General features: G+C 51.1%; 1 protein-coding gene across 1 annotated transcript; it reads left to right on the forward strand.

Moving 5' to 3' along the window:
* Positions 1 to 641: 641 nt before the first annotated feature.
* On the forward strand, positions 642 to 39,324 carry MMD2 (monocyte to macrophage differentiation associated 2). The gene is made up of 7 exons (XM_061208998.1): positions 642 to 663; positions 23,587 to 23,668; positions 25,564 to 25,724; positions 29,790 to 29,864; positions 34,502 to 34,603; positions 35,429 to 35,498; positions 39,121 to 39,324. Exons 2-7 carry the CDS (start codon positions 23,591 to 23,593, stop codon positions 39,322 to 39,324), a joined length of 690 nt encoding a protein of 229 aa, XP_061064981.1. The 5' UTR covers positions 642 to 663; positions 23,587 to 23,590.
* Positions 39,325 to 58,710: the final 19,386 nt, after the last annotated feature.

Raw genomic sequence — 58,710 nt, forward strand, 5'->3', positions numbered from 1 at the left:
TCATTGTAGTACCTTCCTTTTTAAGGCTGAATGATGTTCCGTTGTATGGATTTGCACCCACCTTTTGTTCCAAGGACACAGGACAGGAGATGTGAAGCAGTACTTCCCTGGTCCTGCCCGTGTTATTCACAAAGTGAACGTCCAGGGTGACAGCTCACACTGCCAGCGATGAGTGCTGGATCCCCCGTGACCAAGGTGCTCAAAGTCTCCTTAACAAATTAGTCTGCGTTTGTGAGAGCAGGACCTCTAAACCCTGATCCGCACATACTCCACAGATCCATAGCATTGGCATCAGCTAGCACTTGTTAGAAATGCAGAATCTTGGGCTCCACCCCAGACCTATGGAATCAGAATCTTTATTTTCATAAGATCCTTCAGTGATTCATGTGTGCATGAAAGTTGGAGAAGTAATGGATCTAAAGGGACAGGCTTAGGGACAGAGTCCCTCTTGTTTAAGGGTAGTACTGCCTGAACATTACTCTAATAGGATTATTAGGGTAGGATACATAGCACACCTACTGTCATCCTTCCCTTGTGCCCAGGGCAGACATCACTAATCGATCATGGGATTCAAAATCATTCTTCCCATTGAACAGAGGGAGCCTCTGATGCCTCAACCCGGGACTCCTGGCCAACAGAGAAGCAAATCAAGAACACGGCCAGGTAGGTGCAATAAGAAGTGTGGATCGAGATTTGGGTGGACTAATTCCCAGTGTCCCAGATTGCCTCTCTGCCACTAATCTTTTCTTGTTAATTGCCACCACAATAACGACATCCACCATTTCCTGAGCATTTTGTATGTTCCAGGCTTTGCTCTAGATACCGTGTGCATTGATTCTAATCCATTCTGGACCCTGCCAGATAAGTGTTATTGGCCCCATGTTACAGATGAGGCTGACAGGGAGGCTGGTGTGATGGCAGGTGAGAGGGACAGCCAGCTCTAAACTCAGATCTGTCTGACCTCCAGTCTGAGCTTTTGCCGATTCCTCCCTGCGGGGAACCCAGCCCTCCCTGCAAGGATCCCCATGCTGCCAGAACTCCCAGGCTGAGGTCCAGACCTCTTCAGCCCCCTCCCTGGCATCCCCGGGGATCTGTAGCCAGATGAGTGGAAGAGCCACTGGAGTTGACCACAGAGTGCTGGCTTAGCTCACAGAAAGTGTGAGTGTGGACGGTGCTCACCGTGACTAAGTGAAGTCGTTTCTTAAACAGCAGGGCACCTGAGCTTGTTACAGAGTTTAGTGCGTTTAGGGCTCCAAGGGAGCCGGAGCCGGAGGCCAGGTGCCCCCGTAGATGCCTCAGTGACTCTCTGGGTGTTTACCCCATTCTCCGCGTTCACCATCTCCCTTCCTCACCCTTGTCTCTGTTGGTTTTCTTTGCCTCACAGTTTCTGCTTTCTCATAACTCAGTTCCTTCACCTCTGTTGCTTGCTGTCTCCATCCTGTCCCACATTTGAATTGCTCCCTTGGCTGTCTCCCCACGAACCTGGGGCAGTGGAGAGAGCAGGTATGTCCTCTCCACGTTACCTGGGAGTGGATGGCACATAGTAAATACAGTAAGTCCCCTACAGAAGAATGAGTCCCGTTGCGAGAGTGTGTTTGTAAGTCCAATTTGTTCATAAGTCCAACAAAGTTAGCCTAGGTACCCAACTAACAATCGGCTACATAGTACCGTACTGTAATAGGTTTATAATACTTTTCACACAAATAGTACATAAAAAACAAACACAAAAAATAAAGAAAACTTTTGAAAATATTTATTTATTTGGTTGTGCCGGGCCTTAGTTGCAGCAGGCGGGCTCCTTAGTTGTGGCATGGGGACTCTTAGTTGCGGCATGCATGTGGGATCTAGTTTCCTGAGCAGGGATCGAACCCAGGCCCCCTGCATTGGGAGCACGGAGTCTTATCCACTGCGCCACCAGGAAAGTCCCAAGAGAACATTTTAAATCTTACAGTACAGTACCTTGAAAAGTACGGTAGTACAGCACAACAGCTGGCATACAGGGGCTGGCATCAAGTGAACAGGCAAGAAGAGTTACTGACTGGAGGAGGGAGAGGAGGTGGGAGATGGTAGAGCTGAAGGGTCGTCAGCAATAGGAGACGGAGGGCAAGCTGCAATTTCACTCACGCCTGACGTTGATGGCACAGGTTCTGGTTCTTTGCTGGATTCCATTCTGTCTACCCCCTTGAAAAAACCAGTGATCCAGTGATGTCTGGGTAGTAGCACATTCGCACCTTTGGAAGTTCGCAACTTGAAGGTTCGTATGTAGGGGACTTACTGTACTTGAGAACTGGAAAGTAGAATTTCACCACGGGTGACTTCTGTTGTTGGACCACCTGGGTCTGCCTCAGGGCCCCTCCCCTTAATGGCTGTGTGATCTCGGGCATGTTACATGACCTCTCTGTGCCTTGGCTTCCTCTTCTGAAAGACAGGAAATAATAGTAGTACTAATCTCACAGGGTTGATTGAGTCTCTGAGCTTCCATTTCCTCATCTGTAAAATGGACAAAATAATTGACCCTCGTCAGAGAGTTGTTGGAGAACTAAATGCCGAGCATGGCAAGTGCTTGGCCCAGAGCCCAGCATGGACTGAGTGTTCTGACGGTGTATCGTTCGTCTTGGTCCCATCGCTCACCCACCGGGCACCCTTGGGCTGGTCACTTAGCTTCCCTGGGACTCAGGTCCTCCATCGCTGCAGGAGGGGTGGCCCAGGTGCCTACACGTATCAGGGTGTGGGGTGTGTCCCTCTGGCCGCAGAATGGACAATGAATAACTCTGAATGAAGCAGAGTCATTAGGGTTACACTAAGAGAGTGACTCGTCTTGGGACCAGGTCCCTGCACCTTCAGTCCTGCTTTTCTGGGAAGCAGGAGCTGCAAGATGGTGAAGGTCAGACCTGCGGGGTGTGGTCTGCCCTTGAGCTCCCTTCTTCCACCCGATGATGAAGTTCCCCCTCCTCCCCAAATGTCCAACTGAAGGAGTCACCAAGGGCACAAGGGCATCTGGGCTGGGGTTGTCTGGAAGTCGCCGCGACTCTGCCATGTGGGCGGATCTCACCAACCAGAAGGCGGGAGCATTGGAGGCCAAGAGGGGGCTTGAAGGGATCGGGAGCCCTGGGGGTTGTGTGGCTCTGATTTTAATAATTACCGCTTGGGTGGAAGTCTGGAGTTGGAGGTGGGGCAGGAGAGGGAGGGGAGGGAGGTTGGGTCGGTAGTGTGGTGTTGGGCCACAGTGAGGACAGCCAGGAACACGTTCCCCGCCCTTGCCGTGGACACCTGGCTGCACCACATAGAAATCTGTTTCATTTGTTCGTTGATGAAGCAATAATTGCCGCGTGCTGTGGTGTGCTGGGCGCTGTTCTGGGTGCTGGGGATACAGGGCTGACCCTGTCCTCGTGGAGCTCACATTCTGGTGTGAGAAACAGACAACAGACGGATAACTGTATGATAGAATTTCAGGTGGTGACGTGGCCAGGCGAGGATGTGAGGGGCAGGGTCGGGTGACACGGGGATAATGATGCTTCCCTCATAGGATTGTTTGGAGGAAGTGCATGTAAACTGGCACACGGTGGGTGCCGATTAAATGACAGGTTGGTACGGGGGATTGGGGTGCTAGCAGCTGTGCTGGGCTCCCAGGGGAGCTGTCCTTTCAGCACCCACAGGTCTCAGCTTATTGCCCTCTGCTTGGGCTGCAAACCTAAGCTGACAGATATACAGGGAGACTTAGGAAGTGACAGTTGTCCAGAAACCCCACTCCAGCAGCAGTGCAGACACGCACCTTCAGATTCATCCAGACACAGCCCACCCCTCCAGGTTTGTCCTAAGTCCCCGTCCCAAGCAGGGGAGAGTCTGGCAGGCCCCGTGTCATTGATCGCCCTTCCCCAGCCAGACCGCAAGCTGCTTGGAGCAGGCGTGGGCTGGGGGCTGTTCAGACACCCTGTGTCCCCTGAGGGGCCAGCGTGGTCTGGCATGTCGTGGGCATGCCTGACTTGTCCACTTGTTGGGCACCCACAGTTGGTGATTCATTCAGAAACCTTGTTGAGGGACTTCCCTGGTGGTGCAGTGGTTAAGAATCCACCTGCAAATGCAGGGGAAACGGGTTCGAGCCCTGGTCCTGGAAGATCCCACTTGCTGTGGAGCAACTAAGCCTGTGTGACACAACTACTGAGCCGGCATGCCTAGAGCCCGTGCTTTGCAACAAGAGAAGCCACCGCAATGAGAAGGCTGCACACTGCAACGAAGAGTGGCCCCCACTCACCGCAACTAGAGAAAGCCCGCGTGCAGCAACGAAGACCCAGTGCAGCCAAAAATGAATGAATGAATTAATTAATTAATTAAAAAAACAACCACCTTGTTGCGAGCCAGGGCTGGGGCACCAAAATGAGTCCTATGCAAAGCTTGCCGCCTCCCCTCCAGAAGCTCATAGTTTAGGGGAGGACTCAGTCTGCTAATAATATGTGAACAAGTGCATAATTGAGATATTGATAAATATGCTGGAAATGTAGGTATGGTTTCTGCTTGAGTGCCTGGGTAAGAAAGGGTTTGAGGGTGACTTTGGGACTTTCAGTTATAAGTAACAGAAGCCTCAGTTTGAACTGGCTTAAAGCAAAGAGTGAGAGAAGGAGAAAGAGGAGGAAGGGGCAGTGGGGGAGTGAAAAGAAGGGAAAAAAGGTCAGTACTCAGAAATGAAAAGTATGTGGGTTCAGGTACAGCTGGATCCAGGGTCTCAAAGACGACCAAGCTGTCTCTCTTCATCTCTGGGCTCTGTTTCCTCTGGTGGCTCCATTCTCTGGACTGCCCACAGTGCTTATGAATGGAGAGTTTCCTGCGGAATCCTTCGGGATCACCATAGCCCTGGAGTTGAGTCTTCTTGTCCTGGCTTGGATTTCATGCCCATTCTCGGACCTGTTGCTGAGGTCAAGGGAAAGACTATGCCAGATCTAGGTCACAACCCCTCTTTTGGAGCTTGGAGATGAGGAGTCAGGCATGACTTGGGGTCGAGGTGGGGTGCAGCTGCACCTGAACCTGATGGAGTGAGAGCAGGGAAGGGATGGCCCCAAACGAAAGTGGGGCCATTGACTGCGTGAGGGATAGACGCTAGACAGGCAGAAGCCACCCGTACCCACCAGGAGAGGAGAGGCTGCAGAGAGGTTGGGGCATTTCGGTGGGCCCTTCAGAATGAATAGGAGTTCTCCAGGGAGGCAGAGGAGGTGAGGAAGGGGGAGGCCATTCCTGGAAGAGGGCAGAGCATGGAGGGGGAGGTTCAGGGACACCAGGGAAAAGTTGGTGAGGCTGGCCCTCAGGCCATGTGGTGGGGAGGATGCCAGCTCTGGTCCCCAAGGGCCCTGGGGTGCGCCCAGCAGCTGGCCTTTCTCCAGTGGGCTCCATGGCACCGTTGAGGCTGATTTATGCTGAGAGTGTCATGACTTGGGTTCCAAAAGGGGAAGAACTCAAGGGAGGGAGGCTACTTCAGAGACTGCCGTGGCGATAAAAGTAGGGAGCTTCCTGGGATTCCCAAGGGACTGGGCTGCCGGAGCTCACTGGGGAGGGCTGCTCATCTCATTTCCTGGCTACAGGCGGGTTACTCACCCATATGCCCCTTTACCCCGAAGCCTTGAGTGCGTATTTCCTCAGTCCCAGGGTACTCTCTAATGGAATGAGGTTAAAAAATGAAATCTAACCTGGAAAAGGAAGGGCATTCTTTTTTTTTTTTTCATTTATTTATTTATTCTTTTTTGGCTGCATTTGGTCTCTGTTGCTGCGCATGGGCTTTCTCTAGTGTGGCGAGCGGGGGCTACTCTTCGTTGCGGCGCGCGGGCTTCTCACTGCGGTGGCTTCTCTTGTTGCGGAGCACGGGCTCTAGGCGCGCAGGCTTCAGTAGCTGTGGCGCACGGGCTTAGTTGCTCCGCGGCATGTGGGATCTTCCCGGACCAGGGTTCGAACCCGTGTCCCCTGCATGGGCAGGCGGATTCTTAACCACTGCGCCACCACGGAGGTCCCAGGAAGGGCATTCTGATACAGGCTGTAACATGAATGAACCTTGAGGACATTTTGCTAGTGAGCATAATAAACAAAGTGCTATTACTGCCTTCTGCTAATACGCTAACAAACAAAAGGACACATCTTGTGTGATTCCATTTACATGAGGTCCCTGGAGTCAGTTTCATGGCGACGGAAAGTAGAAGGCTGGGTGTCGGCTGGGGGAGGGGGCTGGGGAGTCAGAGTTTAATGGGGACAGAGCCTCAGTTGGGGAAGAAGGAAAGGTTCTGGAGGTGGAATGTGGTGATGTTTGCACAGCAGTGTGAATGTGATTAATGCCACAGAAAGACACCCTTAAAAATGGTTAAAATGGTAAATTTTATGTTATGAGTATTTTACCACAATTAGAAAATTGGTGAAAAATAAAAGCTAGTTGAAAATGGTGGGCTTGGGACTTCCCTGGTGGCGCAGTGGTTAAGAATCCGCCTGCCAATGCAGGAGACACGGGTTCGAGCCCTGGTCCGGGAAGATCCCACATGCCGCGGAGCAACTAAGCCCGTGCGCCACAACTACTGAGCCCGCGTGCCACAACTACTGAAGCCCGAGCGCCTAGAGCCCGTGCTCCACAACAAGAGAAGCCACCGCAATGAGAAGCCTGTGCACCGCAACAAAGAGTAGCCCCTGCTCTCCGCAACTAGAGAAAGCCCGCGCACAGCAACGAAGACCCAAGCAGCCAGAAATAAATTAATAAATTAATTAATTAAAAAAAAAAGAAAATGGTGACATAAGCAGGTCATTTATTAAGTGTAAGAGGAAACAGAAAAATATAAAGGAACATTAGCATTGATGCAGTCTTATTTAATAAGTGTCCTGCAGACTTTACCAGTTGCTGTATCACTGTTTCAATGGCCGCTTGCCGGCAGCAGGATGACCGTCCTGTCACTGTGGTGTTTGAACCTTGACCCTTGGTTCAGTTGGCATCCACCACGTTGCTCTCTGTAAAGTTAACATTTCTTTGGTGATGAGGAGCATTGCGGGGAGGGGAGTGTTTTGAGATCATGCAAATATTGCGTTCCTCCTGTTATGAAAACTTCCGTTCAAAGAGTAGAGAGACAAGTATAATGTACCCCATAGCCTAACAGTGACTGACAATTTCTAATTAACAGTTACGACCGTTTTGCCACACTTGCTTCATCTCTTTGCTTTTTCTCTGCCGATAGTTGAAGACAAATCCCAGATGATGCGTCAGTCCACGTCTCTAACTGGTGAGGATTAATTCTTCCGTAACCACCAGACCCCATCACGCCTGACGACATGGGCAAAACTTCCTAGTGCTGTCGAGCACTTGATATGTGGCTAGCGTGGCTGAGGAACTGAATTGTACATTTTATTTAGTTTTAGTGAGTTTCCGTCGACTTGGCCACATATGGCCCGTGACTGCCAGAGTACCTTGCACAGCTGCAGAGCCTTATCACACTCAGGATCAACGATCTTGGCAAGAGAGGCGAGAAACTTCGCATTGCATCTCCCCAGGAGGCAGGAGACATCTGACTGTCCCATTTCTGGTGATGCTGCGGTTGATCTTGGGGCCAAGAAAGCGATGCTGGGTTCCCCGGATTTGACCACCCCGTTGCTCAGCAGCCTCTCACCAGCCTTCTCCGCATCCCTTGGTCACCCTTGTCTGAATCAGTGATTTCATTAGTGGTTACAGTTTTGTGATTTTCAGGAGCCGCTCTTAAGGAAAAAGATCCTCACCCCAAGCACGTCTGCACTTGGTGTACCAAAGTGGTGGGATCTTCATTATTATCGAAGACAAAACCAAGGGGTTCATTTCTTACAAAGAAAGGCCTTGGGGGAAGGAATGGATCGGTCCCTGTTCGTAGTGGAGATATTCTTAGGATGTGCGGATGGTATTTCAGGGTTGTGTGCACAATGTATGTGCGTGTGGGTGCGTGTGCGTGCACATGTGTGCATTTTGCTCCAGAAAGGTGTAGGTCTCTGGGGGAATCTGTTTCTCCCTGAAGGCAGCTGCCTTGTTCAGGAGTTGGCCCCTGAATCCTGGTCACGGGAGATGGAGTTGGGCTGGGAACCAGCTTTGGGGGATCCCAGGGCCCTCTGCTTTGGAATTTGGCTCAAACCTGCCCCGTGATGGCACCCTGGATGCTTGGCCATGGGCAGGGCTGGGCTATGCCAGGCTGTGTGTGGCACTCTGTCGGCGGGGATGGGACATTCCCAGGCCTCTTGCACGTTCCACAAGCCCTCGAGCGGCCCCTGCTTTCACGGGGGATAGTACTAGCGTGGAGAAAATGATTTCCTGGGAGAGGATCCGCCATTTCAGTGTGCCCTGCCGTGCCGGCGGGCAGATGGAATGGCTCATCTGTTGGCAGGTGGTCCCCCTCGTCTCTGGAGTTAGAGCTGCTTTGGGCTCCTTACGGTGAGCCAAGGGCTGAAGGTCCCTTGGGAGTGGTGGGGGTGGGTAGGGGGAGGTATTTGCTGAGTTTCCCTCCTGGTGGATTCGGGTTCGGGGTGTGTCTCCTAGAAGGCGTGTTCCGGGCGTGGCCCCTGCAGGATGAGGGAGGTGGTTGTAACCCCATCCTGGCATCGGGGAGGGGAAAGCTGCAGACATGAGATGTGGCAGGGTGGCCACGGCGCCCCTGGTTTAGGGGATCGTGGGTGGACGGGGCAGCGGCCTGTCCCTTTCAGAGGCGGTGGAAGCCAGGGGGTGTGAGTGAGCCTTGCAAACTGTGAAGTGCGGTGCAGATAAGCCTCCTGGGATCAGCAGGGACCTCAGCTGGGACTGGGGTCATTCAGAAGCAATGTTGTTTCTTGCCCAGAGCACTTGTGGCTGGTCTCTTCGGGGTTTTACTCTCAGCTGCCGAGAATCTGCCCTCGTGTGGGTTTCCCCAGGATCAGACCCGGGGACAAGGATGCAAGGACAAGGGGTGTATCTGGGAGCTGAGCCCAAGACACAGCAATAGGAGAGTGCGGGAGTGAGAACAGGGAAGGGCGTGCAGCCGCTAAGGGTTGTAAGAAGCGGGTTGTACTGTAGGCACTCGGAGCTTAATTAATTCTGCTTGGGGGACAGTGGGGGACATGGCTTGGGGTCATCTCCGCTGGGGGCAGAGGAGCGGGGGCATCCGTCAGCACCCCCTGAGTCCCTGGTGGAGGCTGATTTCTCGGAGCACTAGCTCCCAGGCTCCTGCAGCTGCAGCACAAATCCCCCCAGGTCAGAGCTCTCGGGCTTGGGGTCTGCACGCTGGGGAGGGGGATGGGCATTCACAGCATTGAGGCAGTGGGTCGACCACCAGGCTTGCATCAGCCCCTGGTTACAAAGATTGTGGAGATGGAGGCCCACCCCGGGCTTCTGGTTCAGAAGGTCTGGGTTCCCATGGCATCTCCTCATCTTGTTATCTTCTGGGAGCTTCCGGTGAGGCAGGGAGGATGGGGTGGTCCCTGCTTCAGAGGCGTGGACCCTCATTATGCCAGAGGGGAAGAGATTCCCCAGGGAGCCCTGGGGAGGGTGCAGGGCTAGGGGTGTCTGGCCCCAGCTGTGTTGGGTCAGTACCACCAGGCACGCACCTCCAGGGGGCGCCGTTCACGTGGAATGCCGCGTGTTCTCTGCTCCCGACCTGCCAGAGACCCTGACCCTTTCCCCTCCTTCCTCGGCTTCCCCTCCTGTTCCCCTCCTGTCTCCCCGCTGGGATTTTGATCTCACAACAATTCTGAGCTGGCCCCAGCCCTTGGACTGTTTCTCCCCGACTCTGTTTCCCAAAGACGGAGCCAAGATGCTGTCTGCCGTCCAGGAGGAGTTGTGAATTCGTGAATGGACACAAAGACATAGCCCGGGACCAAGCTGGAGAAAGGGAGGGGCTCAGAGGGCCCGGGGCCAGCTCTGCCCTGGGCTGCCCTTGCTTCTGTGTGACAGACCCCCCCTTTGTCTCCTGGACAAATCTCTTTAGTCCTCTGTCCTGGGGATTCAGGGCTGCCACTGCCAGGCACTGGCCCAGCCCGGAAGGGGCGGCTGCAGCAGTTTTCCTGAGCCTGGGCTCATTTGGGAGAGCAGGCCTGCTTCTCTCTGGGGTCTATGTACCCCAGCCTGGCCCAGGCCAGAAGGGGAGGGAGAAATTGCAGAAGCTCTGAGCCTGGGCCTGGCTGCTCCAGACTGCAAGCCGGGGAGCAGGAGGGGAGAGGAGCATCTGGGGTGCGCTCGCCTTGGAGGGAGGCCCAGGTGGTGGGGACAGGGCAGGTGGTCTGCAAGCTTAGGCCCTGCCCGGGGCTGCCCATAGAGGCCCCAGGGGGTGGTGTAGGAAGCACACCTTTTACAGACCCCTCCCAGACCTGGCTGGTAGGGGCCTGGGGCTACTCCATCTTTTAACCTTTTATCGAAGTGTAATTACAGGAAAGTATGCGCGTTTCCATTACGGCTGGAAAACTGAACACACCCCTGGCACCAGCACCCACAGCAAATCACTCAGTGTCGCCAGTTGCCAGGAACCCCGTCACACCCCCTGGTCACTGCCTCCCCGCTTCCAAGGGTAGCCACTGCCCTGGCTTTTATCCTCAAAGACTCCTGGTGCCGGTTCTTGAAGTTTATGTAAATGGAATCAGAGAGCCCGTCCTGTTTGGTACCATGACTGCGATGCACCCTTGTCTCTGAGTGCAGGGCGTTCGCTGCTTCTCTCTGCAGTCTGGTTCCGTGTGGGACCCTCCGCAGTGTGTTTCCATCCTACCCTGGACGGGCAGTTGGGTGGTTTCCAGAACTCTCTTTGGAACCAGCCTCTCCCCTCTCCCAACTCGAATGCTGTAGGTTGGAGAACGTCTGGTCTCGAATATTGATTTCAGACATAGACCTGCATATTTAAAACATTTTGTTTTATTAGATTTTAACAAAATTATTGAAGTAGTAAATGAACATTGTAGCCAGTCAAGCAGCACAGAAATAGAAAGAAAAGAAATAATATTTCCCCCCTTTTCCCCAGGCTCTCCAGTGGGGTTTCCATTCATACCTCCTGCTTTTCTAAAGCAGCAAACTGGCCCTGCCCCTGGAATCATCGTGTGACCTTGGGCGGCCAAGGTCCTGGCTGGATTAACCCGTGTCTCTGGAGTCTGTCTATTCCAAAAATTCTGAAGGTTTTAAAAGACTAGAACTGTTCCCAACTTGTTACCTCGAGTTTAAACAACTTAATAAATGCTCGGAGATGATTGATTATAAGGTTGTTTGCTGAGCATCACCTGTTGCGTGCAGGCTCTGAATTGGGTCCAGGAAGATGAAGCGAAATCAGGGCCAGTCCCCTGGTTTGCAGTCTCGGGGCCGAGGCAGACCCAGAGCGCCCAAATATGTATAATTGTGCTACAGTAGGGGTCGCACAGGCAGCTGTGGGAGTCCAAAGGGGAGAGCCACTCTCTCTGCCTAGGAATGCTCCAGGAAGAGAAAAGAGGGAAGGAGATTCCAAACAGGCAACTTAAGCAGTGGCGTTGAGGTGAGAGAAGGCAGTTTACATCCCAGTCTGGATGGGGTGTGAAGGTAGGGATCAAGGAAGAATTTTCAGGGGAAGTGCCTTTTGACTTGGGCTCTGAAGGCTGAATAGGAGTTTGCCACCTGGAGAAGAGGGAAAGGGGCTTTTAAGCAGAAGGAACAATGTGTGGAAGGCCCAGAGGCGTGATGACTGTGGGCCACAGGGAGAGCTTTCCCGGGGTGAGGAGAAACTGAAGGGAGTGAGTCGGGGATAGGAAACAAAGGAAGCAGATCCGCCTGGAACACAGGGTCTTTGAGCCCATGCAGAAGCTGCCTGGCATTTCAGTTCTTGGCCTTGGCACAGGCGTTTATGCTCTGGGTCCGCCAGGGCTTTGCCTTAGTCATTGGGATCTGGGAGTCTTGGTGTGGGCTGTCCAGCATGGGAGGGATTGACAAAGCCAGGGTTCAGGGGGACTGGGGGGTCACGGATAACTTGTGGCCAGGGCTGCTCTGACCACTGGCCAATGAGGTGTGGGTTTCAGGAGCTGGGAAAGGGCTCTGTCCCTTCTCTTCCTTCGCCTCCAGCTCCACAGCCAGTCCTCCATCCTGGAGAGGATGATCAGATACTTTACACTACAATGTGAAAGACTGATGGCAGAACCTTTCCCATCAGAACCATGGACAGGGCTGAAAGGGGAAGTGAGTGGACGGTCTCACCAGGAGTCAGAAGGTCTGGGTTGCCATCTTAGCTGCACCACTTCTAACTCGTGGCTTCACTTATCTGAATCCCTGTATAAAATGACAAGCATCATCTCGGCTCTGCTCAGTTTACAGCGTCCTTGTGAGGCTCCGAGAGGAGGAGGGAGTGAAAGCATTTGGGTAACTCTTACACCAGGGATGGCTGCCTCTCGCCTGCCTGGTGCCCATGGCAGACATTGCTAATTCATCATCTAGATTCGTTCGCAGAATCCTTTTAGCACAGGACTCCAGGCAGCCTCTTATCAGTGGACCAGAATTGCCGTGTGAGTTGAAGCCCGTTTGCTGCCCCTGCTGAGCCCAGTGTTCATTTTGTGGTCCTGGGGTCCAGGGACATTCCCGTTGTGTAGCACCTGGCACCATCTAGGGGGGCCCATCATCCCCTCCCTGCTGGGCTCTTCCCCCCAGCCCACTGCTTCTCAGGCTTGCCTGTGCACTGGAATCGCGTGGGAAGTTTAAAAAATACCAATTCCTGGACACCACTCCCCACACCATGATTCTGTTTTAATTGTCCGGGATGTGGTCTGGGCATTGGGATTTTTCAGATCTCCCCGGTGATTCTTTTTCTTTTTTTTTTTATAAATTTATTTATTTATTTATTCATTTTTGGCTGCATTGGGTCTTCGTTACTGCGCGCGGGCTTTCTCTAGTTGCAGTGAGTGGGGGCTACTCTTCGTTGCGGTGCACGGGCTTCTCATTGCGGTGGCTTCTCTTGTTGCGGAGCACGGGCTCTAGGTGCGCGGGCTTCAGTAGTTGTGGCTCGCGGGCTCTAGAGCGCAGGCTCAGTAGCTGTGGCGCACGGGCTTAGTTGCTCCGCGGCATGTGGAATCTTCCCAGACCAGGGCTCAAACCCGTGTCCCTGCATTGGCAGGCGGACTGTTAACCACTGCGTCACCGGGGAAGTCCCTCCCCGGTGATTATGTGCAGTAACGTTTGCTCTGGCCCCTTTCTCCAACCTGCTAGGTGCTGATGTCGCTGTTGTCCTGGGCAGCGCAGGATTCTGGGGAGAGGGTAACGATGGCACAACCCGAGACTCAGCTCGTGTCACTCTTTTGCTGGCATGTTAACAGAGGGTCTTCGTACGCACATAGCTTTGCCTGTGGCCTGATTTTTTTTGGTAAACTATACATAACATAAAACTTACTCTTTCAACCATTTTTAAGTGTACAAATCAGTGGGATTAAGCACATTCACATTGTTTTGCAACCATCACCACCATCATCTCCAGAACTTTTTCTTTTTCCCAAACCAAAGCTCTGTCCCCATTAAACACGAACACCCCCCCCCTCCCCCTCCCCCAGCCCCTGGCAACTGCCATGCTACTTCCTGTCTCTATGACTCTAACTCCTCCAAGGACCTCGTACAAGTGGAATCCTACAGTGTTTGTGTTTTTGTGACTGGCTTATTTCACTCAGCATCATGTCCTCAGGGTTCATCCATGTCGTAGTACGTGTCAGAATTGCATTTCTTTTTAAGGCTGAGTCATATTCCGTTGTGTGGATGAACCGCATTCTGTTTATCTGTTTATCAGCTGTCAACGGACACTTGGGTGACTTCCACCTTTTGGCTGCTGTGAGTAATGCTGCTCTGAAAATGGGTGTGCAAGCATCTCTTCAAGTCTCTGCTTTCAGTTCTTTTTTGGGTGTAGAACCAGGAGTGGAATTGCTGGTCATTCTATGTTCAGTTTTTTGAGGAACCTCCGTACTGTTTTCCACAGCAGCTGCACCATTTTACATTCCTATCAGCAGTGCACCGGGGTTCCCACTTCTCCACATCCTCACCAACATGTGTTTTCTGTTTCTTTCTTTTTAAATAATAGCCACCCTAATGGGTGTGAAGTGATGAGGCCTGATTTTTAAAGCAAAGCGTCTTCTTTCCTTACTTAGACATGTCATAGCATCTCTTCCAGAGGTGATGGAGGAGGCAGAGAGGGATCAACATGTACAAGTGCCTACTGTGCGTGGGGCACTTCGCACATCATGTCTTCTCCTCTGCGAGGCAGGTGTTATTACCTCCCTGGAGCCCAGGTCTCAAGGTTGGACAATCCCGGGCTGAAATCCTGGCTCCATCCTTCCCTAGCCGTCATGTGTTAGGCAGGTGATTTGATTTTTCAGGCCCTCAGTTTTTTCAGCTGTAAAATGGGTTCAGTAATAGGATGGAAGATTTATAGTAACAGAAGCATCAGTTTCGGTCATGTATCAACATGTGCTGAGTGCTGTGCACAGATTAACCCATTTCATCCTTTTAGAATCCCCCTGGGTGGAGGCTGATAACATCCCCATTGCTCAGATAAGAAAACTGAGGCCCAAAAAGCTTGAGTAACTTGTCCCTGGACACACGGCTGGTAAGGAGTGGAGCTGGGATTGAAGGAGTGTAGACTGGGAGGGTCTTGAAGTTCATGCCAGAAAAAGCCGAGAAGGGACTTTTAAAGGTGATTCTGGTGTGGACTCAGCAAAAGAGGAGGGTGGTAGAGAAAGCTTCCATCCTCTTGGAGAATTCGTAACAATCGGTAACAGAATGTTGGCAGAAATATGGACCGTAAAGGCCAGTGTGGTGTGGTCTCAGGTGGAAATGAGGAGCATGTTATTGGACAGTGGAGAGAATATCCTTGGTATAGAGCAGCCGAGAACTTGCCCGAGTTGTGTTCATGTTCTGGGGAAGGTAGGACTTGCACGTGGTGGGATTGGATGATGCGTTGAGAAGATTCCTTAAGCCTGGTGTTGATGGAGCGGCTTGGTCCTCCCAGCTGCTTATAATGAGATGCGGGAGGAGAGAAATGAATCGAAGAAGGAATTGTTAAGCAAAAAGGAACCGGAATGTAAAGATTTGGAGAATTCTCAGCCTATCCATAGTGTAAAAACGAGCACGTGTTCAGAAGGGAACATCACGGGTGTGGCCCACAGACCATTCATAAGGAGATTAGTGCTGATGTGGACCATGGGCCAAATCAGCCTCCCTCTGAAGCCAGGAGCAGAAATGGAATCATCCCAGCCGGGACCAGAGGAATGGAGGAGGGCTGCACACATGTGCTATTTCCCTGGAAAAGGGAAGGATGATGGTGAAGGCAGTTTCTAGATCTCAGGGCGGGGCTGGCTGCTCCTATTTCAAAGGGTGGGGCCCTGCCCAGTGTCTCAGAGGTGGGGTGACCTGCCGAGCTGTGGAGGTTATGCTGTCACCCCAGGGGGCCTGGAGGGCAGGGCATCGGACCAAAGAGGACTATTCTTGAGCCTTAAGATCTCAAGGAACTTGCCTTGCTACATTTTGGACTTCATTGGGACCCATCACCCCTTCCTTCTTTTTGGTATATTTTCTTTTTTTTCAGAATGGGAAAGTCTGTATGTCTGTCCTGTGCCTGTCCCACCATTGTATTTTGGAAGCACATAATTTATTTGGTTTCCCAGGCTCACAGCTGGAGAGGAATTTTGCCTCAGAATAAATTGTACCTTGAGTCTCACGCATGTCTGATTTAGATGATGTTTAGATGAGACTTTGAATTTTGGACTTTAGAGGTAATGCTGGATTGAGTTGAGACTTTTGGGCTTGTTGGGTTGGAATGAATGCATTTTACATTCAAGAAGTACGTAAATTTGAGGGACCAGTGGTGGCATGCTATGGACAGAATGTTTGTGTTTCCCTAAAATCCGTATGTTGAAGTCCCAACCCCCAATGTGGTGGTATTTGGAAGTGGGGCCTTTGGGAAGTAATTAGGGTTAGATCAGGTCATGAGGATAGGACCCTCATGATGGATTACTGCCCTTACAGGAAGAGGAAGAGACATCAGAGCTATCTTTCCACTTTGTGAGGACACAGCAACCAGACACCGAATCTGCTGGCACCTTGATCTTAGACTTCTGAGCCTCCAGAACTCTTAGAAATAAATATATCTTGTTTGAGCCACCCAATCTATGGTATTTTGTTATAGCACCCCAAATGACTGACACCTCCACTCATCTCGCCAATCTCCATCCTCCACCCATCCTTCCATCCATCCCAACCTCCCCCATCCCCGATCCATCCATCCATCCATCCTTCCTTCCTTGCTTCCTTCCTTCCATCCATCCATCCATCCATCCATCCATCCATCCTTCCTTCCTTGCTTCCTTCCTTCCATCCATCCATCCATCCATCCATCCATCCATCCATCCATCCTTCCTTTCTTCCTTCCTTGCTTCCTTCCTTCCATCCATCCATCCAGACATCCAGACATCTATCCAACTATCCACTTATTTGTCTAGAAAGCTATTTGCCTGCCTTCTCTCTACTTACCTACCCCACCTACCCATCCATCTAGTGGCACCATCAATAAATTGGAAGCATATTGGAAAGTATGGCTGTTGTCCTGTGGGCAATGGGAGAGTCGATGAAAAAGCTTAATTGATCATGAAAAGTAGAAAATAGTCATATTATTTTCTGCTTTTCATGATCAGTTAAGAAATTTCAAATTGTGGGATCTGTAAAACCGAGGTACATCAATGATGTCTTCAGGGAGTTATGGGCATAAGCTTGAAGTTCCCCTGCTGCCAGAAAGCTCGATGGTCCTACTGTACTTGGGTGATGGTAGGAAGACAGCCTACCTCCAGATGTTTTCCTCCGGCGACTTCCTTTATTCTGGGCATCCGTGTGCCAAGTTAAAGGTCAATGTTCCCAGGGAAGGAGGGGAGAATGGGTGCTGGGAGATGACTGTCCCCCTGCCCCTTCTGGAAAGCTGGAACCTTGGGATATAGGAACTGGTGTTGCCTTGTGACCGCCTGCCCCTTCCCCCACTCCCACTCCAGCCTCGTGGGTTCCCTCCCAGCCTCGAAACATGCCTCCTCCTTCCAGCCACCAAGCTTTTCCTGATGCCCTTCTGGCTTCCAGAAGTTTCCTCTCTGGTCTTCAGTGCCTCTGACCATCATGTCTCTGGGACGCCCCCCACCCCTTCCTTCTTGCCTTTTCTGGCAACAGTCATGTGCGATTAAATCTTTATATTGTAAAAGCATTAGCATAATGACAGGAAAAGAATTCCACCCCCAACTTTTTATTTTGAAAAATTTCAAACATAGAAAGGTTGCGAGAAAAGTTCAGTGAACACCTAGGTGCCAATCATTCACTTAGTCACCAGATGTTAACATTTTGCAGTGTTGGCTTTGCTGCTTTCTCTTCTTTTTGAACCTTTTGAGGATAAGTAGCAGACATCTGGACACTTCATCCTTAAACACGGCAGCGTGTATTTCCTAAAGCAAAGATGTTCTCCCATGTAACCACAGTATGCTTACTTCTCCCAGAAATTCAGCCCTTGATACACGGTACTGTGATCTGATAGGCAGTCCACCTTTACCTCCCGTCAACTCCCTTAAAAGAATTTTTAAGAAGTATGTCATCAAAAATGAATTCTACTAAAAAAAAAAAAAAAAAGAATCCTACTGCCTCACCCCAAATCTGTATTTCATTTATGTGTGTTTTCTTCCATCCACAACATAGTTTAACCTTATTATAATCATAATGAATTACAGATTCTCTCTTTCTCACTTCGTATTATATGGCAAACATTTCCCATGTCATTATACAGTTTTTTTTCTTTCTTCTTTCAGTTTTCTTTTTTTCCCCTTTTTTCTTCATTATACAGTTTTAAAGACTTATTTTCAGTTATGCAAGGAAAATTTGAATACAATCTCATAAAAAGTCAAACAATACAGGTCAAATTATCCTCTACCTCATCCTGAAAATTAAAATATGAGGGAAGTCCTCTGTGACCAGCACCCCCAAATCCACCCATCTCTCCTTTTTTTTTTTCAGGCCTCTTTTTCTGCATTTACCTCTCACCTGTTGTTAAACATTCGGGTCAATTCCTGTTACTAGTTTTTGTACAGGTCTGTGTAACGTTTAGTCACAGGCCAGTTTAGCATCTTGGGTTTTTAATGAACCTACCTCAGTGCTTCTCAGCCTGGGAATTTTATTTAATTTTAAATATTTATTTATTTATTTATTTGGCTGCTCCGGGTCTTAGTTTTCGGCACACGGGATCTTTGTTGTGGCATGCGGACTCTCAGCTGCCGCATGCGGGATCTAGTTCCCTGACCAGGGATGGAACCTGGGCCCCCTGCATTGGGAGCTCGGAGCCTTAGCCATCAGACCACCAGGGAAGTCCCACCCTGGGAACTTTAGAAATATCCATGCCTGGGTTCCAGCCCCAGAGATTGCAGTCTCTTTGGTCTGGGGTGTAGCCTGGGCATTGGCATATTTAAAAGCTTCCCAGGTGATTCGTTTTCTTAGCTTTTAAAAACATCGAGGTAAAATTGACACGACATAAAATGAACCGTTTAAAAGTGAACAATTCAGTGGCATGTAGTACATTCACAGTGCTGTACAACCAACATCTCCATCACCCCAAAAGGAACCCCCGTACCCATTAAACAGTTTCTCCCCCTGCCCCCAGCCCTTGGTAACCACTGATCTGCTGTCTGTCTCTATGGATTTGCCTGACTGGATATTTCATATAAATGGGGCCATGCAATGTGGAACCTTCTGTGTCTGGCTTCTTCCACTTAGCATCATGTGTTTGAGGTTTATCCTCGTTGTAGCAAGTATGATGGCTGAATAATATTCTGTTGTATGGCTGGACTGCATTTTGTTTATCCACCCATCCATTTCCTGGGTGATTCTTAATGTGTGGCCAAGATTGAGAAACTCTGGTCTGACCTCTTCTCTTCAGATTGGAATAATAGTAACTACTTTGCAAGGATGTTGTGGGCTTTAATGGGGCGCTCTTTGTGAAGTACCAGGATGGGTCCAGTAAGAAAATGGTGCCTGGGCTCCTTAGGGGAGCTCCCCAGGGAGAGGGGAAAAGAACATTTATTCTCCGAGCACCGCTGTATGTCAGGCATCCCCGTATGGGCTCTTGAACCGTATCATTTCATGGTACCTGCAGGCTAGGTAATATTATCTCCTTTAACACACAAGGAAGTTGTAGCCCAGAGACGTTAAGACATTTCCCCTGTGTCACACAGCAGCTAAGTGATCATACAGGGACTTTCCACCCAGCTATGCCTGGCTCCAAAGCCCTGCCCCCTCCAGTTCAGGGTGGAAGGCAACCTTCTGTCCTTGTCTCCCTGCCAGCTCAGTTTGGGAGCCCTCCATGTGGAGTTGCCCTCCCCACCCCCATCAAATGCAGTGGCCACATGCTTATCTAAGTGGCAAGGGTTGGCCACAGAATGGGGATTCTGTTCTCCAGAAAGCAGGCCAAAGACCCATTTCCCTCCTTTAGTTGAACCAGCGGCAGCTTGCTAGAAATGTCGACTCCTTGAAATTTCCCACAATCTTGAAGGCTGCCTAGCTGACTGCCAGCTCTGTTCCAGACAGTCTAAACTTTATCTCTGCATTTCAGCTGTTCAAAATGACTCCCTTGTCCCTCTGCTGGGGAATGGATAAACAGGTCATTACACATCCTTATGATGGAATAGTTCTCAACGATAAAAAGGAAGGAACCATTGACCCAGGCAACAGCATGGATGAATCTCACCTGCATTAAGCTGAGTGAAAAAAGCCAAACTCAAAAGGCTGTGCCGGGGCGGGGGGTGGTGGAGGGGGGAAGCCTGGAAGGGTTGAGATGACAGCCAAGAATAGTAATGTTAGGAGGGTTCATCATTTTCTTCTCATAGAAAACAAGAGATAATAAGGAAGTCCCTGTTTGGCATTCAAAGCACAGTTTCTTTTCACCTAAGAATACACTTGACTTTGTGCAATCAATTCTCTTTAGACATTAAAAAAAAGGTCTGTAGAGCTTCTATATGATCCCGTTTATATGATGTTCTGGAAAAGGCAAAGATATGGGGACAGAGAACAGAGCAGTGGTTACTGGGCTGCGGGAGGGTTAGGGTACCAGGGGGCAGGAGGGCAACTGGGGGGGTGATGGACCTTTTATTTATCTTGATTAGGGTGGCAGTTATACAACTCTCTCTACTTGTAAAACTCATAAAAATGTGTAGCAAAAAGGGAAATTTTACTGAATATAAATTAAAAGGAAAATTAAAAACATAAACAGTGAATTCATTGTCCTCTTCAAACGCCTGCCTAGAGGTTTATGAAGAAAGAAATTAGGCTACAAGGAGTTAAAGAAAAAGTTCTCCGTTCTTGAGGGCTGTGGGAACTCTATTTCTTGGGCGTTTGCCCCTGGCCCTGAGGCCCTGGCCCCCGACCCCTGTCTCTCTCTCTCTCTCTCTCTCATTCAATAGCTGCAGCGCTGGGTGAGAGACAAGGAAAGTTTTGTGGAACCCAGAAATAAATAAATAACTGCCCATCCAGGTCGCCATGGCAACCATGACATCACCTTCAGACCCGAGGGGCTGGCACCACGGGTGGCTTGTTGGTGTTTGTTAAAGGAGCAGGGGAGAGGGCAGCCCAGTAACAGGTGGAGGAGACTTGGTTTCCCGCTGGGGAGAAAGGCGTCCATTGCACCCCTTCACGGTTGGCCTCAGACCCCCGCCCCCCAGCCCTAGTGGAGGGAGCATAAATTAGCACCGCCTCTTTGGGGGGCTTTTGGGCAGAATCTATCAAAGCTAACACTGTGTGTACCTGTGTTAGTGTCTCCGGGGTTGTGGTAACAAACGAACACACACTTAGCGGCTTAAAATAATGGAAATCTGGTCTCTCTCCATTCTGGAGGCCGGAAGTCCAAAGTCAGGATGTCTGAAGGGTTGGTTCCTTCTGGAGGCTTGAGGGAGAGTCTGCTCCAGGCCTCCCTCCCAGCTTCTGGTGACTGCCAGCACCCTTGGCATGAAGCTGCATCACTCCAATCTCTGCCTTTGTCTTCATTCTGTGTCTCTCCTCTTCTTATAAGGACACCTGTCATACTGGATTAGGGGCTCACCTCCCCCCCTCCAGTATGACCTCATCTTAACTAATTACATCTGCAACGACTCTTTTCAAATAAGTCCCACATTCTCAGGTCCTCGGGGTTAGGACTTCAGCATAGGAATTTTGGGAGGACACAATTCAACCCATAACCCTATTTTTGTTGTTATTGTATTTGCTTTATTGGCATAGATCCAGCATACAGAAGGTACTCAAGAAATGCTAAGTGGACGGCCCCTAGCACGGACACAGCATACAGTGGGCACTTAATAAATGCTTTGTGCACTGTACTGCATTGTGCCCTTTGTTCTGAACCATACACCCATTTCTCACTTGTGTGGGTCTTTATAGTAATAACCGGGTTCCTGGGGTGTGGGGGAAGGTTTTTGGTGTTTCAGTGGAGTTTAACCCCACCTGGTGGATGATTCTTGGCAAAGTCCAAGGTGAACTGTCCACTTACCTGACTCTGAGCCAGCGTGGTCCTGCCTGCCGCCCAAGAGCCAGGTGTTTGCAGATCTCACCTCCCCCACCGCCAGCCTGACCTGAAGACTCCTGCAGAGAGTCCGGTCAGCCAGGTGTGGCCATGTCCCATCCCACCTGGGTGATGTCACTTCCTAACTCTGCACTGGAGCTTCCCCTCCGTAAACCCGGCGTGGTGGTGGCTCCGTGAGGCGGTGGAGCTCCCGTGAGGATCAGGTGAGAGAACGGGGCGGAGGCAGTGGATGGGGCTTGGAAGATTCCAAGACACCAGAGCATCAGGAATGCTTATTGTCGGGACTTCCCTGGTGGTCCAGTGGTTAGGACTCCATGCTTCCACTGCAGGGGGCATGGGTTCGATCCCTGGTCCCGGAACAAAGATCCCTCAGGCTGCACGGTGCAGCCAAAAAAAAAAAAAAAAAAGTTAAGAAAAAAAAGGAATGTGCATTGTCAAGATAAAGTCACCTGACCATTCCACGTGTGGATCCACGCCCAGCGGAATTGAATGCATATGTTCACTACAATGAATGCTCATAGCAGAGTTACCATAACAGTTCCAAGCTGGAACGTCCGCGTCCAGTAGACGGGATAAATAACTTGTGGTTCACTCACCCGGTGGAATACTCTACTGCAACGAAAACAGCCAGTTACTGAGGCCGACAAAAGTCATGCTGAGCCCAAGGAGCCAGACCCAGAGGGTGTGTGCTGTGTGATCCCACTGATGGGAAGTTCAAGAATAGGCAAAACTAGTCTACAGTGACAGTGTCAGAGGGGGGTGTCCTTGGGGGGCAGTACCCCTGGGAAGGGGTATAAAGGTGAAATGGAGCAGGACACTATGGTCCTTGGCCCCCCCCCCCCCATGTCCTCCGCCTGCCTTTTGTCTGTGGAAAAAATTTAGCCAAAGAATAAGTTTAATCAGAGAACTGAGAAAATGCAGAAACAGAGGAAAACAGTCAAAGGAGACCAAATAATAATAGTTTAGTCATTAAGCAACGTCAAGGACCTTTAGTTCTTCCTTAGGGGCTATAGGTAATATTCTGAGCCATATTCTGTGAGCTGTCTTATAGATACTGAAACCCCACCAGGTGGAAGAAGTTAACTACGTGATGACCAGGCTGTAGCCATGACATAAGCTGCCACAATTCCAAGAATTGGCCCAAAGAAATGGAAACAAACCGACCCTGGAACTGAAGATTAACTGTACCTAAAATAATCGAGATGACGCTGGTCAGACCACTGATGACCAATTTCAAGATGACCGTCAGAGCTGACTGTGCTGTTCGTGCATGTAGCCCCCCTCTGTCGGTAAAAGCTCTTGCCCCCTGATTGTCGGGGGGGTGGAGTCGGCCTTTGGGCAGGCGTCCGCCCTCCCCGCTGATTGCCGGCCTCCAAAATAAAGCAACCTTTCCTTTCCTACCAACACTTGTCTCTCGAGAACTGGCTTTCGAGCGGCGAGCAGCCGGACCTGGGTTCGGTAACAAAGGCGCTTTCTAGGGTGTGGGAAAGAGGCTCTGGCTCGTCTGGTGGTGGTCACGTGGGCGTGTGTCTACGTCGAAACCCATCCAGCTGTACCTTGGGGAGCTATATGGTATGTCTGTTATGCTTAAAGAAAATTAAAAGTAAGAAATGAAGAGAATGCTGCAACCCAATATTTATTTATTTATTTTGGCCGCGCCGCGCAGCTTGCGGGATCTTAGTTCCCCGACCAGGGATCGAACCCAGACCACAGGAGTGAAAGCACCGAGTCTTAACCGCTGGGCCGTCAGGGAATTCCCTGCAACCCGATATTTAGCAAACACCACTTTGGGGATTAAGCACAAAATGTTGGATAGTCCAAAAAAAGTGTAATAGAAAGAGGGAGGGAGGGAGGGAGGGGCGCGTGAGAAGGAGGGGAGAGGAGGAGGGAAAGGGGACGGGAGGGGAGGGGGGAGGGGAGGGGGAGAGGGGAGGGGGAGGGGGGAGGGGAGGGGGAGGGGGGAGGGGACTCTCTTCCCACCAGCAGGGGGCCGACGTCCTCAGGCCTCCTGGGAATTCTGTGGCCCGGGCCGCTCCCGGCTTCCCAGCCAAGCTTCCGGGAATTGTGTGTCTCCCTCCAGGTTCATGAACCACCGAGTCCCTGCCCACCGGAGGTACCAGCCCACGGAGTACGAGCATGCCGCCAACTGCGCCACCCATGCTGTGAGTCTTGGGGGGCTGACAGCTAAAGAGGGGGGCTGGGGGCGCAGCCTCTTTGCCCTTGGAGAGATTGTGTGTCCGTTCCATGGCAATGTACTGAGTGGCCTGTTCTCAAGTCTTCCATGGCCCTTGGAAGAGCGTGTGGGATCTCGAGGGAAGGTCGTTTGGGGAAATTGGAGGCGCTGAGCGTGCCTCTCTTTTACTTTAAGAACCTTCAGTGGCTCCCTAGTACCTTGTACAGCATCCAGGCTCGGTAGCAGGCTCCCAGATAGGTCTTAGCCTTTGTGTTATGTTGGCCCACCTTCCACTGCCATGATCTTGCCCCCAGGCTCCAGCGCCCTGAGCCACCTGCTGTTTCCGAAATAGAAGGCATGACCCCGTGTCTTTGCACATGCTGTTCCCTCTGCCTGGAATACTTGCCGTCTCCCCCCACCCCGGCCTTGTCTAAGAAATCCTTCTCTGGGCAGTGGTCCTTAACCCTTTGGCGCATGAGCCCCTTTGAGGATTTAATGAAGCTCTAGACCTACACTGTCCAGCTTGGTAGCCACTGGCCTCATACAACTGAAATGCAGCTTGTCTGAATTGACATGTGCTGTGAGTATAAAATACACACCAGCTTTTAAAGACTTAGCATGGAAAGAAAAGAATGTAAGGTATCGTCTTAATACTTTTCATATTAATTACACGTTGAAATGATATTTTGGATATATTGGACTAAGCAAAATATTAAAATTAATTTCACCTATAAATAATTTCCTTTTCAAAATGTGGTGACTACAAAATCTAAAATTACCTGCGCCACCCACGTTATAGTTCTGTTGGCCGGGGCTGCTGTAGAATCTCTCTCCAGATAAAGTGTTCCTAACACACGAAATTGGGCAAACCCTTGCAGGGACCCTGTACCCCCAGTGCTTTGGAGAGTTCTGAGACTTCTCAGAGGGAACGATGGATAAACCAAGATTCGAAGAGTGAGGAGTTTTCCAGGTAGACATGGTAGGGAGGGATGCCTTCTTCAGAGAGAACCACAGGTGCAACAGCACAGAGGCATGAAGCGGTGTGCCTTGACCGGGAGGCTGGGGTATCAGTGGACCCAGGGGGTGGGGGGCAGTGGCCAGAGATGCTTCTTGAAGACAGGAGATCTTGGTTTCCTGTTTTACCACGATATTCTCTAGAGTTATGCTGTCCAGTATGGTAGCCTCTGGCCTCGTGTAGCTGTTGGAATTGAAATTGAAACCAATTAAAATGAAAACTTCAGGTCCTCAGGGGTACAAGGCACACTTCAAGCTCAGTAGCTGTGTGTGCCTAGGGGCTCCCGTACTGGACAGTGCAAATCTAGAATGTTTCCACCATTGTAGGAAGTTCTGTTGGGCAGTCCAGGGTCTAGAGGCTTCCCTCCATCATGGGAAGTTCTGTTGGACAGTACAGGCCTAGAACCTTCCCACCATCACAGGAAGTTCTCCTGGATGGTGCAGGTCTAGAACCTTCCCTCCATCATGGGAAGTTCTGTTGGACAGTACAGGCCTAGAACCTTCCCACCATCACAGGAAGTTCTCCTGGATGGTGCAGGCCTAGAACCTTCCCTCCATCATGGGAAGTTCTGTTGGACAGTACAGGCCTAGAACCTTCCCACCATCACAGGAAGTTCTCCTGGATGGTGCAGGTCTAGAACCTTCCCTCCATCATGGGAAGTTCTGTTGGACAGTACAGGCGTAGAACCTTCCCTCTATCACAGAATTTCTGTTGGACAGTGCAGGTCTAGAACCTTCCCTCCATCACGGGAAGTTCTGTTGGACAGTGCAGGTCTGGGGAAAAGGCTCGGGTTGCTCAGGGGCTCTGTATTTGCCTGGACCCCATTCCAAAGGCTGGCCCTGCAGCACCTCTCCCCACCCTGCTTCCAGCTCTGGATCATTCCCAGCATCCTCGGCAGCTCCAACCTCTACTTCCTGTCGGACGATGACTGGGAGACCATCTCTGCCTGGATCTACGGCCTCGGCCTCTGTGGGCTCTTTGTGGTGTCCACCGTGTTCCACACGATCTCCTGGAAGAAGAGCCACCTCAGGTACCTGCTGCCTAGCCCATGGGAGGGGACGAGTGCCTGGCGGGGTGACCAGGGCTGGGGCCCACGGTGGGCTGAGGGGTGAGGCAGGATGCCTCGGGCCATGCTTGGCTGAGCCAGGAGGGGCCCTGGATGGAAGGCCTTGTGCCGTCTTCGCCTCGGGCTGGCGGGGTTGAGTCCCACATGGGCGGACCACCTCACCCTCATTTGCCTCGTTTGCTCACTTCTACGAGTCTGGAAGAACAAGCCCCTCGCTCCCAGGGTCATTGTGAGGGACCCTCATAATCGTCATAATAATCGCCCCCTTCTGGGCACCCCCTAGGTTCCAGGCATTCTGCAGACGTCCCTCTGCATCTTTCCAATAATTCTGCAATGTAGGCATTAGAATCCTGGATTTTAATTTTGATTTGTTTTGTTTTTAATTTTTTTTAAATTGTGATAAATATACATGACATAAAATTTACCATCTTAACCATTTTAAATATACAGTTCAGTAGTGTTAACTACATTCACATTGTTGTGTAGCTATCACCACCATCATCTCCAGAACTTTTTCATCTTCCCAAATTGAAACTCTGTCCCCATTAAACACTAACTCCCCATTCCCCCTTCCCCAGCCCCTGGCACCCACCCTTCTACTTTCTGTCTCTGTGAATTTGACTGCTCTGTGTATCCCATGTAAGTGGAATCATAAAATATTTATCCTTTCATGAGCACAATGTCCTCAGGGTTCATCCATGTTGTAGCAGGTGTCAGAATCGCCTTCCTTTTCAAGGCTGAATCATATTCCATTGTATGGATGGACCACACGTTGTTTATCGCTTCATCTGTTGATGGACCCTTGAGATGCTTCTGCCTTTTGTGACTGGCTTCCTTCACTGACCGCGATGTCCCTGGGCTCATCCAGGTTGCAGCTTGTAGAATCCCTGTTTTGTGCACGATGACACTGAATCTGGAACGTGACTTGCTCAAGGTCACATAGTTGTGTCCAAGCCAGTGTTGATTCTAGGTCTCCAGGGCCCCCATAAAGTGAGGGGACGCTCTGGTCCATTGTAGCAGCTGCAGTGACCACTGGTCCCCATGTCCAATGCCCCTCTTGCCCCCAGAAGCCCTGTGACTCTGCTGTATCCCACCCCCTCCTGTCCCCATTCTTTCCTCTCTGTGGCTCCTGGTTGCTGTAATGAATTACAACACACTGGGGGGGTTTGAAACCACAGGAACTTAGCCTCTCATAGTTTAGGAGGCCAGAAGCCCGAGATCAGGGTATCAGGACGGCCATGTCTCTACGGGAGGACCCTTCCCTGCCTCATCCAGCTTCTGGTGGTTCCCATGGTTCCTTGGCTTGTGGCAGCATCACTCCAATCTCTGCCTCTGTCTTCACAGGCCTTCCTCCCCGTGTGTCTCTGTGTCCAAATCCCCCTCTCCTTTTTCTTCTAAAGACAGCAGTCATTGGGTTTGGGGCCCACTTACCAGTGGTGTGACGCTGCTGCCCTTTCGTGTCCTCATCTGTGACGTGATGGATGAAAAGTATGGTCCCTCCCTCCTAGGTGGGATTAAAGAGTTAATGCTCGTAAAGAGCTTAGAACGGTGCTCTGATTATAGAATGTGCTCTGTATGTATCAGCTGTTGTTATTCCTTTCATTTCTAGGAAGACTTGCTGTTAGCCCAGCATCAGAGAGAAACATGGCCAAATTTTTTTTTTTTTAAATATCCTGAGTAGTGTTGACTGTTCTGGTATCACATTTTTTACATCACAGACTTTTTTTTTTTAAATAAAGAAGTTTGTTTATTTATTTATTTATTTATATTTGGCTGTGTTGGGTCTTCATTTCTGTGCGAGGGCTTTCTCCAGTTGAGGCGAGCGGGGGCCACTCTTCATCGCGGTGCGCGGGCCTCTCACTGTCGCGGCCTCTCTTGTTGCGGAGCACAGGCTCCAGACGCGCAGGCTCAGTAGTTGTGGCTCACGGGCCCAGCCGCTCCACGGCATGTGGGATCCTCCCAGACCAGGGCTCGAACCTGTGTCCCCTGCATTGGCAGGCAGACTCTCAACCACTGCGCCACCAGGGAAGCCCCAACATGGCCAAATTTAATGAAGGCTGCAGTCGCTAGATAGAATCACAGTTTGTACTAGTTATCCACTGCTGCGTAACAAATAACCCTGAATCATAGAGGCTTCAAATAACAGTAAACCCTGATTCTTTCTCAAAGCTTCAGAGAGGCAGGAATTTGGGAGTTTAGATGTGTGTTTCTGGTTCAAGGTTGCTGATGTAGTCATGATGCTGCCCGGGGCTGCCGTCACCTGAAGGCTGGACCTGGGCTGGAGAAGCCACTTCCAAGGTGTCTCCCTCCCAGGCCTGGCATGTCGGTGCTGGATGCTTGGGGGTGCTCAGTCCTTCCCACGTGGACCTCCCCTCGGCCACATGGCTCATCCCCCCCCCCCCAAAGTTAGTGATTCAAGAGAACAAGGCAGAGGCTGTGATATCTTTTATGATCTAGCCTTAGAAACCACACACCATCATTTCTGCAACCTCCTATTGGTTCCATATGTTTGCCATATTTGTTGTGGGAGGGGCCGCACACAGGTGTGAGGACCAGAAAGTGGGGCTCCTTGGGTACCATTTTGGAGGCTGGCTACCACGCTGGTCAGGTGTATTGATGACTGTAATGTGCTCTTCAAGGGGAGGTCATAACGGAAACAGTAACGTTTATGAGCACTTCCTGTTACACGCTGTGCTGAGTCCTGACCCTCTTAGTCCTCACAGCGACCCCGATAGGTGGCCAGTATCCTCCCTGTTTTACAGCTGAGGGAGCTGAGACCAGGGAGGGTAAGTAACTTGCTCAAGGTCCTAGTCTCTTTGTGGTAGGGTTGGGATTCGAACCCAGGTCTTATGGCTTCAGAGCCTGGACCTGAACCAGAATGCCAGAACCCAGAGGGTCTTCAGGGGGCACCTAGGTTTGTTAGTTTTGCACTTTTTTTTTTAATGAAAGGAGAATAGAATAGAATTAATAAACATTTAATTTTCCATATTTTCTGCTGCTTGCTAGACTTCTATTGAGTATGCATTTTTAAGTTCATTTTTTCCATTTTTATTTTTATTTTATTTTTTTAATTGAAGTATAGTTGATATACAGTGTTGTGTTAGTTAACAGGTACACAGCAAAGTGATTCAGTTATACATACATACATATATATGTATATGTATGTGTGTTTGTATATATGTATATTCTTTTTCAGATTCTTTTCCAATATACGTTATTACAAAATATTGAGTATAGTTCCCTGTGCTATACAGTAGGTCCTTGAATTTCTTTCATTGTTTAATTGAAGTATAGTTGATGTACAGTATTATATAAGTTACAGGTATACAACCTGGTGATTCACAATTTTTTTAAAGGTTATATTCCATTTATAGTTACTACAAAATACTGGCTATATTCCCTGGATTGTACGATACATCCTTGTAGCTTATTTTATTTTATTATTTATTCATTTATTTTTTTGGCCGTGCTGCACGGCTTGTGGAATCTTAGTTCCCCAACCAGGGATTGAACCCAGGCCACCGCTATGAAAGCGCCGAGTCCTAACCATTGGACCACCAGGGAATCCCCCTTGTAGCCTATTTTATACGTAATGGTTTGTGCCTCTTCATCCCCTCCCCCATGTTGCCCCTCCCCCTTTCCCTCTCCCCACTGGTAACCACTAGTTTGTCCTCTGTATCTGTGAGTCTGTGTCTCACACTTTTTTTTTAAGCTACTGAATTCTTTATCATTTGAAATCTTTCAAAAAGCCCAGTATATAAAACAGAATGCAGACTTTCTCTGATTAAAGTATGGGAGGAGGCTGTCAGAGGGAGGAGGGTCCTTGGTGGGACCCCCCCCAAGGTGTCTCCATTCAACTCCTAGGGTGACAGGGAGCCTGGTTGGAAAACCACTGCTCTGGTCACTCACAGATGGGGACACCGAGGCCCAAGGGGTCATGGTGGATGGAGGTGCATCAGCCCCGAGCCCAGGCTCCCCCAAAGCCCATTAGTCCAGGGCAGGGCCCGTAACCCGCCTTCTCTGCCACAGGACGGTGGAGCATTGTCTGCACATGTCCGACCGCATGGTCATCTATTTCTTCATTGCGGCCTCCTACGCGCCCTGGTGAGTGTCTCTGCGGGTCCCCGGGAGGGCTGGCATCCTCTCTCTCCTTTGTTTGAATTTCTTCGTGTTTGGCTGGGTGATATGTTGGCATAGAAGCGTGTAGGTAAAAAGACGCCCACCACCCATTCTCCTTCCTAGAAGCAACTACTTAGTACCAGTTTCCTGTGTATCCTTCCGGAGTTCTTTTGTGTAGGAAAGAGCAAACGTGTATGTATGAGTATATGTACAGACACACATTTGAGTATATGCATATGTATATATGCAAATACATGCACACACATATCTATATTTTATATGTTTATATTTATACTTATACTTTCCTACTTTAATACAAAAGGAAGGATACTGTACAAACTCTGCAGTTTGCTTTCATTCTCTTAGTCATGGACTTGGGGACATCTTTCCATATTAGTACCTTGAAGATTTCCCCACTCCTTTTTCTTTCTTTTTTTTTTTACAGCAGTATTAATGTTCCCCGGCCACCCCTATTTATGAATATTTATGACGTGGGCACTCCCCCTTCCTTTGCTATAACAAACAGGGCTGCAGTGAAAGTCCTTGCTGTTGCACCACTCAGCATAGGTGCTTGGTTCTGTTGGCTCGAATCAGGTGAAATTGTTGAGGCAACCTTTTCTGATCTACAGAAACAGCAGGTTCACATGGCCAAGCCTGATCTTTGTGGGGTAAATTCGAGGCTTGGACGGCTGGGGGGCAGGAGCGGGCCTTACTCATTGCTGCCGAGTCACCCTCCACAGATTGTACCAGTTTAAACTCCCCTAGCAAGGGGCTTCCCTGGTGGCGCAGTAGTTAAGAATCCGCCTGCCAGTGCAGGGGACACGGGTTCCAGCCCTGGTCTGGGAAGATCCCACATGCTGCGGAGCAACTAAGCCCGTGCACCACAACTACTGAGCCTGCGCGTCTGGAGCCTGTGCTCCGCAACAAGAGAAGCCGCAATAGTGAGAGGCCCGCGCACCGCGATGAAGAGTGGCCCCCACTTGCCGCAACTAGAGAAAGCCCTCGCGCAGAAACGAAGACCCAACACAGCCAAAAATAAATAAATTAATTAATTAAAAAAAAAAAATGAACCTGAAATACTGGATTTAAAAAACAAAAAAAAAAGAATACGCCTGCCAATGCCAGGGACACGGGTTCCAGCCCTGGTCCGGGAAGATCCCACATGCCACGGAGCCACTAAGCCTGTGAGCCACAACTACTGAGCCTGAGCTCTAGAGCCTGCGAGCCACAACTACTGAGCCCACGTGCCACAACTACTGAAGCCCCCTCACCTAGAGCCCGTGCTCCGCAACAAAGAGAAGCCACCGCAATGAGAAGCCCGTGCACTGCAACGAGGAGTAGCCCCCGCTCGCTGCAACTAGAGAAAGCCTGCGCGCAGCAGCAAAGACCCAACGCAGCCAAAAATAAATAAATAAATAAATAAAAAACCAAAACCAAAAAAAATAAACTCCCCCAGCAAGTGCCTCAGGGTTTTCGAAAGTTCTGGAATAAAGAAACACTCAGGTCACACGCGAAAAGCTGGGAAGCCTGCAGAGCCCCTGTGAGGGGAGAAGGGCCGTTCAGTCATACTTGTTGAATGTGTCTGGGTGGCCGGGCGGTGCTGGGGGTCAGGACGCTAAGGTTCTGGCTGGCAGAGGGGCTCTGTGACAGGACAGTGACAGCACGGTGACACGGGCCTGTGCGCATGCAGCCGTGGAGCTCAGAGGAGGCACCACCCTGCAGAGGCGGCCTCAGGAGGGCTTCCTGGAGGAGGTGTGCCGCTCTGAGAATCTGCACATTGGCCTCTGAGGAGTGGGAGCCACAGAGGTTTGTTCCATTTTTGCCTGGGGAATTCCCATTTTTGGCTGTCGTAAACGGAGCGTTCTTTTTCATCATCTCAACTAATCAACGGGTTTTGTCGGTGCGCACAAAGACGACTGCTTTTGAAACACGTTTTATTGAGATGTGCCCGGGGGATATGCACAGTGAGTTCCCACACGCTGCAGCCAGCACCCAGGTGGAGAAACAAAACATCTCCAGCCCCTCCCCAGTCCGCTGCCCCCCAGGGGTAACCACAGTCCTGACATCTGCCATCATAAGGTAGTTTTGCCTGATTTCTTACTTCATGTTAATGGGATCATCGTTCTTTCGGATCTTGCTTCTTTCGGGCAACATTATGTGGTGAGAGTCGTGGAGTCATGATTGCAGGGGTCACCGTCCAGTCTGCTTGCTGGACAGCGTTCTGGGCGAATAAACCACAGGTCTCCACCTCCTGTGACCGGCGTTTGAGGGTGATTATTGCTCCAAGGTCCTCTGGTCAGTCATTGTAGTGCGGGTGTGGTGGTGAACAGGGTACAGACGGGGGCTGCTGGTCTACACTGAGGAGTGGTTGGGGATTTGAAACAGGATATTGATGTAGTTTTATTTTTTGGACTGAAAGGTGATGCCTTGGGAGCAGGGAGGTGTGAGGAGGCTGGTGCAAGGACCTGGGAGAGAGATTGTGATGGCTGGGGCCCTGGTAGTGGCCTTGGAGTCAAGAGGACGGATAGATGGATGGGTGGGTGGATGGATGGATGGATGGAAAATATATTTACAGGAAACTGAGTGGACTGAGTGACTGAAGGCGGGGGAGAGGGGATGTAGAGCGGGGGATGCCAGGGTTTCCGGCATCAGCTTTCCCCAGGAAATCAGTGACTCTCGGGAGTGTTAGGAAATCAGCCCTGCTGCCGTCAGCCTGGAGACATCGTCAGAGGCAGCCCCACACCCAGCTGGGCTTTGCGGGAGGAGGGGACGTGCTTCTGTCCTGCCAACCAGGATGCTTCTGGTTGTCGGATGCCAGGTGGGCAGGCGTATGGAGGCTCCGAGAAGAAGTGTTGGTCCTGGGTGAGGGGCTGCTGCTGGAGTGGGTAGGTGGGAGCCACGGGAGAAGCTGAGAGCAGGAGGGAGAAGCCAGAAGCTGTGGCTGGGCACTCAGTCCACAACGCCGCCTCCTGATGGCCCCGTGTCACCCCCAGGCACCACTTGTAGTTGTTGGGAGCCAGGTTTCTTTTTGGATGTTGCCAATTAGAGTAAAGCTTAGGTTTTGTGCTCAGCTGCCGTAACTATTCTTGATGTAGATTTCTAGAATAGCCCTCTGACTGTCCCCCGCTTGGCTGATTCAATGCCTGGATTTCTACTCTTTATCCCTGGCTGTGACCACTTGGGCACCGGCTCTGTGCCCATCCCGTGCTGGTGTCTGAGGATACGGCTGTGACCAAAGACACAGACTCTCTCTCCTTATGGGACTTACAGTCTCACGGAGGATGCAGACGTTGACTGTCCCAAGGATACTGACACAAGGAATGAACCACAACTGTGCCGTGAAGGAGGGGTACAGGTGCCGAGGTGGGGAGATGTGCCCTGGCTTGCGGGCTTTGTAGGAGGAAGAGTCGGGAGAACTTGGCAGTTGCTTGGATGAGGGGTTGAGAGAGAGAGAATCAGAGGACACAGACGTCATTCACGTGATTCACGAGGCCGGCAGGACCATGTCACGAAGGATGGAAAAAACTGGCAGGATCCAGTGTGACAAAGAATCTTCCTTCCCCAGTGCTTCAGAAAACAAACACGATAGAGTTATAAACATCGAGGTGGGCAAAAGAAAAATCACCATCTTCTGGAACCAGAGTCCCTCTCTGCAGGAATCTGGAGCGTTTCCGTGCAGTTTCGTTGTGCAGACGGCTGCACAGGCTGAAGCGAGCCCGCATGCTGGACAGGAACACATGTGTGTGGGGCTGCAGAGAGCGTGCGGGAGCAGCTCCCTGGCCTGGGGCACAGGCCTGCACTGTCCGGGGCCCCCGACTGTGTACCTAAGCCAACAGCTGGAGGAAACACACAGAGGCCAAAGGCTGGAGAAGGCTGGGACCCGCAGACACCTGGCCCTGGAGACACCATCTGTGCCAAGCAGTGGAGAGAAAAGCCCACTTTCCAGGAGCCTGGGGAGAGAGTCACAGGAATCCGGAAGGAAGGAAGGAATTCCTTCTGCAAAGTCTCTCCATCACCCTCTACTGACAGACTTGATGCTGTGCCAGTTGCAAAGGAAGAAATACACGAGGCCCAGCTCAGTTGAAAACCCAGCCGGCAAAAAGGGTGAATGTAGAGCTGAGAGTCAATACATTAGTAACCAGCCTGGAGGGATACTCACCTTATATTCCCGCCCCCTTTTGGTGGCCAGTTTGAGTGGTTTTCAGGTGTTTCCTACAGGGACTGATGCTGGGATGAATGTCCTTTTCTGTGCCTCTGTGTGCTCGCAAAACAGCGTTCCTCTGGCCAGCCCCTGAACTTGGAGTGCCCGGGCCACGGGATACGTGCCCTTCAGAGTCTGATACATTCTCCAAACAGGCTTTACTTGTTTATATGCCCACTGGCTTGAGATGCCCTTTTCTTTCAATGCTTGGACATTATCAGTTGTGCTAATTTTGCTCTAATAATTGCCTATTGTTTCAGTTTCTCTTTCTCTCCACGTGTCCTCCCGTGAGAGGCCACATCCCACACGTGGAGCCATGGGGACAGGGGTTCTCTGGGGTCGGTGTTCCTGTGACGGGCTGGCTGTGGAGGGCTAGATCCCAGTGCCCCCCTCAGGCTGTGCCCTTGGCTCTCCCTCCCAGGCTGAACCTTCGCGAGCTGGGCCCCTGGGCCTCCCACATGCGATGGCTGGTCTGGATCATGGCCTCTGTTGGCACCATCTATGTCTTCTTCTTCCATGAGCGGTAAGCCAGGGCTTGGGGGAGCGGCCTCAGGTGCGGGGGGGGGGGTGCCTCCATCAGGGCCTCCTCCCTGCCCCCAGTGAGATGAGACCCCAGGATAACCCCAGAAGCATGAGGGCACCGCTGTGCCTGGCATCCCTGTGTTCAGGTCCATTGATGGCCACCAGGTCCACAGCCCATAGGGTCAATCTGAAGAGTTTAAAAAGAAAAAAAAAAAAAAAGGGCATTGTAGGTTCCTAGACCCACTGAATGATGTCAGGTATTACCTGCCTTCCCGAAGCTGTGTTAGCAGATAAGGGGGAGAGGCTCTCAGGGCTGCCCACTCCCTTCCATCCTGCTGAGTGACAGGCTGGGAATGATTTAGTGTGGGAAAGAAACAGAGCTAGAGAAGCCAAAGGGAATAACAGACTCCTGGAATCTCCAGGGACAGCAAACAGGTGTCAGTTGGTGCAGCCACTCAGATGGATGGAGAGTGGCTGCTTGGGCCTTGTGTGGAAAGGTGCTGGGATCGAATAGTAATGTCTGCCCTGGGTTGAGCATGGGAAGCACCCATAGGCATGCTACACCCAGCATTTGCAGTCCTCAAATGTCATTTCATGGATGTGGAAACCAAGTCTCAGAGAGAGAAAGAGACCCTCCCATGGCCACCCAACTCTGCCAGCACCTGCTGGGTGTAGCTGGATGAAATCTGGGCCCAGGAGTGCTGGGCAGAGGGTGGAGTCCCTTTCTCTTACACTTCCGGCCAGGGTGTCCCCTCCTAACCCGAGCGGGGGGCTATCCCTTGTGGGGAGGCTGTCCTGAGGCCAAGATGGCTTGTCTTCCTGGCAGGTACAAGCTCGTGGAGCTGCTCTGCTACGTCATCATGGGCTTCTTCCCCGCCCTGGTCATTCTTTCCATGGTAAGTCGCCCCCACGTGGCGTGGGGCCTCCCGTCTGGCTGGAGGGGACCCACAGATCTCAGTCTCTGGAGATTGTCAGGTTGAACCTCCTCCTCTGGCAGACGAGGGAACTGAGGCCTGGGGTCAGCGTGACTTGCGGGCTGAGGCAGGAGAACGTGCAGGTCACCCAAGGGCTCAGCTCCCCGGTTCTACGGCACCTCCTCTCTCTGCTTCACCTCCAATGAGTTCATTAGTCCCTCGGGGCTCCAGTTCCCGCCTATTTAGGGATCAAGTAAGAAAAACCCATGGACAGTGCTTAGAATGGTGCCTGGAACAGAGTAAGTACCCAATCGCTAAATTAAATCTATAATAATAACATAGGTGGCCATGGAGGCAGAGCCGAGTCTCAGACTTCTGACACCCCCTCTGATGCTTCCACACCCTAAACTGCTTCTTGGCACGTGAAGGTTGACCTCTTTACCGTGCATCCTGAGCCCTTGTGACGTGCAGGAAGCTTACTCACAGGACCTTACTTCCCCGCCCCAGGCGTCCTTGGAGATGGATGTGACCACCTCCATTTTATGAACAAGGATGCTCAGGTTCTGAGAGAGAAGGTGACTGGCCCAAGGACGTGCAGCCCTCGAGGGGCTGAGCTGGGATGTGGCCCCGTAACCTCCAACCCCGAGTATTGGGATCTTTGGGCTGCACCACCTCGCCCTGTGAGCGGCAGAGCCTTGCAGGGAGAGGCCTCAGGGCCCCAGCCATGGAAGAGCAGCAGCTTGTGTGGCCGTGGGTGGATCCCCTTTCCTCTCTGAGCCTGTTGTCCCTTCTGTCAAATGGGCACGGTCAACTCAGCCTGCTGGTACCTCCCTAGGCCAGGTAACAGTTTCTTACTTTTAAATGATTATTGTTGGCAGATGTTAAAAATTTATGTAGTCAAGAAGCCACTAGATTGTGAACTTTAAAAGGGTGAATTTTATGGTGTGTCAATTATAGCTAATAAAATTATTTCAAAAGAAGAAAGGACGTATGTCCTATAGATCTTGCTGGAGGAATTTGTGTTTAAATAGATACTTCTTTTTTTTCCCCAAAATTAAAATTGACTGTTATCTGTTTGAAATGACCAATAAATAACTTATCCTATAAATTTAAATGACATTACATTATATATATTTGAGGCATTGATCTTTGTCTAAACTAATCTCTTATCTATGAGTAGCGGTTTATTTTAAAGTTGAAAATATTTTGAAGTGAAAAATTTCTGAGCATGTTAGTATCCATATATAGCTCTTATTTTTTTTTTTTTAATTTTATGGTTTTACCTTAAGTGTTATGGTTAGGAAGGTCTTCCCTTTCCCAAGTTTATATGAGTATTTACCTATATTTTCTCCTGTTTCTTTTACGGTTTAACTTCTAATTTTAAACTCTGTATTCCCACCGCCGTTTCTTATGTATATGGTGATTCCTCCCCAAATGATTAGGCAGTTATTTATCTACCATTTAAAAATGTTCCTTTTATCATATGTTAGCTTCATATACGTATATGTGGGTCTGTTTCACAAGTTGGCCTATTCTTATACTAGTACCAAACCGTGTTACTTACTTTAGCTTTTGTTGCATCTTAATACTTGGCAGTGAAATCTCTCCCCATTAGTTTTCCTACTCAACATTTTCCCTGTGATTTGTATTCATTTTTACAGATTACCTTCCCCCCGCCAAGTTTGCTTGTTTAAATATGTATGTTTAAGTTATATCTATTAATTATATAATATCCATCAAATTATGTATTACATAATTTAAATACATATATACATATATTGTAAGTGTATATTTAAATACATACTCACTGCAAAAAATAAGTCCTGTCTGAAAATGTATAAAAGAGCTGAAATCCCCCTCTCACCCCCTCCGCAATGTGATGCCCCAGCGGCAACCACCATTAATGGATCGTTGTGTATCTTTTACATTTTTTTTTTTTGGCTGCACCACTTGGCTTGCGGGGTGTTAGTTCCCTGACCAGGGACTGAACCCCGGCAGTGAAAGCGCCGAGTCCTAACCACTGGACCGTCAGAGAATTCCCTCCATTTTTTATTTATAGGCAAGTCTGTGTGGATATGCGGACATATTGACTTGTTTGTTCTTCTTTTACAAAAATGGGATCACACTGTTAAACAACATGCTTTTCTCACTTGGCATGTTGTCGTGGGCGTGTGTCCATGCCTGTCACATAGTCACCCTGCCTCGTGAGATTGCTGTGAAGGTGGCATTAGATACCTCACGTAAGGCCCCTTGTGCTATGTACAAGGCCTGGCACATAGTAAGCGCTGGGAAGTGTTACCGTAATATGTCCTTAATACTCAGGTATCACCTCTTGAGAACTGGGTGCGTGACAATACATATGTTCAATGAAATACTACCCAGCTGTTCCAAAGACTGGCGTGGATCTCCACGTGGGGATGTAGTCTGATCTCCACAAGACTATGTCGTGGAACTGATGTCTCAGGACGGCAGGGATGGTGCGAGCCCCCTTTTCTAAAGTGATTAGTTCCCCTGCACACGTACATGTATATGAAGTGCAGACCGAATATCGTGTGTGTCTAGACAATTCTGGAAGGATACCGTCAGACACCATTATTGGTGGTAAGCAGTGATACCTGCGGGAAGTGGGCTCAGGGAGAGGGGGCAGTGGGTTCTTCTTACTCCCTGTTCCCTCTGTCCCTCCTGTTCTTCGAGCCCCCATAACCAACAAAAACCCAGGTGTTAACAGTGCTCACCTCGGGGGGCTGGGACTGCTGCTTTTTTCTTGCTGTTCTTCATTTTTCTCTAAAATTTTTCGCCATGAGTATGTATTACTTTAAAAAATTGTGATAAAATATGCATAGGATTTATGATTTTAACCATTTTTAAGTGTACAACTCAGGGGCACGAAGTACATTCACCTCGTTGTGCATCCATCACCACCATCCGTCCACAGAACTTTCTCATCTTTCCAAACTGAAACTCTGTCCTCGTTACCCACTAACTCCCCTCCCCCACCCTCAGCCCCCAGGAGCCACCCTTCTACTTTTTGACTATGATTTTGACTCCTCCAGGAACCTCACATAAATGGAATCCTACAGGATCTGCCCTTTTGTGACTGGCTTATTGCACTTTGCATAACATCCTTGAGGTTCCTCCATGTTGTATCATGTGTCAGAGTTTCCTTCCTTTTTAAGGCTGAATAATATTCCATTGTATAAAGTAACATGAATAACACTTTGTTTATCCATTCTTCTCTTGATGGACACTTGGGTTACTTCCACCTTTTGGCTACTGTGAATGATGCTGCTGTGAACTTGGATGTACATGTACCTGTCTGAGTCTCTGCTTTCACTTCTTTTGGGATACACCCAGATATATTGCTTTTTAGAAAAGATAACAAAGCTATAAAATATTCTTTGAGATTTTGATAGAAACGTGTTACACTGGAGAATGAATTTGGGGAGAATTGATGACGTCACTGTGTTGAGACGCCCCACCTGGGACTCTGGGCTGCCTCACCATCCACATGTCTTCTCGCCCTGGGTTGGGGGGGAATGGCTGGGTGATTCTGGTCTTGCTGGCTGCTCATCTGACCTGTGCTCACCCTTGTCCTTGCCGACAGCCCAACACCGAGGGCATCTGGGAGCTGGTGACCGGAGGGGTCTTCTACTGCTTGGGCATGGTGTTCTTCAAGAGTGACGGGAGGATCCCCTTTGCCCACGCCATCTGGCATCTCTTTGTGGCATTTGGTGCTGGTACCCACTACTATGCCATCTGGAGGTACCTGTATCTGCCCAGCACCCTGCAGGCCAAGGTGTCCAAATGAGGTGGCTCAGCCTGCTCAGGACATTTAGGCTTTTGGAGCAGAGCATCACAGGGAAGTGTTTCTGCGAACTTGAGCCCAGAGCCCAGCGCCCAGGCCCCCCGTCTTCCCTCCTATGGGTAGAGCTTTTTGATGGGTCCAAGGTTACTTCTGATGACAGCCAGACCACCCCTTGGGTCCTAGGTGAGAAAGAAAGCATTTAGTCATTTTTACAGAGGAGAAATTAACCCTGTAATGTGTTTCTATTCTAGACAAATGTTTCCTAATACAACCAACGTTAACATAGTCAGAAAAGGGGGCAGACGTGGTCCTGGCCAACTGAGGAATGATGGGCCAATATGAGCTTCCTAAGGTCCTGAGAAATCTATCAGGGAGTCTAGTGGGTTATTTGTACCTGGGTGGCCAGGGCCTCCTTCTCTGCTACCAAAGTCCTGGCTGGGGAATTGTCCCCCGCTCAGGGAAAGTCACCCAGCTTGTAGATCAGGGATGGTGAATATCCACGACCGTGGCAGACATCACCAATCAACTGCAGCGTGGTGTGGTATCAGGATCCTTCCCAAGACTACTCTGGGAAGCCACTACCAATCGACTTGGCACTCACGATGGCACCTCTTTGCCTTGCTTGCCCCGTGTGCTCTGCACTGGGGTCATGCCCAGACCAGTTCAGTGTTTCCATGTCGGGGAGCAGGCTTATCCCCTAGAGGGGGCAGTTTGGGGCCATGGGGGGAGACCGAGTGTACCCAGAGCAGCCCCTGTCGTTCTACTGCACCGTAGCTGGTTCTCAGTGTAGAGGAATGAGTGGTTGCGGATGGGAAAGCTGTCACTTGGCCATTTCTTCTCATGCCAAAAAATCCAGAGAAATTATGAGAGCCATTTATTGGGGGTGGGGTGGGGATGGGGAGGGGCAAGCAGATCCCAAGAAGTTGTCTGCTTGCTCCCGACTTAGGGGTTGTGATTCAGATTCTTACTGGGTGCCAATCAGCGGCCCTTGGAGGCTCCTCCGATGAGCCCTAGAGAGAAGCCCTCGGCTAATTTGATAGGGGTCTGGGCAGAGTGGCTGGGATACCCCAACCTCTGAAGCCCCCAGGAGCCCAAAGAAAAGGCTTCCAGGGGCCTATCCTCGGCCCCCTCCCAGGGCTGGGCCAGCGATCTGCACCCGGCACACGGACATTTACTGGGAGGGGTCCAGGCCTAGTTCCAGGGTCTGACCTGGAATCTCAGACTCTGTGGGTCAAGATCTGTCTCATTCTACAGGCTTCATTCTGTGACTCCCAACCAGAGTCAAGTGGGCAAAGACAAGATGCCTTATGCTTAGTTCTCGTACATTCCAGGGTATTTCAGGACTCCGGCATCTGGAATCCCATATCCAAGCCGGTATTAAATCATCCGACACATTCCTCAGGCAGGCAGGTTCTGAGCTGGGAGATGCCTTGGGGATGTTTTGTCCTCTTGCGTGTGTGTGTGTGTGTGTGTGTGTGTGTGTGTGTGTCTACACTGACACTCCCAGACCCTGGAAGCTGCCTCTGTTCTGCACACCTGCCCTGTGGAGCCCACCAAGTATTTCCCATCAGTTGGGGTCAGGGTTGGAGTTGGGGGGGAGGGGAAGCTTTGCGGGGGAAGGGCAGGCTGGAGGGCAAGGCTTGCCCCTGGTTGGGGGCAGGGACACTGTGACCTGACCTCTGCCTGAGCCCGAGGTGGGGAGGGGTCACGTGGGTTCTGGGATGCTGTTTAGGAAAGCTCCCAAAGCATGGCACCATGGCAGGCCGAGATGACAGTCCCGTCATCAAGGGGTTGATGGGGACCAAAGCCCTGTGACAGGGCCAATGCTGGGTGCTTGGGACACTGACCCGGGGCTTTCTTTACTGGTCCCCCAGCTCCTGCTGAACTCCTCTGATACCTGCGTCTCCTCGTGCTCCTCCTGGGTGTTGGGTCTGACATTTTCCCCTAGACAGCCTGCCCTGTTATCTCCCACACCTTTTGAGGTGCCGGTTCCTCTGATGGGGACTCTGTTTACCCCTCATTCACCCAACTCACTCCTGCACATCCTTCAAAGCCCTACTCGGGCATTAGCACTGAAGAACTTCCGACCTTCCTCTGACCTAGGGGCTCCCCCCTCTGCTTACCAAAACCCCTGTGCTCACCTGCCCACACTCGGAGCCCTGTCCTTTGTCACCCTGGTACTTGCACCTGCCACCCAACCCAGGAGCTCCTGGAGGGAGGGACCGCGTCTTGCTAGACTTGGGACCAGTTGCGGCATCCCCCCCTTTCTGAGGGCTTGGGCCAATTCCTTAACCTCTCTGGGCCTCAGTGTCCTCTGCTGTAAGATGGGTGTGATTAGGCTACACCTTGCAGGGTTGCTTGAAGATTCAGCAAGATATGACTGTAAAACACCCGGCCTGGTATCCTAATTAGCTTCCTTGGTTGGAAAGCAACCCCTGATAATGATAATGAGGGGACAGAGCCTGTGCTGCCCAAAGGAATGAATCACTAATGGTGGAATTTCTGACTGTGGACAGGCCGGTGAGGACACTGGAGGGTATTCTGGGTATTCTGTGCAGCCTTGACCACACTTCCCCACCCCCATTCCAATTCAGGACCTGCTTCCCGTGAACTGTCTCTCTTCCCCAGCATCATTCTGAGAGTGAATTTCCCAGGATTCCACTTAATCCAAGCCTAGACCCTGGACCTTCTCCAAATATATCACGAACATTGCAGGAAAGGAAAAGATGTTCCGTAGGCCAGTCTCTTCTTAGGTAAGGCCCTGTCCCAGGAGCATTCTAGGCTGTGCCCTGGGCATGTGGAGTGGAGAGGGCACGATACTGGCAATTCAGATGCCCGCCAGCTCCCTCTTCCTTGAAGCTGTCATGTGCCAGGATGACCCAGCATGGCGGCTGTTTTGCCCCAAGGAGCCAGGGGAGCAGTTGGCAGCAGACTGGCCTGTTTGACACTCCGGGCACTTTAGCGAGTGCTCCTGAGTTGGGCATTGCCGGGGCGCGTTGAGGGGTGGGAGCTGATGCGGGAGGCTGGAGATGCAGCGGGTGGGGCAGAGGCTCACATTTCAACAGCACACCTCCCATGGCACCCCGTGCTGGCGGACAGGCCTGCAGTTGACCACCTGCTTAGTTAGTCCGTTGGCCATCGTCGGGACAAACCAGAGCAGGCACGCTTGCTGGTGGAGGCCTAGTCCCCAGCTGGCAGGGTTTCCCTGAAAGGCCCAGAGAAGAACTTACTCAGGGCTGTCCCTGGGGCCATCAGCCCCTCAGGCCAGGGAGGGATTTAAATCAATATTGTAGACTAGAGCTGCCTTTCTGTCTTGATTGGAAATTGAACGTATGGTGGGAACAGGGCTGAGCATCCTTCCTTCCATCAGCCTCGGGCTCAGGCTGGGGAAGAATCCTAGGAAAGCAGTGGCGGGGAGGGGGACAGAGATGGGACTTGCAGGTGGGCCTGGATCTGAAGCTCTACGTACCCCGCACAGTGCGGTGATTTACAAGGTGGCAGTCCTGGGCTTCAGCTCACCCAGCTCTTTTCCATGCCTGTCTGCCAAAGCTGAAGTGCTCTGAATGTTTTCCTGCAGCGCTGCCTGAGCCCCGGCATTGGGGCCCAGGCCTCCATGGGGAACACGGGGAGGGGCTGCTCAGGCAGCCCACAGACCCCGCCCTGGCTTCAGGCACCACGGGTGCTCAGAGCGGCAGGTGGAGCTCCGAGGCTGGGAGATGGGTCTAGTGACCTGGTCAGAAAGGCACCTGTCAAATTTGCTGCCACGTACTGTGTAATCAGAGGCTGAGACGTGGGCTCTGGGAATAGCATCGCGGGGTCTGTGGGGTCCGGAAGGTGCCCGTGGAAACCCCAGCAGCCACTTCCACATGTGCACACCTGCTCAGGTGTACTCACAGGTGCGGGGGGAAGGAGCAGGAAGCTGAGGGAGGCGGGGCTTACCTGCAGGGCGCTCCTCCTGGGGACCGGTCTCTGTGCCAGTGGCTTTAGAGATGCTCTCTCCACTGACGGACATGCACCCTCACTCCCACCCCGTGAGGCGAGGATTACTGGCTGGTCTTACAAAGCAGGAAACCAAAGCACAGGGAAGTTTGGCGACTTTCCCAAGGGCACCCAGCTTCGAACCGGCAGAGTGAAGCTTTGAAGCCAGGACTCTCTAACCCCCAACCGTCATGTCCCTTGACCAGATCTCCTGCTTCCAAGGAAACCCACTACCCCCAAGTCTTTCCTCCAGGGAGGAAAGCCACACTCAAAATTTTTAACAATAATTAAAAACAAACAAAAAACCCCACACCCTGGCCTGCAGCTAATTTCCATGGTGTAAATACCAACCCCCCTTCCCCCGCAATGGCCAGTTTCACCCTACCAGAGTGACATTCCTGAAGATGCATTGGGAAGAAATGCGTACAAGCCAGGCCCAGCACACCACTGCCCCCTGCTTCCCAATGGTGCCCCTCTCAGAGGCTGGCCAGGGATGCAGCTCTGAAGGATCCTGGTGTCAGGCCTGTCACCGAGACACACAGAAATTTTGTCTCAGGAATCTGGAGCCAGTCCAGCCCTACACTGGCCTGCGTGCAAGGCCCCCGGCCAGTCCTCATTCTCTCTGTGCCTCAGTTTCCTCATCTGTAAAATGGAGCTTGCGACTGGTGTACGGAACCCCTCTGTCCTGTTAACTGCAGGGCCAAGGCCACACCTTTGCTGGAAGAAGTCAGAGCAGCTGTTCTCAGCCCTAGGGTTTGGCCAGAAAACCACCCAGGGCGATGCTAAACTGCAGGTCCCAGATCCCCACCCCTTCCCCGGAATGCTGAGCCAGCGGGTCATGGTGGAAGGGTAGTTGGAACTCTGGAATCTGAACTTCCAGCAAACTCCCGGATGGTTTGGACACTGGTTCCAGAAGCCCTGCTCTGGAGCTCATCTTCTCTGAGGCCGGGCCCTGCTTGTTAGTGGTGAGGTTCTCCAGGGGACAGAACTCATGTCCAGGGGCTGGGGACCTAACCACTGCTCTTGCTTTTTGCTGTCTCTTTTTCATGTGGTTTCACATTAACCCCCCCAGCAGCCTGCATTTATACACAAGGCTATTCCTTAAATTGGGTCCTGTCACTGATTTTTCCTAAGCTCAGTCCCAAGTCCTGTGTGATTTCCGTGGTCCTTACCGTCACTCTGAGAGGTAGGTATGAGCCCTTTTTACTGATTTGGAGACTGTGGCTCGGAGAGGTTAAGTAACTTGTGAAGGGAAAGTAAAAATAAAGAATCCCGAATGGACAGAGAAATATGAGACATCGTCAACAGCAACGCTGTCCGGTATGGTAGCTGTTAAATGCAGGTGGCTCTTTAAATTTAAGTCAATTAAAATGAAATAAAACAAAGAATTCAGTGCCTCAGTCACACTACCCGCATCATAAGTACTCAATAGCCCCACGGGGCCAGTGGCTACCTTTTTGGACAGCCTAGCCATAGATCATTTCCATCATGGCAGAAGGTTCTATTGGATGATGCTGGTAGATCAGTGGTTCTCAAACTGTTTGGTCTTGGAACCCCTTTGAACTTTTAAAAACCATTGAGGACACCAGAGAACTTTTGTTTATGGGCTCTATCTGTGAACATTCATCATACGGGATGAGAAATTAAACCTGACAGTGTTCTAAAATGCCTATTAATTCATAAACTCATTACACATTAACATAAGTAACATTTTTCTATTAAAGATAATGGTATTGTTTCCAAACACAAGAAGATTTAGGGGGAAGAGTGGCATCATTTTATGTTTTTGCAAATCTCTTGAACGTCTGGCTTAACGGAGGGCACCGGAGTCTCCCGTCTGCTTTTGCATTTGGCTTCTGACGTCACCCGTCCTGTAGCCTCTGGAGAGCTTTGCATGAAAGCATGAGCGGGAAAGAGGCAAATAATGTCGTAGGATCATGATGAAAACAGGTTGACTTTGGGAACCCCCTGGAAGGGTCTTGGGGGGCCCGTGGGCCCAGACTAAACGTTGTTAAGAACCAGGGCTGGATCCAGAGTTGTCCCCTTTGTTTTACGTCTGGAGACGCTCTATCAGCGGTAGTTATCATAGACCGATGCTATCTAATTTTAGCCCATTTTAGCTGAACCTGGAGACGTGGGCAGGACAGAGAGGCAGGAGGGGTGTGAGCAGTGGTCTGGGATACCCTCTCGATGTTGAGGGCAGGCCCCGTGGCCGTCGATTGTTGGCAATGCCCAGTGCCCAGCAGAGCGCCCAGCGCTTAGTAGGTGCTCAGACACATGTTTGGAAGGAACGGGCGACTTTGAGCTTGGTCTGGCTTGGTGTCCACCTCCTCCTCCTCTCTGAGGCTGGGAAGGCTTGGCGAGGGAGCCTCCTGTGAGTCTTGGTCCCTTTACATCTGGGGCCGGAAGAGGCAAGTTCACTACCAGGGTCTGCGGGGACACTGACCGCCCAGGCCTTTACTCTTGGTGTCTCTGCACATCGGAAGATACCTCGGAGCGCTCCCGGGAGGCTCTCGGGCTAGTTTTTCCAACTCAAGTTTGTAGCGAGCTTTGCCTCTGCCCTGAGTGGGTCTGCAGCCCCCAGGGTGAAGGAGACAGGACCCCGGTGAAACAGACAAGGTCTTCACATGTCAGGGTGGCCTTGAGGAGGGACCCTGAGACTCATTTGCGGGAGTGCGTATCCAAGTGACTTGGAAGGGGGTTGTTTCCTTAAAGATGTTTTCATTATAAAAATATATGCTTACTGGACTTCCCTGGTGGTGCAGTGGTTAAGAATCCGCCTGCCAATGCAGGGGACACGGGTTTGATCCCTGGTCCAGGAAGATCCCACATGCCGCGGAGCAACTAAGCCCGTGCGCCACAACTACTGAGCCTGCGCTCTAGAGCCCGTGAGCCACAACTACTGAGCCCACGTGCCACAACTACTGAAGCCCATGCGCCTAGAGCCCGTGCTCCAAAACAAAGAGAAGCCACTGAAATGAGAAGCCTGCAACGAAGAGTAGCCCCTGCTCGCCGCAACTAGAGAAACCCCACGTGCAGCAGCAAAGACCCAACGCAGCCAAAAATAAATAAATACATTAAAACTAAAGTATCAATAAAAGCTTTGGAAAAAATATATGCTTACTATAAAAATTTCAGAAAATGCTAGACAGGTAGAAAATATTTGGCAGTGTCCGCCTCAGGTAACCAACCACTCCTCACCTTTTTCTTTCTGTTCTCTCCACTCAATGTGTACTTTTAAACTTTGGTGTTTTCTTCTCTTGCTATAGACACCTTTACACCCTACCTTTTTTTTTAACTTTCTGAGTATTTTTTCTTCTTATTTCAAGCCCTTTATAAACATTATTTTAAAAGTCTACATTGAGCGGGTGTACCACAATTTCTTTAATCATGCTTTTAATTCAGGTGATAAACATAGCTCTGTGATGAGGATCTTTCGACATAAAGTTTTCCCTCATATTGAGCGTGTTTTCTTTAGGCCACACGAAGACGATAGGTGAAATTTGTTTCCTGCTCTCGGGCCGCCCTGGCCGCCACCTTCCTGCTGTCATTGGGCTGATCATTTCCTACAATTGGCCACTGTCCCTGTCCCCCAGGGAGTCTGGGCATCCAGGAACCTCCTGCCTGGGTGCTGCCAGAGAGCTGGATTATCTGGGAGGTTAGGAAAAGTCAACCCTGGCGTGAGGTGTGAGCTGTGGAGGAGGGAGGGGGCGTGTGTCTGTCCTACAGGTGGTCTGGTTGGTGGCATCAGAGGGAGATGCGTGCGGGTTGTGGAGGGGATGCTGCAGGGATGCAGACGCCACCCTGTTTGACACTGTCAACCGCTGGTGGGAGGTGAGAAGTCATTGAGGGCACCGGTGTGCTTTACATGCGTGCGGTGCCCTGGAGACCGAATGTTAGGTATTCAGGAACTTGGAAAGTCCTTAAACCATGGCTAGTGTGAGACTGGCCAGGGTGGGAATATTTACACCGTGGAAATCGGCAAAGGCTGCACATCAGAGCTTGACGTTTTTGGAAGCTGGTTTACCAGCGGGCTGCAGCCTTCACCCCATGTACGCTTTTCTGTGTTCCGTCCCGTCTTCATAATTAACAGGTCAGATGCACACAATTACCAACATGTGCTCAGTCTCATCCGTGTTCTCGTGTATTTCTCCCCGTAAAACCTGGCAAGATGAAATTACTGTTTGCATATTACACGGGGAGACTGAGACTGCTCAGAGAGGTTAAGTGATTTGCCCAGGGCGGTCCAGCGGGGCAGGGCCTGGGATCCAGGTCGTGGTCCTTGGGTGTTGCATCTTCCTCCTCCCATGGTGCTGGGCTGTTTTGCTCCCGAGGGCTGAGCTCTGGGGCAGCAGGTGAAGGCATCCTGCCTACTTCTGTGCAGGTGTAGATCCTGCTGCTTGTGAAGGCCTTTCTTGAGGGGGAAACAGGAGCTCTGATTGTCTTTCCTACTGACTTTTATATACCTATCGTGTCTACAGTGTTGAGATTGGCATTTGTGGCATGACTTTTAAAAACTGTCCTGCTGGTATTGGACCCTTTCTGTGGTTGTGAGATTGCCGTTTTTGTATTAACAAGATATTTGATAAACATTTGTATTAAGAAGAATAATCCTGCTGGTGAATGTGATTGTCTCCAGTGGAGTAGAAAGAACTTAAATAAATAAAAATTCAAGATGCTTCACGCTTGCCCAGTTGTCTTCTTAAAAATAACATTGGTCGAATCTTTTTATAAAAGCAGCCACTGTTCATTGTAGAAAACTTGGAATATTTAGAAAAGTATAAAGTAAAAACCCTGTATTAGCTGTCTATTGCTGTATAACAAATTATCCTAAAATACAGTCTTAAAAGAACAAATAATCATCAATGTCTCTCATGGCTTCTGTCAGTCAGGAATTCAGAATCTGGGCTTCAGCTGGAGAGGAGAGTCATCTGAAGGTGTATCCGCTCACATGGTGGTTGATGCCGGGAGCCAACTATAGCCCTCACTGGGGAGGTTGGCCAAACACCCTGCTTTAAAACGTAGATTTTACTGTTATTCAGGTATGGTGAGGCCAAAAGATCAGGAGATGACTGCCACTGAAAAGATAGTTTGTTACTCACAGATTCCCAAGAGAAGGGGGCCTGTGATACCAGGCAGGGCCACACAGGGAAGCACCAGGGTGGGTCAGGAGGCAGAGGGAGGGGGGAAAATGTGGGCCAGAGCCTTTATTGTGGTTTTCCTGGGAAGGAATGGGAGAGGCAGTATAAGTAGTCTTGGTATTAGCTAGTTTGAATCATTTCAGTGGGCTCTGGGGCGTAGGGGCTGTCCCTAGTCGTGTGGTACTTTTACTGGGGTGATGAGGACAGGGCATACTAGCCTAGGGTATAAAAGTCCAATAGAGAAGGTGGGGAGGTGTGGTCTCCAGGTGGGTTGATTTGCATATGAAAGGTGTGCTCACAGGTGAATTGCTTACTAGCTCTAGGGATGGTTTACCATCTCCACTCTGCAAGGGGCAGTCTCCCCATGGTCCAAAAGGCCCCAGATGTCAAAACATCAGAAGAAAAGACATACTTAATACACACCCACAAGCGTCTTCCTCACGTGGCCTGGGCTTCCTTACAACATTGTGGCTGGGTCCCAAGAACGAGGCAGGCAGGAGACATAATGTCTTTTATGACCTAGCTTTGGAAGTTTGCATCGTCCATGCTGCTGTGTTCTGTTGTTGGACACAACCAAAAAGATCCTGCCAAGACCGAGGGGAGGGAAGGCAGACCTCCTGCCCACCACCTGGTTCAGGAGAGTCCGGAGTAAGAAGACTTTGTGGGATGGGGTATGTACTGCTGTGGGTGTGTTGATGTGGCTATCTTTGGAAATTGCAATCTGCCACAAGCTCCATCGCCCAGAAATAATCACTGTGAATATTTCCTACTACCCTGCTTGCCCACGTTTTTGAATGTGATATTACAAGGGAGGAATAATCTGTTGTTAATGAAATTTTGTGATCTTGGACAAGTCCCTTAGCCTCTCTTGGCTCCTGTTCCACATGAGTGCAGACGGTGGATTAAATTAGGGGCTCTCACACATTTCTTTCCTTGGGTACTAGAAAAAGATCTCCAGCTGGATCAAGCTCTTTCACCCCAAATTTGAAAAATGGCCACTTGTTTTCAATTCTCAGTTAAAAATAGAAGTTAATATGTAGTATTTTCTCCATCTTAATTATTTTTTGCAGACATACATCATAAGCCAAATGGTACCTTCTAAAACATGCTTCCAGGTAACAAATCAAGTAAACAATAAAAAAATTAATTTTCATGGAAATGTCAGACCCAACCAAGGGTCTGACATTTGGTTCTTCAACAATATGTTTTCTTGAGGCCCTATTTGCTCTCATTTGTGATTTTGTGTTTATCACATGGTCATGTTTTTGGCTAATGAAATTAATCCTGATTCCTACATGGCTTGAAATATAACTTTTCAACATACTCCAGTCCCAAGAGCACGAGAAACTAGAACTGAATAGTTTCATAATCACTGGGGTAGATGATTTCTTAAATCCCACCCAGCCTAAAATTTTTAACAGTTAATTAAATGTGACTCAAGGTTCTTTACAACAGACCTGGCATTAAAAGGTAAAGTAACTTGAGGTGATCTGTTTTAATGGTGTGGTCCTGGCAACCTACACGTTACTCTGTAGCTCTGGCACCCCATACTGAGCTAGGCTGGGACCCTCTGCTGCAGGGCTGGCACCTGGACAAAGGTCTCCTCAAGCAACAGAATACAAAGAAACTAAAAGGGACTAAAAATAACTGCAGGCATGCGCAAATGGGGCAAATTAGGAACAATGAGATACAAAAAGGCCACAAACCAACTGCCACTTCTGAGGTGCCTGGAGCAAAAGCAGGGTCCTGTGCATGATCCCTGCACACGGCACCACCAAGGGGGTGGGTAGACCCCCTAAGCCGCCCCTTCGGCCGCCCCTCTGCCCCTCCCCCAACCGTTACTTGCTTTCACTCCCTTGTGCTGCAGCCTGGCCTGAACTCCTCGTCTGGCCTCTTACCAATTTCTGTTGATTAAAGAGCCCAAGGACCCGGGTGGGTAACAATACAACTCTGAAGTCCTGGCATCCCATACGTTACCAGTGCCGGGAGGTACTCACTGTCAACTGGAAGTTGTTCAGCAGAGGATGTGGGACGAAAAATAACACTTGCAGAGCTTTTGGCTGATGAGCCTACGGGGAATGACCAGGCCCGAATCACTGCTATTATGGGTAGTGGTGCCGACATCACTGAGAATGAAACCTGAGCGTTAAACCACTTGTTTCCAGCCCCTTCTAGGGATGGGGATGTAACAGTCTCTGAAAGAAAGGCTGGGATCTAACGTCCTCCCTGTGCCTGCTGCCTCCTTCCCTTCCTCTCTCCTGGCCTCCGAGAGCCCAGTCTCTCTGCCCCTGGACCGGCCATCCCGTGGGAACCTGCCCTTTGACCTTAACCAGATGCTTTTCCTTTGGGCTCATTTGGTTTTTTCCTAGATTAAGTCCCAGGACTCTGCCGCCCTCTGGTGGCCACAGCGGGCGGCTCAACACTCCATTTTTGTCCCATGGATTTCCAAAGATATTTAACCTCACAGTTCAAAAACTTGTTTTGCTCACCTGCCAGTGGGGCAGGTGCAGGAATACAAAGATGAATAAAATTCAGTACTTGCCCTTGAGAAGCTTCCAGTTGAGGGAGGGGGTGAGAGGTTGAGATGGGTGGAAATCTATTCATTCCTTTGTTTATTCTTATAACAAATATTTATGGAGCCCCTATTTGGTGCCAAGTGTAGCAGTAGACAGATGAGGCTCCTGCCTTTACAGAACTCAAATCCTAGCGTGTGTTAAATACACAGACAAATAGTGATAAAGGCCTGTGAATTAAATGAGACAGGTTATGAGACAGAGAATGACCACAGGGGTGACCACCATGAGAATGGTCAGGAGACGATAGCGGAGATGGGTTTTCATGAGAGGAAAATGGCACCATGCCAACACAACGGGACAAGCATTTGGGGAAGAGGACACAGCAAGGGGAAAGGTTTCAGAGGAGGGAACGAGCTTAGTGTGTTCGAAAACAGAAGTTTGTTGTGCTGGGGCTCCGTGGTGGAGGGAGAGAGCAGGTGGGGTGGTCCGCAGGGGCCAGCTGGAGTAAGGGTAGCGATTAGAGGACTACAGGCCAAGGAAGAGCAACATCTGATCTGCATTTAAGGAACATGGTTCGATATAGTGTGGACTTGGTTAATAAAAAGGTAAAAAATAAAAGTCTGTGGGAGCACAGAGGGGGGGCATGTAGCCAATTCTGGGGGTCAGGGAGGCCTTTCTGGATAAGGGGTGTTCGTTTATCTATTGCTGCATAACAAATTGCCCCAAAACTTAGTGGTGCAAATCAGTAATAAACATTTATCATCTCACATAGTTTCTGAGGGTTGGGAATGTGGAAGCAGCTTTGCTGGGTGGTCCTGGCTGAGGGTCCCTCATTAGATGCAGTCAGGATGTTGGTCAGGGTTGCAGCCCTCTGAAGGTTTTGCTGGGGCTGGGGGACCTGCATCCAGGATGGCTCACGCCGACGGCAAGTTGGTGATGTCTGTTTGCGGGAGGCATTGGTTTTCTCACCACGTGGACTTCTCTAGGGCTGCTTGAGTGTCCTCCCAACATGGCGGCTGGCTCCCTCTAGAGGGAATGGTCCAAGAGAGAGCAAGGGCAGAGGGCAGAAGCCAAGTCTTTTTTTTTTTTTAATTTATCAATTAATTAATTAATTAATTTTTATTTTTGGCTGCATTGGGTCTTCGTTGATGCGCGCGGGCTTTCTCTAGTCACAGCAAGCGGGGGCTACTCTTCGTTGCGGTGCGGGGGCTTCTCATTGCGGTGGCTTCTCTTGTTGTGGAGCACGGGCTCTAGGTGCGCGGGCTTCAGTAGTTGTGGCATGCGGGCTCAGTAGTTGTGGCTCGCGGGCTCTAGAGCGCAGGCTCAGTAGTTGTGGTGCACGGGCTTAGTGGCTCCGCGGCATGTGGGATCTTCAAACACGGGATCGAACCCGTGTCCCCTGCCTTGGCAGGCAGATTCTTAACCATTGCGCCACCAGGGAAGCCCAGCCAAGTCTTTTATAATTTATAATGACACTGTCATTTTGACAACGTCTTACTGTTTACACAGGTTAGCCCTGTTCAACCTGGGAGGGGACTACACCCGGGTGTGAAAACTAGAAGGTGTGAATCACTGTGGACCACTTTGGAGGGGAGCAACTACATAAGTAACACCTAATCTGAGTCTTAAAGGATGAGTAGAAATTAGCCAGGTGATGAAGATTGGTGTTAGGGGCTGAATTGTGTTTCCTTAAAGTCCGTACGTTGAAGCTCTAACCCCCAGCACCTCCGAATGTGACTGTATTTGGAGATGGGGCCTTTAAAGAAGTGATTAAGTTAAAATGAGGTCATTAGGGTGGGCCCTAATCCAGTCTGACTGGTGTCCTTATAAGAGGAGATTAGGACACAGACACACACATAGGAAAGGCTGTGTGAGGACGCAGGGAGAAGCTGACCGTCTACAAGCCAAGGAGAGAGGCCTCAGAAGAAATCAACCCTGCCGGCATCTTGATCTCGGACTTCTAGCCTCCAGAACCGTGAGAAAATAAATTTCCACCGTTTAAGCCCCCAGTCTGTGTTATTTTGTTATGGCAGCCTTGGAAAAGGCAGAGGGGGTGGCCTGAGCAAAGATAGAGATGTGTGAAACAGCATAGTAAAAGCAAATAGTTGGCATCACTAGATCCTGAAGAGCAGGGGCCCGTGAATTTTTCTGTAAAGGGCCAGATAGTAAATATTTTAGGCTTTGGGGGCTGTAAAGTCTCTGTTGCATGAAAGCAGTTTAGACAATACGCAAACAAAGGGGTGTGGCTGTGTTCCAATAAAACTTTATTTACAGAAACAGCAGCTCAGATTTGGCCCACAGGTGGGAGTTTGCCAACCCCTGCTGAAGAGGGATGCTGGGAGGGGTGGGCTTTGGGACAGGATCATGGTGAGGAATGCCTTAGGAGGAAAACACAGGTTTAAACCGAGGCTCTCCTTCCAGCTCTGATATTTGCCTGTTTGGGGTCAGAGTGGGGTAGGTTGTACATGTTTATGGGGAGTCCTGAGAGGATTTTTTTAAATCACACAGTCCAAGGCTCAATTCTTGGCTCTACCTCTAGCTGTTTGACCTCTCTGGGTGTAACAACATCTGCTTCACAAGAGTTGATGTGAGCTTTAGATGAGATGACCAATGTAAAGCCCCTGGCACAGAGTCTGGCATACAGTAGGTGGTCAATAAATGTCTGTTCCCTCCTCCCCACTTTCCCCTTCGCAAATTTGGGGTCATTACCATATAACTTTATACCCCAATCGCTGTCAACAAAAAGATTCACTCTCAGGGTCAGAATTCAAGAATTCATCTTTTTATCCGACGCCACGTGAATCCCCCAGGTCTAGACCATGAGCAGACAAAGGGAGCTGTCTGTGAGAAGCCTTTCTCCAAGGCGAAACCCCAGCCCGACGACCGGTGCCAAAGTGAGCTCTAAGGACACAAACTTCTTTTAAAACAAGTTACCCGAGGAGGGCCGTTGGGCCAGAGCCCCGGAGCTGACCTGGCCCCGTTTTGCATCGTTTTAAGCAGAAGAGTGCCATGATCTGATTTGTCATTTAAGACGCTGGCTTCTGGGTGGGGGACAGATTGTAAGGGAGATGGAACCTGCCACCCCTGTCCTCTTTCTGTGTTTTGGATGTTCATATATGTCACAGCTCTGTACCGCCCCCTTCTCATCAGCGATTGCCTTACCCTGCTTCCTCTTTTCCTTGGCCTTGTCCGCCTAGGGACTAGAAGGTGGGGACAAAACAATTTGCCAGTCCCCGCCCCCAGCCTGAGGCTGGCACGTGGCCCCGGAGCTTAGCACTGGCCCCGCCCCCTGCATAGGCCCCGCCCCTTGAGCTGAAACTTAGGGGTGCGCCGCACAGCCCTGCCTCTCCGCAGCCAACCCCGCCCTTCCCTGCCTTCAAGGCCACGCTCACACCCATTAATTGGTTGGCCGGTGGTGCAGGCGCTCAGCCCTACCCCTCATCAGCTCCGCCCCCTCTAGGCCCCGCCCCTTCCAGGCCTTGTGTACGTCCGTTGGGTGGCTGCAGGAGGAGCCAGGGCCCAGCCCTTTTCTTATCGCCCCGCCCATCCCCGGAGGCCCCGCCCCCTCGAGGTCTCGTCCACGTCCATTGGGCCTGTAGCTCATCCCTCAGAGGCCCCGCCCTTCCCCAAGGCCCCGCTCCATCTATTGGGTGGCCGCAGGAGGAGCCCGCGCTCTCCTCTTCCAGCCGCCGGCTCCGCCCAGCACGAGGCCCCGCCCACATAGGCCCCGCCCTCCCGAGGGCCCGCCTGGTCTTTTGGGCTGCCGGCAGGAGGCGCCGCGCCATGCGCGGTTCCGGAGCACGGGCTCCAGCTGACGGCGGGTGTGGGAGCCGCTCGGGAACGCGGCGGCGGCGGCGGCGGCGGCGGGCTGTGTTGGAGGTGAGTGCGGGGTGCGAGAGGAGCGGCGGCGGAGGCGGGGGTCGCTCCGTGGCGTACGGGGCTCCGGGGCGCAGAGGCTGGCCGGGCGGGGAGGCCGCGGGCGCGCGCTGGGGCAGCTGGGCCCGCACGGGGCATTTCTCTGGCCACCCAGGCTCCGCTTGTCCGGCTGCCATGGAAACAGGCGGCTCTCCTGGTGGGGGGACCCGGGTGCGGCCTCGGGGGGCGGGTCCCACAGGCTGGCTACATGGGCGAGGGCGGCCCAGCCTGCGGGTTCCAGGGGGTCAGCTGCGGCCACCCCCCCTGCGACCCCTGGAGCCTGGCACCTCAACGGCGGGGTCCCCCGGGCCTCAGTCTCTCTGGCCCCCTTGGAGAGAGGTCTGCAGGTGGGCACAAGGCGCCGGAGTCCGTACGTTCCCTCCAGGGTTGGGGGGACATCCCCCGGCCCACAGCCTGTCCCGGTTTTCCTGTTCACACAGCAGCGCGTTCCCCACTTGTGTGCCAGCTGAAAGCATTGTCTCCCAGCTATTTCTGTACCACTTCCAGCCGCTCGATAAATAGTGCATCTAAGGAAACATGCAGAGCTGGGGCTCCTGGGGACCCCTGCAGAAGAAACTGGATTCTTTCCCATTAGGGACCCAGTCGCTGGGGCTCGGGAGGGGCTGCAGACCCAGACACTCGGGCTCCCAGCACCTGGTCAAGTGTTTGATTAATCTGAATTGCTGAAAAGAATTTTCCGAGTCCCCGCCCACCAGTGATTACAGGTGTCTCTGGTTAGTTACAGGTGTCTCCCGCTAGCACGGGCCACCTCTCCATTCCAGAGAGGAGCCAGCCCTTAATCCCGCTGGCAGAAAAAGGCCGTCCCCTCTCAAGAGGCTAGCATGTCAGCTTTAAATCTGATTAAATTATTTTTGTATTTAAAAGCGTTGCTCTGACTGGAGTTGTCAAGATAGGATTTATGGCCGGTGGGGATAAAGCAGAGCCTGTGAATCTACCCTCTTCCCTTCCTGCCCTGGTGGAAATTCTAATGGATCCCACATTGCAGTGTTGGAATGGCCATGTCCCTCCACCCATTTGGTCAGCCCCACACTGACCTCACTCGCTGCTGTGACTTGAGCTTGTTTTCATCAGAAATCGGACTCTTCCTTGAGAACACGAGAAAAACATTCTCCAGGAGAAGCAACAGCAAGCGACCTACAGCCTTGGGCCCCTGTTTCTCCGAGTATTTGTGTGAAAGAGGAGAGAACTGAGCAGAAAAGGAAAAGGCAGGTCATGCTTCCGAAAAAACAGATCTGGTGACCCCGGGTGTGCTCCGCTCTGTAGGAAACTCCTGCACTCCTCTTGCCCTTTGCACAAACGCATCTGGCCCATTTTGACGGAGAGGCCGTACTCTGCATTTTGTGATTGTGGAGGAAGGGCACACGTGAGCAAGTGGCCACGCTCTGTGGTTACTCTCTGAAGATGGCCACAGAGGGAGTGACCGTGAGAAGAGAGCCTCCTGATAAAACTGATCAAGTAGATCAGGGTCTGTGTTTACTGGGACTTCTTTGGGCTTATGAAGCAGTTACTGGAAGGCAGTGAGTCACAGTCTGTCCTACATTTTCTACCCCCTTTTCGTGATGCTGCTAACTTTGCCCTAGAAAAGGAGGGAGTGGGCTGTCTTCCAAGGCCCTGGGAGGGGACCTAGCAGCTGTGTATTTGTAATTTTCTATTTCTTTGTTAATTAAAGCAGAATTGAATAAGCTTCAGACCTTACAGAACCTGTAAGGTTCACCCCTGGGTGCAAAATAGCATTTTACTTCTCCGTTGTATCTGAGGGCCTTTTAAATCCCCGTGTTTACTTCGTGACTTTTCTGGGAGTTGGGCTTCTGCTGAGACCTGGTTTTCTACTGTTTCCGCCGTTTTCCGCATTGTATTTAAATTTACACTCGGCATTATCTCCAAAGGCAGAGGTTTCCCAGCCAGACGCTGCCTGGTGGCAGGGGCTGCCCTGGGGGCCCCTGTGGGTTTGGCTCGGGACCGCCGGGGCTGTGCCTGACGTGAGCCAGGTGTCTGTGGAGGGGTCAGGTCCGCCGAGAATGGGTGGTGGCCAGAGGCACGTGCTGGAAATTTCTGAGGCGGGTTGTGTGACTTTCAGGCGGCGCCGTGGTTTGAAGCTGCCCATGCGGTGTGCGAACCCAAGCCGTGTGCTTGTCATGTGAGGACTACTGGAAACGCTTCTGTTGTGAGTTCGGCCGGGGCCTTGGCCGGGTCCAAGGGGGGAGCCACAAGCAGCTCTGGGCTCCGCAGCGTCTGACGGGGAGGCCTGTGCATTCTCCTCGGGGGAGGGGAAACGGCCTCCGGCTAGATACTCCTTTGTAGCTTGACTCCCCGAGCCCGAGCCCGGAGGCCCTCGTATGCTCCTCTGCTGAGGACACTTGGCTGCTCTCAGCAGGCTCAGGCTTCAGAAGGCTGGTCCACAGTAAAAGGCTCTGCGTGGTAAACGGTGAGCTGCAGGCTGCAGGCACAGGAGGAGTGCCGCCCACCCTCCCCCCCACCGTGGGTCAGACCTTAGTGTTCGGAAGCCAGTCTTTGGTGCGTGAAGTTGTCAGAGCATTTTGAAGAGTGCAGGGTTCGCCGAGGATGTCTGGTGGCTGGTTCTAGAGGAACTGAAGGGCGGGTCCGCTGCTCATTCACGACAGCCCTGGTGGGAGTGATGACGTCGCAGATGTGACCGAGGCCCAGGGGCCAGCCGGGAAGAACCCAGTTCAGTGTCAGTGTCGAGGCTGGGCCACTTGCCCTGTTGGGTCCCTCGGGGTCGGGTCGGTCCTTTTCTTTGGGGGGCTCCCTAGACATTTTTCCCGCCCTGGGCAGTCCCCTCCCCTTCCCGAAAGCCTCTCCCAGTGCCTGTGACCACGAGTGAGTCAGAGCTGAAGAGAGGACCATAGCGGAGTTCAGTGCTGACGTTCGTCCATGGCAGGTGCCCAGAGCTGCTCTCACCAGGTCCTGGGCCACTGTTTCCAGAGCCTTCTAGAGAATGGACCTTTCTTCTTTGGTCTGTCTGCCTGGAAGTGGGGCACAGAGTCAGGAGATGGGCGGTGTTCAGCCTCCACCAACTCGTTGTGAAGCCTTAGTTTTTGTGAAGCAGGACATCTTCCTTTTACTCTGCCCGCCTGCTCCCCCAGAGCTTTGGGTTGGGGGGGGGATCTGATGAACTATCTCTCTGGAACCCTGCACCTTTGGGGCACTAAGTGCACGAGAGTCATGACTTTATGACACACCTTGTTGTCCCAGAGCTGTTTCCTAATTTCCCCGGCAAGACTGCCTCTCCGGCCTGGCCAGTGCCCGAAAGCCAGGCTGGACGCCGTGGGTGGACACATGCATTCCAGCCATGCCTCCACTGCTTCTGGAAGGGCCCTTTTGTGTGCATTGTGGTCATGTGTCCATTCTAGTGCTGCCGTCCCAGGGAAGTGGCTCCTCCAAGCCAGGACCAGTCATCCGGGAGCAGCGTCCTGGGGGGTTTGTGTTTTGAATGCCTGGTCGCTTACTGCCCTGCTGATGTGGCTGCGACTTGGCCTGATTGCCTAGTTCCATTGCTGTTTGTGATGAATTTTCTGTAGCATAGGCTGTGGTGCGGGGGAGGTGGAGTTTAGGAAGACGGGGCTTTGTGCGCTCTGAGTTGTTTATAACTTTTCTCTGGGTGCGATGGGATAGATGGGGGCTGACTCAGATGAGGCCGGGACTCTGCCCTGCGAGCACCACCCAGCCCCACCCTGGCCGGCCCTGTTTCTTGGCAGCTTGCCGCGCGGAGTGCGTGGTGCCCAGGCTTCTCGTGTCTTGCCTTTGGGTGACCTCACCGTGCTTCCTAGTAATGGCTTTCCTTGAAGGGCGTTTCAGCC

This window comes from Eubalaena glacialis, chromosome 13 (assembly GCF_028564815.1).
Source record: "Eubalaena glacialis isolate mEubGla1 chromosome 13, mEubGla1.1.hap2.+ XY, whole genome shotgun sequence".
NCBI lineage: Eukaryota > Metazoa > Chordata > Mammalia > Artiodactyla > Balaenidae > Eubalaena > Eubalaena glacialis.

What these genes read in the sequence shown, in the direction of transcription:
- MMD2 (XM_061208998.1), top strand. Translation starts at nt 23,591, where the DNA reads ATGAACCACCGAGTCCCTGCCCACCGGAGGTACCAGCCCACGGAGTAC. An exon ending in CCAACTGCGCCACCCATGCT is followed by an intron (nt 23,669 to 25,563) that starts GTGAGTCTTGGG and finishes CCCTGCTTCCAG; the next exon opens with CTCTGGATCATTCCCAGCAT. An exon ending in TGGAAGAAGAGCCACCTCAG is followed by an intron (nt 25,725 to 29,789) that starts GTACCTGCTGCC and finishes TCTCTGCCACAG; the next exon opens with GACGGTGGAGCATTGTCTGC.